We start from the raw sequence: 72,089 nt of genomic DNA on the forward strand, positions 1-72,089 counted from the left end.
TAAGAAAATCGGGAATACTATTCTCACTTCCTCGCAAATTTTCAATTTCAAAATAAAAAAATACTTAGAATAGCTTGCCACCGTACAAAAATTTGTTTGGATACAATATTTTGAACATCTTTTTCTAAAACATGTTTAGCACTTTCACAGTCAACTCTTATTAAAAAAAATTGATTAAGTAAATCATCTTGAAATTTTGAAATACATAATACAATAGATAGAATTTGTTTTTTAATAGTACTATAATTACTTTGTGACTGAGTCCATACTCCAGAATGGAATCTAACTATTTGTTCTGTTTGACTAGGAGAGACTCATTGTTTGAGGATACCTCCATAACCAATTTCAAAAGCATTGGTTTCGATAATTTTGAAGGAATTGACTGAAGGAATAACAAGATAAAGGCAAAGTGTTGACATGAATTTTGATTTGTTTGACAATTTCTGTATGAGTACAAGTCCAAGGAGGAGGGTTACTTTGGAGTCTGTCAAATAAAGGTTTACATTGTTTTCGCAAATTCTGATAAAAATCAAAGACATAGTTAAGAGATCCTAGAAACCTTTGAAGTTGAATTTTGTCAAGAATTTGATCTGGAAATTTATCAGCAAATTGGATGACTCGATCAATTGGACTGATTTGTGACTGACAGATATTGAAACTAAGAAATCTAATGTTGGTTTGGAATAACTTGATCTTTTTAGCGAAGACAACTAAACCATTCTTCTTGACTATTTGAAGGAATTTGTACAGGTGTTTCCAATGTTGTTCTATTGACTGAGAAAAAATGAGGACATCATCAATGTAAACTATGGAGAAATCACTGAAAGGGTTGAATACCTCATTCATTATATTCTGGAATTCAATAGGCGCATTTTTTTAGGCCAAAAGGCATGACATTCCATTCATAGTGACTGAATCGGGTGACAAAGGCGGTTCTATATCAATCTGACTCTTGGATTTGAATTTGCCAAAATCCACTTTTCATATCAAATTTATAAAAAATGACTGCTTTATCTAATCTATTGATTAAATGTCCCTTGTTGGGAATTGGATATCGAATCCATTATAATACCGTATAAAGGGGTTCATAATTAATAACTAATCTTGGGGCTCCTCTTTCTAATTTGGCTTTTTTTTTAACATAAAAGGCTGGACAGGACCAAGGTGACTTGCTTTTACGTATTATCCCTTTTTTTAAGTAATTCTGCAATTTCTTTTTTGCAAAATTCCATGACTTCTTGACTCATTTGGATTGGTCTTTCTTTAGTGGGAATATTTTTTTATTAAAGGTTTTGACGTAAGGAAGGCTCACTACATGTTGTTTCCTATGCCAGAAGGCATTGGGGAGATTAGAACAAATTTCTTGCTCTAATTTTTCTTCAAATTTTTGAATTTGTGACTGTAAAGACTTATCAGTAAGCTGTTGTTCAATTCTCCTGAATTTGACTTCTTCTTTAAGAAAATCTAGTTGCTTATTTTTATTCTGGATTATTTTGACTGTTTTTGAAACTGCATTTTTCTGCAAGGCTTTTAAATTATTTAACTCAGGTTTTGTTAGAAATTCAAATTTGACTTCTTCTCCCATATGGGTAGACGTGGCTTTGTCATATTCTACTTGGAAAGGATATAGGAGAGCTATGAATGGTAGACCAAGGATGACTTCGTCTGTAATATTTTTAACTAAAACGTAAGAAATTTTGAAACATATTTTATTTTGAAAAATATGGGCTTTTGGAATTTCATAATCTAACTGAAGTGGTTTGCCAGAGGTAGTGCCTAACGTTTCTTTTCACTTTTTGTAATATTTGGTGGGGATCACTTCTTCTCGTATACAATTAAGGTCGGCTCCTGAATCAAAAGAGCTATTTTGTTTAACTCAAAATTTTTTATAAAAATAGTGACTTTAGAGTACCATTTTCTAAAATTTATTTGTTTTATTAAATTAATGGCTGCTTTATCTCTGCGTGAGGGTTCCTCATCTCAATTTACTGGGCTTTCAGATTGACTATGGGAATCAGACTTTCTTTTTTCCATTAAACTAATTAAATCTTGTTTAATTTCGTAGTTTTCATTTTGTAACTTGTGACTCATCTGTCTTAACTCTAGTCTCTCTTTTTTGACTGCTTTTACTTCCAATTGTAAATCTTGTAAAGTTACTTCTTTTCTTTTGTTGAATTTTTCTAAGGTACTATTTAGAATTATTTTTGGGGGAATGTCATTTCTTCCTGACTAAATATTCTGATTTTAATTCTGGATTTTCTACTTTACTAATTAAATCAATTAATAATTCTTCTTGCTCTTCTTGTTTTGTAAGGACTTTTATTGACTTAGTTAAGACATTACAACAATTATCTTTACAACCAAATTGGACTTTTGGGGAACTTGATTGAGAATATGAGGAACTATAGTCTGCTGAACTTGTTACTTGGGTCTCGATTTCACTAGACTCATAGTTTCTTAATTCTAACACCTTAATTAATTGGGCTTTTTCTTCGTATGTGATTTTCAATTGTTTGATTGTGTCTTTAACTTTACATTCATAGCATAATGACCATGTTTTTTACAATTCCAGCACTCAATTTTTCTTTTTCTTGTCTCTTTTCAGTGCTTTTGACCAATTTTTGCGAGGGTTAAATTTCTTTTTACTGTAAAATTCATCATTATGTCCTAAGGACTGTTTTTTACGTGAATAATGCCTATTTTTACTAGTTTGTGGGTCATTGTAACTAGTCTTGGCTTTTCTAGAGGGAGGAATAGATATTAAACTATATTGTTCACAAAAGTCTCCTAATTCATATTTAGCTAAATTTCTTTTTGATTGAATTTGTTTACCTATTTTCATGTCAACACACATTTTCATTCCTACTTGGTTAATTATACTGATAATATTTCCATAAGTTAAATTATCGAAATCTATGTGACCCTGATCATTACTTAGAACTTTTCGTATCTTGTGAGCAAACAAATTAAGAAGACCATTAATAATGGTTGGTTACTATCATCTCTTAACATAACTCTAGAAATAAAGACATCTTTATACCATATGAAATCACTTAATTTGGGACATCTGAGATTACTGAGCTGGTCATGGATTCTAGCAGTAATATTACTAGGTGTTCCTAGAAAGTGTTCAATTATGGTATACAGTAAAGTATTGACTCTGTCTTCTATTCCTGTACCTAATCGTTCATCAAAAATAGGGAGACCTTCTTCATTTAGTTTCACTGCATGTGTGATTTGTAGTCTTGACTCTTCAGTTAAGTGCTTGTCCCACCAAGAACGTAAGGTTCCGATGAATCCTGTTTCTAAAAGAGGAATAATTTGACTGTCAGAAATTGTGATTGGTTATATAACTATTGGCTACCGTAGACATGTTTTGAAGTTTATTCAAGATTTCTTGCCCTAAAAGACCATCAATATTCCATTCGTATAGTTTATCAGATGAGACTGAGAATTGACTCTGAGAATTTCTTTATTCAAACTGGATGTTAGGAGGAGTTGGTTTGGGGTACCAATTTTTTGTGAGACTAGTGAGATTGACTTTGTTTCTTAGCCTATTAAGTTTCAGATCATTGGTCATTTCTAAATTTTTAAAGGCGTTTTCAATTATTGATATATTACTGGAGTTTGTTTCATTACTGGTTATGGACTCGGCTTCAGATGAATTGACTAAAACAGAGAATTCTAGGATTTTAAGACTAAAAGGCTCAGGCTTTTCTTTAACTGGAGTTAGCTGTTTAAGCATTTCTTCAATTTTTACCATTGTGGGAGTGGTCTTGAGGGTGAAGCTTGACTTTAAATCTTGGAATTTTACTAGAGGTTTTTCTCTTTGAGACTTAAGGGATATTTGTTGAGGAATTATTTTGTCAATTATTGTTTCTATTTTGTCTAATTGTTTTCCAATTACTATCAGACTTTGGTTTGTATAATTATTTTGCTCAATTAGTTTTTTGTCATTCAGTTCTGGAATTTTGAAAGTACTGGCCTGGAGTTTAACATTTTTATGGGTGATAACTATAGTTTCGACCGAGAGGCGACTGGTAAAACTTCGGTGTTGTCTTCTTTTTTTCATTTTTCTTGGGTTAAAGTTTTTAATTCTTTGGACAAGTAGTGACTTTCAACAAAATCAAGGTAAAATATTTCTGACTTGGTGTTTTCCATGAAATTTGTCCATTCATTAAAGATTTTCTGCGGCATTTAGATGACTGTCTAAAATTTTCCAATGAAGTTTGAATTCTTTGTTGAGGGTTCATAACTGGTTGTCTACTGGAATAGCTTCGGCTTCAAAATCAGTTTGTGCGGGATAATCTGGGGAATCTGATTTCTCATATTCTTTTACTGGTTTTTTTTTACCGTAACAAGGGTGGTTGACCTGGGAGGTTTTCCTTAAAGATTCTAATTTTAAATCAATTAAAGTTTTTTCTAACTCTACGTCTCTTTCCAGAGTAGAGGAGGAAGTTGTGAAGGAATGTCTAGCAGGAGTATGTTTAAAGGATTGACTAGGTGTTGGGAGCTGTTGTATCTAGAATGAGGACTTGTGGGGCTGGTTTCCAAAATTTATTTTTACTGTACCGTCTAAATATTGTTGAATATAATCCAAATTACTCAAATTATGCTGAATAGGAGTGGGTTGATTTTTTGTTGTTAGTGATCAATCTAGGGGTAGAGTTACTTCCGACGACTTAATTGTATTGGGGACTCTTATATTAGCATCGGCTGTACTACTTTGAATAAGCAGGGTTTGGTCTTTTGGATTTTTATTAAGAGCTTGGAAATTCATATTGGTTCCGGTAACTTTATAATAAATTCTATAGACTAAGGCAAGAGGTTGGGTACCTGGTAAGACTTTATACCCTGAAGTTTTAATATTTAATTCAGAGTTTTTAGCATGTGGGGATCACTAAGGCTTACTGTGAAATCTGGGTAACAATCAAAGTGAATTGGACCATTAAACACGCTTGACTCTATTATTCCTAGGGTACTATCACTAAAGTTGGTAAATCTGGCATCACGTAGACAAAGAAAAATAGAAGCATTTAATCCTAACCTGGTAAGGATATTTTTGGAAAAATAAAAAAATCTAGTCCTAGTACAAGCATACACCGAATGCAGGATAAGTGTTATCCAACTTAGACCAAGTTAAGCAAAGCCAAGACAATCCCTAAGCACAATCCATACCAAAACAATCCTGAGTAACAAACGAGGTCATGAGTCATAAAAACACTTTCATGTGTTTTTCCAAAAATAATTTTTTTGAAGTTCTAGTAGAAGGGCTTCTAACAAAAAATGCTTATGAGTCGAAGTGTTTTTCTAGGAGGACTCATATTTAGTCCGATTTACAATTTAAGTCTAAAATCTAACGAAACCGAATTGGACCACTTATTAAAAGTAATCAATACCTTATGGCCCACATTATTTTGCTTGAGAAAAATCTGTGCAGTCTACAGTAAGCCTGGTGTCGAGGCCCAAAAAATCTAAGGTTGGGCCCAAACATATTTCTAACCCAGTACAACACTTAACTGGAGCCTAACTGGCATACACAAGAATTTGTTGTACGCACTTGCAGAAGTTATGGGCCACATGCCATGCCAAGCAAACACATAACCCGCCACGCAGAAAGGCCAAAACAAGCCCATAAAGCATATTGACTCTGTGAACCCAAGCTTACTGACATGCTAAGTGCCATTTGGCCCGGCCATAGCCCATTACAATGCGGTAGAACTCGAGCATAAGCACGCCAAATAGCACGCAACGTCAAGCGAAAGACCTTTATTTTGACACCAAGTCACGCTACAAGCTTAAGTGGGCCCAAGCCACGCGAATGGCTGGGGCTTGCTAAGCAAGTTGTGGTATGGATGGAAGTTTTGGGTTACTTGGAAGCATCAAAACTCAAGCCCATTTTTTGAGCCCAAATATATGGGTAAGCAAGAGAGATAGAAAAGTGGTCCAATGCCTTGGGAGAATATCCAAAGGTCTGCAACATTTAGAAAAATCCTACATCAGCTAAGACATCCATCACCTTGTCAAAAAATCAAGCAAATAAGCTACTTCCAGTAGTTTGACGAAACCAAACTCACAGGCTGCTGGAAATAAAATGCCAATGACCCAATACCTTAGAAAAAAGCCCAGCCCTGCACCTTATAAAATATCTAGCATCGTATCTAGTGTTGTCAAAAGCTTCAGAACCAAGTCAAATGGTAAGCCATTGCAAAAACCAAAGGAAATTCATATGCGCAAGAGGAATACCCATTAGACTAATGCCCCTACCCATTTTTCTTTCTTCTGCAAGCTCTAATAGGAAAACCAGGGAGAAAAGTGAGTGGTGCCTCACCCACATGAAGAAGTCCAGCTGCGTGAAGATCTTGGAACCCTAAAAAGCTTCATCCCTATGCGCTCAGGCTGGGAAAGTTTCATCAAATAAGATTGAATGGAAGAAAGTGAAGGAAAAGGGAGAGGGTAGCTTGATAAAATTGAGAGCTCCAGCGCCTATAAAAGGAGGCACCTTCTACCCAGCAAACAGACCATCCAGGAGTGCGACCAAGCTTTTGTCGAGCAATTGAAAATTTACTCAAGATACCCCATTCTCTATTTCCATCTCTCCCTCTCTTCCTTAGTCAAAATCACCACCACCCCCCCCCCCCCCCCAAAAAAAAAATTCTCTCTCCCCTTACTCTAAACCTTCATTTCCATGAGAAATTCAAACCCTTTCTCTGTAGTGCTAAACTTGTGAAAGCTTAGCTCCCATACCACAAGCTTCTCAAGTCAAGCCATATTACTAATTGTCACATTCGTCTGGTTTATTGGTGAAAGGGATCCAAAGTGTTTTCTAAGGCTCCATGAACCTTTCAAAACACTCTTTGAGCATGGTTCTCGAACTCAGACACAGGGGAAACTTTATCTATCTTATCTTTACAGCAACCTAAGCCCATTCGTTAGGCTGCTGGAACAAAAAGACCCCTACACCTGGGCATGGTGCAATTCGGCCCAATTCTCAATCAAAATCTAAATTGAAACCGCTAATGTTTACTTGGTCCGATTCAGTTTGAGTTTTAACTAAAATGCCAAAGAAAACCAGACCAATTCAGACCGGTTTAGGTCCAGTTCGGTGTCGATTTTCATGGTTTGAACCGGATCTTTAGCCTAATTAATATTTTTACAAAAAGCAATGGAACAACATATCTTAGTAACCAAAAGTAAAATAAAAGAATCACAGATCATTGACTGCAATGGGAGATGGGCGATGGGCGATGGGCGATGGGGCAAGAGGGAAGATAGATGAGCAATGACGAAGAGAGATCGGCGATGGGCGATGGTCGATAAGTGAGTGATGGGCGATGAACACAAAGAATGAGAGATGAGGGAAAATGAATGTTGCGGCTAGGGTTTAGGAAAATGTTGGGTGGTAGTTTATTAATGCTTGGAATCTAAAATTGGTACTTAGGTGACGAGCGGTAAATTTAAATGTTATTCAAACAGAGACAACAATATTCACACACTTTAAAACTTGACCAAATATAATTATAACTAGTCAACTGCTAGTCATGAAAATCATAACTAAGAACGCACACACAGAGAGCATAACAATCTACACCTGTAAGCCTAAAAGATTATTGGTGACAACCTAGGCACTGAAAAGGGTCCGTCAATCTAGACATCCCCTGTGCTAGCAATAACTATAGTAAAAGTGTGTGAATACATCATAATCAAATAAACAGCAAATATCAGATAATGATGACTAGTCAACCACAAGAACACAAACCCAGAAATGCATGAACATCATGCGATGACTAGTGAACTGTCAAGAACACAAACCTAGAAAATAACGAAATTGCAAACCAGAAAATTGTTCACCCAGAAACCCACCACTGGGAAGAACTGGGGGTCATCAACCGACCAGACAATCCATTAAGCAAGGAAAATTCTTACAAAGAAACTCAAGTATGCTCAAAAAATTCAAGGTATATTTAGGAAGATAAGCTGTACCTCCTTTGTGCAATCTTCTTCTCCAACTGAGCAATGCTAGCAGCTTAGTCCTTAATGGAAATGGCAACTCCTTCTTTAGCTCTTTCATCCCATGACACCAATTAGCCAGCTCAAACTCGAACAAAAACCAACAACTTGGATTCAAGGAAAAATAACCAATTTATTCAAGAAACCAATCTTGAATCTAACCTAGATATATATGAGAATGTCTTTGTTCTAGCTAGATGCAGATTTCATATTTCAAAAGCAGTTTTCGAAAATCAATTTAAAAAACTCATAGATGAAAATGGTGGTTTTCTCTTGAGGAAGAAGAGCAAAAAGTTAACAAAAACCTTTTCAAAATCTCACCTCAAAAGTGACGGCTGCCAAATGAGGAATCAATGAGCATATACCCAAACATTTCTAAGTCAGAATAGTCTACATGGCAGTTGAGAAAATTCGTAGAATATGACAAAAAGGTTTGTTAGGATCTAGCTGGAAATCCTACTGATACAAAAGATGACTAGTCATACGAAAAACAAGATGACTAGTCATAATTTTAAGAATTCTAATGGATGAAATACACAAATTACCTTTGTCAATTTGACTGATCCTCCATAAGATAGCAGCCAGATAAGAATACTTATAGCAAACTATTCTTAATCTAAACTTGAGCTTGGGTAATTACAATGTATTTCCTATTACAATATTATTTAGGGAAGCAAAAAAGAAAAACTTAAAAAGCATAAACTTAACAGAATCTTCCACCAAAAAACAAATAAAGGGTTTGGAGTTGGGCTTACTGGCTTACAGTAGTATTTGGGTTTGAAGAAAGATTAGGCTTGGAGAATAAATTGGGTTTGGGCTAATATTATATATATAAGACGGTCCAGTTCGGCCCGATTCGGTTTTTTCATTATAAGAACCAGTTTTTGGTTCGCTTTTTGCTCAACTCAATCCAGTTTTTTCATTTTTTTAAAGCCAAATTCAGCTCTATTTTCTGGTTTTCGAGTTTGATTGCCACCCCAGTCTATAGGGTAGAGGCTTTTGGATTTTTCTACTACTTTTCCTGCCTATATTCGTCATAACGTTTCTTCTTGTCCTCAATCTTTGGTTTTGTTTGTGAATTAATACGCATAAACAGAACTAAATTTTTATTTTTGTTCTTTTTGGTCTCTAAACTGTTAGAGATGTTGGTACCGTAACTAACCGAGCAACTAGCTAGGCTAGATCATCCATGTGCCATGCCTTGAGAGGTCATCACCTTAGCCAAAGAAGCATTATCACAAGTCACAACTCTAAGCAAAGCAAAAGGAGTCCCATATCAGAAAACTACAAGAGATGGAGACTCCCCCTCACCTATAAAAGAAGACTACTCTCTCCAGAGAGAGGGACACTCTCTTCTGGATCTCATGACTGGGTTGGGCTTCTCACTTGTTATCTTTATATTTGGGTCCAACCCCTTGTACAAATGTAAAAAAACATTATCATAATGAGAACATCCTTCACCCAACTCTTCACACATATGCTCGTCTTCTGTATATTTATCGCTTGCCCAACTCTTCACACACATGCTGAAGGTCCTCACCTTCACCCATCATCCATCATCCACCATTCCACCTCCATTTAAGTTGACCCTCCCTAAAAGAGCATAAACAAGAGATTAATGGGTGTGATCACTACAAAATTATACGCTTTGCGTGACGAAGAGGATTTCGTCGATCAAAGTCACATTTAGTCGCACAAATTTCAGCGCGACAAAATATTCATCACGCACAATCCGTCGCCCAAAGAGCGTGAAAAAAGACTTTGCGCGACCAAGTTTCAACATTGGTCGCGCAAATCTAAGTGACGGGGTTGGCCATCGTTGTACCAAAGGTTTAGGGACGACACAGTTGTTCGTCGCACAAACCTTTGCGCGACGAAACCATATTCGTCGGAAGTATATTTGAGCGACGAACAGTATTGCGCGACGAAATATTTATTCGTCGCACAAAATGTTTTCGCGAGGCGAATATCTTCGTATATTTTGTAGCGCAAAATATTTTCGCGAGGCGAATATCTTCGTCGTGCAAGAATAAATATATGTTTCATCGCGCAAACTGTTTTCACGAACGAATATCTTCGTTGCGTAAGAATAAAAATATGTAATTCAAATGTTGTTTTTAGTTTTTTTATTTTGTAAAATGTGAATTTGCGCGACAAAATATATATTATTTAAATTTAATATTAAGTTTTTTTTTATTTTGTAAAAAAATTAATTTGGCTTTTTTTTTTTGGGTAAAAAAATGAAATTGCAATCACAAAATGAATTGAAGAGAACAAAAAATTATATAAAATAAAATAAATGTGTTACAAGAGAAATGTTTAAAATATAATTATAAAAATAAAAAACTAATCAAATAATGTTCCAAAATCTACTTGGTCGTCAGGCATATGCAGCTCGGAGGTCTGGAGGTCCACATGGGCAATGGTCTGGCGGGCATGCTCGGGGTGGACGGGCTCGGAGGTCGATGCATCAAATTGCGGGATTGGAATGCCAGACCGTGCGAGTGACTGCAGAATCACCGACATCTGACCCTAAAGCGTGGCCACTGTCAAAGCAGTCACCTGATTGTTTGACTGCGCTGATGAACGAGGTCTAGGTTCCCTCCGCCGGGCATTCCCCATCCCTCGACAATATGTCCCCGGCCTCCTCCCGAGAGTCTGATCCAACGTCTCCGTCAAGATCTGAAATCTAGCATCCTGTGGAGGATCCACAGACTCAATCGGAGTCTCGGGAGGAAGTTGGAAGGCGGACTCCTGAAGAACCAATTGGCTCCCCTCCACCATCGTCGTCTATTAAACATAACATAAATTATAAATTAAAACATGCATATAATTGAAGCGTATCATAAGAATTAAAATTAAATAATACTTACATGAAGGGACTCGGCCAACTCATTCCCAGGTCGAACATAAACATCACCAAAGACGTCGATCTCTGGGAATTTGGACCCCACCTAAATTGAACAAGAGAAGAAAAATATTAGTATGAAAAAAAATAAATTAATAATAATGACATATTAAAAATTAAATATAAATTATTTTATTATTACCCGCCTCCGTGCATCCATCCTTTATGAGAAGGGCCTGGATTGAAGAGGAAAGGGTTTTGTAGTATGTACCCTTGGAAGAGTTTCTCTTCTGTTGTTCTTCCTTAAGCAACTCCTCATACTTAGATGCTTTATCTGCCAGTTTTGCCAGATCTCCAAACAGCATCCCATCAAATCTTTTTCGCAGGGAGATTTTAAGGGCGGCTTGAGACATCTGCATGAAGTGCCTTTCTTGCATAGGGATTCGGCACTTCATTTTGAGCTTTCTGAACCTGGTTATGAAGTCTTGAGCAGGTTCATCTTCACTCTGTTTGAGGGCAGCAAGATCACTAATGGTGACTTCTGGCTGGATCCTGAAATAGTAGTCATGGAAAACATTTTCCATTTGCTCCCAGGTTTGAACAGAGTTAGCTAGTAGACTGGTGTACCAGGTGAAGGCTTGTCCAGAGAGAGAATTTCTAAAAAGTCTTAGCTTTAGCAGAGGGTTATTTTCTATGGCTATGCACTAGACAGAAAATCTGCCTATATGCTCCACTAATGAAGCATGGGGGTCTTCTCCATTGAACAAGGTGAAGTTTGGCACCTTGAAACCTTGGGATAGAGGTATTTGATTAATATAAGCTGGATATGGCATTCTATAAGTCCTCCTCTGGCTTCAGGCTCCATCATCTCCCTGATCATTCTCTGTAGTGCCCCCATGTCATTTAAAGCATTGACAGGGTGTAGATTTCGTCCATGTTCTGGCTGGATGTGTTGAATCCCGTGCTCCATTCTGTATGGCCTGGGCAGAACTTCCTCCCTGTGTTCTTCCTCTTCTTCATAATCTAGATTGTTTCTCCAATTTGCTCCTGGTCTGTTCCTGTCATTGTTGGCAAAGGGGTTAATTCCCTCTCTGCCTTTTCTGCCTTTTACTGGTGGAGGGAATGGATTGGGATCCATCCTTCTGGGTCTGTAAGGCAAAACAGTTGGTGCCTCAGGTAGAAGTGCCAGGGGCTGATCACGTGGGGCCATGGGTTGTGGAATAGGTGGAGGTTCTGGCTGATTTTGAGGAACTTGAACCGGTTCAGGGCCTTCTGGCCTGATTGTACCCTCATGCTCTTGGTCAGGAAGGGCTCCTCCCCTCTGTCCAGCTCGGATCTCTCCATGCCCTTGTACTCCAGCTATCTGGGCAATGAGAGGATTCTCTTGGTATGGCCAAGCCAATCCTAGTGGAGGGCCGTAAGGGAGGTCTAGCTGCTGGACTACAACATCTGGGTTTGGAATTCTGGCCATGGCAGCCTCTCAGTCCTTCCTGAACTGTCTGTTCACTTGCCATTGCATCATGACTGTCATGTTGTTCAGGGTATCCTGGCTCCTTAGTGCTGTAGCCTCCTGTCGGAACACAGCTTTCTGTATCTGATTCAACCTCCTGGAGCCGGTCCTGGAACGTCTGCTTCCAGTGCTGTCATGAGTTGAGTGTCTGGCATCACTTTCTTCTGACTCCAATCCTTCTCGGAGAACTACCTGATTTCTTTCCATGGCGTGGCGTGGGTTCTGGCTAGAGCTTCTAATATTCATATACTTGAGAAAACTTCTGTCAGAGTATGTATACCGAGAAGTCCCACTGGGCGTGCTAAATTGTTCACCCATTTTATGTTTTTATTCCTGTGATGGAAAGGCAAAGTTCCCCATTGCCTTGAAAACCATTGACTGGTCAACAAGCCAACTTTCTTTGGTGTGCGAGTGTGCCACTGCTAGCAATAATAAATCTAGCAGACTTCTTTGAAACAGATAACTTGTGTCCCAAGTTACTGATTTCTAAACAAGTGATTGTGAATTTGGGTGAGAAATATCTCCCAAGTAAGTTCTTTTCCTGCATCAGACTGGTGAGGACTTCATAATTTATCATAGTATAAAAGTGGTAGTTCTGGCCAGAATATATGATAATAAAGTGCACTGTTTTAGGCAAAACTGCCTTTTACAAATTTAAGAAAGGAGAAATCAACTCTAGAAAGAAAAAAGATGGCTGGAATCCCGTTTCTGCCTGGGTAGAAACTTTTGATCAGGGCTGGACTGAGTATGTCTGTGCTAGACTGAGCTGTTTTAACAACTTCAACTGCTTAGCTTCAGCTGTAAATCGATACCAAAGTTCAATTTTGGCAGAGCTTTAATCTACTTCAAGCCTTGGGAGGCTTTTGAGCCTGCAGAACTGCGGCTTCTTCAATCTGAAGGGGCAGAAGTGGCTGGACTTGAGGACTTAGTAAGTTGGAACTGCACTGTAAAATTTGTTGACGTTTTCATATTTGTGAAAACTCAAGCTCTGCTTGTCTTGGCTTTTGCTGAACCAAATTTGTAACCAGAGAAGTGTCGTTTTGAATGACTTATTTCTCTAAGTCTGAACTTTGGAAGTTCTGATCTATAGCTGACTTCTTTTGTGGCTCAAATGAGTTTTTGGTTGCTCCAGTTTGTTTGAAGGTTCTCAGTGATCAAGTCATCATTTTGAGTTTTTTGCCTTTGGTTGATTTTTCATTATTTGATTGATTGTTGAATTTTTGTGTGTTTTGCCATGTTCACCCCCTCTCATACGTACAAGAAATGCTTTGGAGTAGGGGTTTCTTTCTTTTAATAATGGGCGGCAAAATTCTCAAAAGATCTTTCATTTTTAAATACAAAGAAGAAGGGGTTCTTATCAATTCTGGCAGATAGGCTCTTAATAGTCAATTTTTTTAAGACCCATCACTTCTCTATTTTTTGAAAGAGAACCTAACCCCTCTTTAATTCCAACTGCCCCTTTGTGAGAGCTTAAACCGTGATGTTCAGTTTGCTTTTCCAGTTTGAACAACTCCATGTTTTCCTGCTTATCTCTTTTTGAGAACTTAGCCTGCGTATCCATTGAAAGATGTTGCTTTCTTTGGAGTAGAAACAATATATCTGAATATATAAAAGGGTTTTGATCTTCTGGTGGCAGAGATTTCAGAGACATCCCTTCTTTTTGCCTGCCTCTGTCAACTCTTTATCAACCCAGTTGAAATCTTTGACTTTCCTGAATCAGAGAAAAAGATTCACGTGGGTCTGTTTCCTTTTGGGCTCCTTCTTCTCTTTTAATCATGCTTAAGCCCTTTTGATTTTTTTGGAGCCATGGGCTCCTCGCTTTTTTTTCTTTTTCGAGGCCCAAGTTTATTTGTACAGTCCAGACTGCTTGGGCCCTGTGGTTTGCCTTTGTTGTTTTTGGGTTTTTGGGTTGGGTGTGCCAAATTAGGCCCAAACAATGCCCCCTAAGTCTGAATCTTTTCTGGAATGGTTCCAGACTTAATGACTTGGCCATTAATTTGTGCGCGCTAGTTTCTTCCATTTAATCCACGTCAGCCACGTCAGCCTACCACGAGCTAGACTTCGTGGGAAAATGTTCAGTTACTAGCTAGTCATTATCAGGTGGCGTCTCATCTTCTCCTTCCCACGATTTCGAGCCTTTTTTAAGAATTTCGAAAATTCAGCTCATGTTCATTTCGAAACCTAGTTTTTCAGACCTCGACTCTCTTAGTTTTCCCCAGAATTCTCACTTTCTTCTTCGACCAGACTTTGCCTTTCTTACCTATTCCATTGTTCCTAGCTCAAAAAAAACTTCTGAACATGTCTTCTCCCAAGACTCGTGCCCTGATTACATCACTGGGATTGGGATTGACAATCACGCGATAGAGGTTAGAAGCAAACTCCACCCTTTTGCTAAGAAAAACTTGGACGAGAATGTCCTCCACCTGTTCGAGAATACCCTACTCCTGGGACGTCATTGGTTTGGCTCTGTCCCGACTGAGATGGCAGAGCTAATTAAAAAAGATGCTGAAGCTCCTCTTTGTTTTCAAAGTCCTTCTGCTCTGGCCTCTCACACTTGGGTCAGTAAGAACCTGAGCCGCTCGTTCCCCTCGAGTGAAGTGAGGAACAGTCCAGTGAAGTAGGTTGACTGGATTGACAGGCTTCTTCCAAGATATAGAGCTCACTGGAAGAGGGTTGGAATTCATAATGCCATCCTCCTATCCAAGCAATCTATCAACAGGGATGAGAATCTGCTTGCTGCTGCCCTCTGTTTTTGGAATTTTTCCAGTAACACCTTCGATTTTCGCGTGGGCCTAATGACTCCAACTCTACTGGACATGGACAAAACCGTCGTGCAAGGTTGTTATTCTGCTAGAAATTTTTGGGTTTAGGGTTTAGTGAAGGGTCTAATCATTTTTCTCGACGAAAATACTCTATTGTCGTGCAAGATTGTGTCAAACCCTAAACCCTAAATTAACAAACCTTGCGCGACATAGAAGACATTGTGTGTCGAGCAAACCTCTGGCAACGTAATATTTTAAATTAAAATTAAAATTTTTTTTTATACATTCTTATACATATTTTAATTTTTAATTTTAATTTTTTTTATACATTCTTATGGTGTTTATTATTTTTTATTATAGTATATTATTTTAAAAAAAATAAAAATGCCCAGAAAAATATACTCTATTAAAAAATAATAAACACCATAAGAATGTTTTAAATTTTTTTTATACAAGGAAAAATACTCTAGTTCAATTTGCTAGCTGTGCCCAGTTAGATTTCTCATAAATGCCCAGTTAACCTTTAGGCTTCCCTTTACCAAAACTTAGACCATTAAAAACTCGGATAGAACCAAAGGAAATGCAAAACCAAAATTGGGCAAGAGTCTTAATATATGTCTTAAAAATTAAAAATTAAAAATTAAAAATTAAAAAATTAAAAAGTTAAAAAATTTAGCATTTTTTTAAAAAATAAGGCCGTGCACTTGTATGACTTAATTAAAAAAATAAGGCCGTGCCTTATCCTTTTCCTAAAAAAATAAACCCTAAATTTTTTATTTTAAAAAATATATATACTCTATTAAAAAATAATAAACACCATAAGAATGTTTTAAATTTGTTTTATACAAGGAAAAATACTCTGTTAAAATAATAAACACCTTTGTACAAAGAAAATCACAATGATCAAACTTTAATTAACAAATCAACTACCAATAATAAAAGTGATCTCAAGTTCAAGTTATAAAACGAAGGGTTAATACTTTTTTAGTTATTTTCATACTCCAATCTCACTCACATGATCTCATCTCATCTCAAAGGCTTATCTTCCTTGAACACTCAGCCTCGCTCAACCCACTTGAACCCAAGAGTAACCACCATTGATTTGAACCACTACAACCTCCACTGCTTCAATCAAACCCATTCTCTCACATCGCAGAAACCTCATCAACTCGATTACGCTTGGATACTCACGTAACTTGATCTAGTAACCGAACCTAATCCAAATTAATTGAGTACACCTTTATGTAGACAATTATATTAAACTTATATTTTAAATTTAAATTGTATATCCGTTTTTTAAATATATTCGAATATCACTTATTATTATTCTAATATACCAATTTTATTTTAATTTTAAAAACGCATCTTGGAATGTGGATGAATTGTGGGTTAAATCACAAAGAGGGTCAACACTTTATTTATGAAATTGTGATTTATAAATATGTTTTGCGCGATGAATATCTATAATTTCGTAGCGTAAAGAAGTGTTGGGCAACGATAAGTATACTTCGTCGCACAAGGTTGAATTTTCACTGCAAATTATCACAACTTGCACGATGTAAATGTTAACTTCGTTGAGCGAAGAAGTGTTGCGCGACAAAGTATGTCTTTCGTCACACACCTTGTGCGACGTACAAACTGTAGTGACGTCGCGCAAACCATTCACTTTCTCGCGAGATGAAAATATTCGTCACGCAATTTTAAACCATAAATTAAATATCACGATTTCTAGTATATTAGGACAACTTGTGTGACGTGGATGTTCTCATTACGTCACGCAAACCTCTGGCAATGTTTTTTTTAAAGTTAATTTTTTTATTTTTCTTTATTTTAAATAATTATTATAAACATTACACATGTTACCTTAATGAACTTAAGTTTCATATGAATTACGAAAAAAATTCAAAGATTTTGGTACAATCGAAAAGTTAATGTTTATATTTTAAATTTGAATTATCATTTTATTCTCCGATGTGAGACTTAATTTACACATTATAGTTTGTATAAGAGTTTAATGCTTAATTAAATCATTAAATAAGACGGGGTTGTCAGACCTAAGGGCCCGATTCTTTTTTTTCTTTTTTTCAATTTTTTTTATTCATTCAATTTGAAGATTTTAAACACAAAAAATAGAAAACCCTAATTCTTATATTCATAAAGACCACTGAAAATCAAATAGACAGATTCAAATATGTTTTCAAATTTACTTATATATCTAAATTTAAATTTACATATTATATGTTGTAATTTAATTTGTGATTGCAAATTTTGTGTGGAACTTGATTTTAATTTGTCATTGCCATATTTACACTACCATAATTATGTTACAACAAATTTCATTTACTATGTTTTACATGGGTAGTCGCTAATAAATTGCATTATTCATCATAAGAACTATAATAACCTTTGTTGTCCTCGCTATCATAACTTTCGGTCTCCCAATCCTCTTCCTCATCACTTTCGTTGTTCGGGCCCACTGGAACTTCGTATCGCGGAAGATCACCGAGGTCAATTGTAATTGACTGAATCGGTATTTCGATTGAAGACACTCCTTGAAGCTGAAACGGTTCTTGTATAACATTTGTATCTCGAAGTGTTTCTTCATCATTTTCCATGGAAGATTCCAACCGTTGTCAGTTGGTTCCAGTTCTGGTATAACATACACGTTCCTCTGATCCATCTGCTGAGCAACTTTCCAACCGCTTCCGGCTTTAGGGTCATCTAGATACACAATTTGTCTTACCATGTTTGCCAAAATGTAAGGGTCGTCATCATACCAAGTTCTGTTAATGTTCACTGATAGTAAGCCACGATCTATTTTAACACTTCCCTACCTATTTGGGTTTGTATCAAACCATCGACACTTAAACATGATCACTTGGTATCGGTCTTTGTAAAGCAATTGCACGACAGTTGTGAGTTTGCCATAGAAATCAATGTCCGTACTTTCGCCTCCACCTGGGACATGGACACCGCTATTTTGCATACACAACTTGTCATCTCATGCAGTCCCCAAAAACTTGACGCCTTTAACATGGCAACCCGAGAATAATTTAGCGTGAATTGGGCTGAACGTCAAGTTATATAACTCTTCACTGTAAGAGGGTGAATTCGATGATTTCAACTTATTCACCTAATATTATAAAAAAACATTCACATGTTAGTTTGATAACATTAAATAATACAATATATATATATATCAAATACAAAGCACTTATAACTTACATATTCCAAAAACCATTGTGGAAACAAATCACGGTGTTTCTTGGCATACAAATGTGATGGATGTTCTCACTTCATCATTCTTCATGCTCATCTAAGTATGTCATTATCTCATCACAATTGTTAAGTACAAACCAATGCACTACCTCCATCTCATTTCTGGAAAACGACTCTCCTCGTATAGGATCTCCAAAGGGTCGTGCTCTTTGGGCAAAAACAGAAAGTTTCTCATTTCTCAGACCTTTGTCATTATTGCGTTCAGGACGATTGAAAGCCGTGTCCACATCTTTTAAATACATTCCACAAAAAGTAAGCGACTCATATTGAACCCAAGCCTCTATAATTGATCCTTCAGGCTTGCCCCTGTTGCGTACAGTTTTTTTCAGCTATCCAAGAAGCCTGCCAAAACGAAACGATACAAATTAGCGAACGTGGGATAAGGATGCATAAACAAATGATGAGGATTATATACTTTTCCATTGGATACATCTAGCAATAGTTGATAAGACCAGCGAGCAATGACTCTTCTAGCAAGTGAACCATCACGTGGATCATACTTGTGAAGAAAGCTGGAGGGAATATCATCTCGAACTTGCATAAGACTTGGACAATGTCATGGCGCAACTGATTAATGTTTGTCTTTTGCAATGTTTTTGCTGTTAGTTAGGAAAAAAATCTAGACAACAACATGATTGGTTTCACTACATCTTCTGGCAAAAGGTGTCGAATACTCACAGGAAGTAGGCGTTGCATAAACACATGGCAGTCATGGCTCTTTAGTTTAGTAAATTTACCCCCATCAACATTCCCGCAACGCGCGATATTAGAAGCATACCCATCGGGAAACTTTACAGACGATAAAAACTTTAGAAAATCTTTTTTTTCATTCGGTTTCATAGGAAAAAAATGCCAGATCCCTTCTAGCTTTATCACCGTCCATGTTCATCCATAAACTTCTTCGTATGCCCATTCTTTCCAAATCAAGATGAGCTTTGATCGTGTCCTTTGTCTTACCCTCGATATCTAGAGTCGTGCCCATCAATGTGTCAAAGACATTTTTCTCAGCATGCATAACGTCGAGATTATGCCTCAATTTTAGTTTCGACCAATATGGGAGCTCAAAAAACATAGGCTTGTGCGTCCAGTTCAAATGTGTAGAAGGTCTGGTCCGAGTAACTATTTTCCTGAACGGAGAAAAATCCAAACGGTTAAGCTGTTCCAAGATCTCATCACCGGACCATTCTCTAGGTCTGAGGCGACGCTCTGTGTTCCCGTCGAACTCTTTATCTTTTTCCCGCCACTCGTGGTCCCATGGCAACCATCTCCGATGACCAAGATAACAAACTTTTCCCGCGTGCCAACCAGAAGTTACATCTTCCTTGCATACAGGACATGCCATATAACCCTTTGTGCTCCACCCAAAACCATTGCATATGCTGGAAAATCATTCACAGTCCACATAACTGCTGCCCGCAAAGTGAACATCTTCCCAGTTGATTTATCGTACGTGCGAACACCGTTTGTCCATAAATCCTTCAGCTCATCAACCAACGGCCTTAAGTAAACATCGATTGACCTCCCAGGATCCTCAGTTATCAAAACAGTCATCATCATGTATTCTTTTTTCATGCATTTCCAAGGCGGCAAATTATATGGGAATACGAAAATCGGCCAAGTGCTGTGGTGTTGGTTTAGAACCCCATACGGATTGAATCCGTCAGTGGCAAGTCCCAATCTAACATTTCGGGGATCAGCAGCAAACTCGGGGAACGTTCGATCGAACTCTTTCCATGCCTCCCCATCTGCAGGATGCCGCATCACATCATCGTCTACCCGTTTTTCCTTATGCCATCTCATGTCTGTGGCAGTATGCGTCGACATATACAATCGCTGCAACCTAGGTTTTAGGGGCAGATAACGCATGACTTTTTGTGGGATCTTAGTCGTTCTATTCTGAGATGTCATTTTGAACCTCGACTCATTGCATATAGGGCATGTATCCAATGTTTCATGCTCCTTGTAGAATAACATGCAATTATTTTTGCAAGCATGAATTTTTTTCATAACCCAATCCAAGACCATTCAACACCTTCTGCGCGTGTTTATGGTCTTTCGGCAAACAATTGTCCGTCAGAAGCATTCTCTTGAAAACCCCCAAAAAGTAATCGAAACACAGGTTCGACATACGATACTTTATTTTTCCGTGCATTAGCTCCACAATGGCCCTGAGAATGGAAAAGCTCTCGCACCCCAGGTATAACTCTTGGTTTGCATTTTTTAACAGTTGTTCATATTGTTCGAACTCTGCACTGTCCATTGGGGTAGGCACGTCATCTTCCCCTTCCTGATTGATGTTGGTCGATGCAAATGGAAAAACATCATTTATAATATCCATGACTTGTTCATTAGGATCCACAATAGGTTCAACATTGTCTACCCTTGTGGCATTTGAAGACGAAGCATTGTCTAATTGTTCCCCGTGAAGGTTCCAAATGCTATATGTCTCAATCATTCCATTCCTTACTAAATGAAATCCAACATTTTCAATTGTCTCCCACAACGTGTTGTTACACCTCCTACAAGGACAACAGATTCTAGTTGCACCCGGGTTGTGTCTACGTGCAAACTCAATAAAATCCTTGATTCCATCCAAGTATTCGTCTGCGCATCTATTCAGGTTCTGTATCCACCTTCTGCTCATAATTCCTGATACCACAATCACAACACAACAATCACAACAACTTCATACGAAGTTATAATGTCACCTTATACCTCCGGTAAGGGCCCTATCCCATTTGGGAATGCATAGTCCTGTCATGTAACCTACTGCTACATGAGATTAGATTTCGACGTGGATGAATTTCAACAGCATCTCGATACAGTTCTTGAGGTGGGCATGGTATAAATACCTACGTACCACCCCAAGAACGTACTGAGATGACACCGAAATCTCCACAATCGAAACCTAATCCTGGAGCCGTAGATTACGTGACAATACTATGCATTACCAAACTGTCCAAATAATGGGACAATTTCAGTTAACTTCGTAATTTCAATTAACTTCGTACATCACAACACATTGTACTGCGTCACGCACAATTTAACAACATAATATAATATCATTTCACAACAAAAAATATAAATATAACAAACTAAGTTCAACATAATGTAATTAATTTAATATAAAATGAATAAAATACCTTCTCAATCGTTCTCCACAATCGCTAATTACAAATATCTATAATGAGAACAAAATTAATAGCGTTAGTATGAATTTACATTAATACTTTTAAACAAACGACAAATAATACTTACCTAATGAGCATATTAAATTCCCAGCAGAGGTAGCAGCACAGACAAAGAGAGGTTCTAAAAAAATTTTGCTTTCTGCCTCTGCAATGGCAGAATCCAGAGATGTAGACGAAGGATTTTGCGCGACGAAACAACATTTTCGTCGCACAAAACTATTTTTTCGTCACGCAAGCACTTGTCAACATCGGATTTTTGCGTGACGAAATTTTCGATTCGTTGCTCAAACCTTCATCGCGCATACACAAATTTTCATTGCACAAGAACGTGCCGACATCAAACGTTACACGACGAATTGTATTTCCATCGCGCAACTATTTGCCGCCAAAAAAAAAATTTCGCACGTTTTTCTGTCCACCTTTACACAACGAAATTTGAAGCAGTCGTGCCAGGATATCTTTCGTGACAATCAATATCGTCGCGCAAATGTTTGGCGCCAAAAAAAATGAACTCGGGTTTTTCTTCCCCACTTTGCGCGATGACTCATTTGTTTGTCGTGCTAAGTATCTTTGAGCGACCAAAAGTTTAGTCATGCATGTTTTCATCTGCTTGCGCAACGAATTTTTATTTCTGCCGCTGGAGTGTATTTTACGCGACGAATTTTCTTTCGTCGCGCAAAGTATCGTCGCGCAAATAGTAAAATGTAGTAGTGGATTGATGTATACAACGCTTCCTCCCTCCGATTGACTAATACCAACACCAGCCGAGGACCTAGTTGTGCAAAAGGGAATAAGAGGAGGGTGGTGGCTATGGCATCCACAATCCCTGTGCAGCAACAAGTCAAAGAGGGTCAACAGCGTTTGATCGGTGACTCATTCATTCGACCCCATTTGAAGAATTTGTCTCCTTATCAGTCGATTTTGTCATTTGAGGTATTGCAATCCAAACGCAGCATTTTTCCCCTGTAAAATCCACTAAAAGTCAGTTTTGGAGTTTTGGTGGATATTTGTGAGAAAAATGGTGAATGGGGTTGGGCTAGACTTGATAATGATTGTTGCTGAGTGATATGATCTTGGTCTCTACTTTCTGGGCTCATTTCTAACTTTTTATTTTGGGTTTTTCTTGCATATCATTTTAAAGGGTTCAATGGGTGAACAACTCACTAATCAGTTCTAAATATCTGTTTGTTTATGTCCATCCAATCGGTTGATACATAATGAGGATAAGTAACTGTCTGTGAACTCATAATTTTAGTACTAGCATCTAGACTCTATGATCAATTATAGTAAGAAATTCTGGACAAATTTGAGCTGGAGCAGCCTGTTCTTCCTGAACCTGGGTTGAGTTCCAAAAGAATTTCCCGCCACAACAAATTTTATTGATCTCTACTTCGTTGGACCTGATCTTGATTCATCTTAGTTATTTGAACAAGTAAAAGTTAGGTCTTTGTCTATGGGGGATATCATTTTTCTTCTGCATGTCAATGGAGGTTTTACAAACTTATATTTATGCGTTCTTTTAAGAAATGGTTACCCTGTAATTTCTTTTTGTTTTTTCCTGGTGGCTGTGTGTAATGATTCACTTAATTGGTGCCTTTAGGGAATGGTTTATGTTGAATTAGATATTATCTCTCACATGTTTTAAGGCAAAGGGAATGGTTTATGCAAATAATCCAGATGGGAGGTAACTAAAAATTGTTTCTTTCCTTGCATATTTTTTATATTGAAATGAGGGCCCTTCTGTGTTTTATATTGTACAGTCCTCTAATGAACAGTGTAGGGTACTCAAACAAAAATTATTACGGAAGTTGATGTTCTATGTTTTATATTTTACCTATTGAGAGCGGTTCATAAGCTATGGGATTTTATCCAAATCAAGCACTTGAGGTCGAATCAAGATCAGCTTGATAAGAGAAAGCGACAACTAAAATGATTACCAGTTGGCTTGATTAACAAATGATTTTTGAATATCCTGAAATTGACATTTTTTTAGGTCAACTCTTGAGATAGTCTTGGTTTATTCTAAACTTGAGAACTCAAATTGCCTGATTGACTTGACTTATCCACATATCTAGCCCTTGGTTGTAGAGCTGGATGAGCTTTTGTTTTAATATGGGTTGCGTACCGGTTTGTTAAAACTACTGGTGCAACTAGGAAACATGCCTGTCTGTTTGAGCAAAAAGGAAAGGATAAGAATCTTTCCGGCTGTCTCGCTGAGAAAGTTATCAAGCAAGAAATTGACATGATATTGGTGTTTGACTTGGATTTAAGATTAGTATGATGAGCTGTAAATAATGTCAGACATATTGGAAGTCTTATAAGTAGAATTGCCTCTTGGGTTATGAAAATCTTGATAAAACTGGCTCTTGATTTTTTGTTGTTGTTTATCACTCTTAATTGTCCTCTATGCTTTAGACTAATTTAATTTGGTTTATGCTGATTTAAAAACTGTGCAGACTGTTCTAGAATCTGTATTTCACGCTAAGATATTATATTTTCATGCTCTACTTATTTTATGACAGTATAATCAGTGACGAGATTCTCTTGAAAGTCCTTGAGCTTCCTATATTGGTGGTGCTGGATGAGGCATATATTGAGTTTTCAGGTCTCGAATCGAGGTTGCAATGGGTAAAAAAGTATGAGAATTTAATTGTTCTTCGGACATTTAGCAAACGAGTTGGTATTCTTTAATTTCTTTTGTTTTGGTATTAAATTATGATTGCTGGAATACCCCATAAATGTATCAAATCGTTTTATCTGTTCGTCCAGTAGTGATGCCTTGAAGTTGTGTCACAGTGCCAGCCAAGTTTATGCTTATAAAGGGCAACTCAAAACTTGAATGGGTAAAATTATTAAATTTAAAGAGAGAAACTTAATTTCTCTGCCAGATTCGAACTATAAATTGCTGCTTTTACTGATGCTATTGCATGCATGTCATTTTGATGTTTCATGTGTATGGATGTTGTGAATTTAACAATGAGTGTAGGGTTAATTTATCTTATGTTTGCCAAAGTTGATTTGTCATATTTTCATGTTAATTGTTTTTTCAGTTTTGAATTGATTTTGTAAATGTTTTAGTTTCTTAGTTTCAACTTTATATAAATGGTTAAATTCTTTTGGGAATGGGCAAATGGTCCGCGTTGGGTATGGAGCATTTCCATTGACCATCATTGAATATCTTTGGCGAGCAAAGCAACCATATAATGTGTCTGTTGCTGCTGAAGTTTCTGCTTGCGCAGCATTGGAGAACCCCACCTATCTCGAGGTTATGATTCTTAGGATTAATCCCATGCCTGTGAATGATAATAATTGAAGTATTTTAAGACCAGGTCTTAGAAGGTATCATTTGTGCTTATCACCATATCTAATATGGGTTGCCAAATATACCAGATGGTGAAAGAAGCTTTGCTACAAGAAAGGGAGAGGCTTTATAACCTTGTAAAGGAGCTGCCGTTTCTCAACCCATATCCAAGCTATTCCAATTTCATTCTTTGTGAGGTTACATCAGGAATGGATGCTAAGAAGCTGAAGGTATTTTTTCATCTTTTCCTTCATATAGCATTGTGTCATCATCTTAGTAAATTTGAGGTTCTTTATCCAATTTATTGCATTCGAGCAATGCATATTATTAGGGTTTCAGTAGTAGAGTGAGAAGAAAGAAAAGAGAAGCGTGGAAAGGAATTCAACCCTATAGTAGTTTTAGCCATTCTGCTACGTTTGAGTGCCTCAGTGTAAACTCGTGTTGGACTAGTTATGAAAGCCACAATTCATCTAATTCAATAATAGAACTTATGAAGCTGCCAACATCACCACCAACACCCCCCAACCCCCAAAAAGATTTAACAGGAAGTTTTTTTAGTTTAACAGGTGAAAAGAAGTCTAAATCACAAAGATAGCTCTGCACAGTTTGGTGTTTACCTAAGTCAGTTTGAGGTTGTATCATGTGCCATATATATTGGTTTGATCCACTGTAGGCCCAGAAAAACACCACTGAAATTTGCATAATGCTAACGTTTATGGCGAGGTTTAAATTTTGATGCAGGAGGACCTTGCAAAAATGGGTGTGATGATTCGTCATTACAACAACAAAGAGTTGAGTGGTTATGTTCGCATATCTGTCGGGAAGCCGGAGCACACTGATGTCTTGATTGATTGCCTCAAACGATTGTCTTAGTGCAGTACCTCTATTAGGCATGATTTACTACTTCTGCAACTCCTTTCTTTCTTTTTTTCTTTTTTTTTATGACAAGGAATGGTTCATTTGATCTCCACTGAAATGATTTATCACCTCGCTAAAATAGAATTTTCTATTGTATTTTAGACTTATTACTAACAATATATTTATATGTAATAAAAAATGATTGGCAATCATTGTATTATTGGTAGAAAAGATGGATTATTGATGGTACATGATCACCAGCATTCACAATATTACGCATCATTGATGGTACATGATCACCAACATTCACAATATTACGCATCACCATAGATTGAGTTATTTACACTAATATCCTTTTGAGACTTTATTTTTTGGGTTTTAGAAATTACATGAACACGCCTGAGGTTTTAAATTATTTTCACAAAACCCCTTTCCGTTGATTTTTGGTCCAAAGATTGATGATTTTATATATATATAATTTCAAATGATATAATTACCCTTTAAGATTAAATTACATATACATTCATTGAGGTTAAATTTGTTATTTGCATAAGTTGTTTATTTAGGAAATCATCAATTTTTGGACGAACAATCAACGAAAAGGAGTTTTGTGAAAACCATTTGAAATCTCAGGGAGTGTTCGTTTAATTTTAGAAATCCTGGGGGGTTTTGAAGACACCACAAAACTCGAGGGTGTTAGTGTAAATAACTCCCATAAATCTCATCGTTAAAAGTTCGTAGTGTGGTTGCTGATTTTCTGACTCTTGTTTTGATTCCCAAAGTGTTGGTAAACACTAGAATGACCTTGAATGGGAGTGACTCATTCTTTCCACTTCCAAGTAAACATGCCATTATGGTGTTTTTTGTTTTTAGGTCAAAATTTGAGAGGGGGTGGGAAAGGTGTAATTAGGGTTCGAACTTGAAACCGCTACAAATGCTCTTACCACTGAGCTATGGACCCAATGTCAAACATGCCATAATAGTTATCAAACCAATCATGTGCAACTCCGCAATGTACACTATCTTGGATTTGTAGACTGATTCAAAAACTATCTTTAGAAAAGACAGGTAAAATTAAACCAGAACATGGGTAAGTTTTTGTTTTTGTTTTTTTAACTTTTTGGCCAGGTAGATAAAACTATCTTTAGAAAAGCAGAAATCAAATCACATTGCACAAACTAAACCAAAATATGAGTACCAAAGTAAAATCCAGCCAAATTACTCAACAAAGTCAATTCAGTGAAATCAATTATCAAATTGTATTGCCTAAAAAAAAATTATATATTGTACATGCTTGAATGACCCATTACAGAAACAACAAAACCGCAATATCCATTTGCTGTAAAATACATGGGACTATGATTTGGATATTCCTACTTGAGGTATTCCTACTTGCCTACAGAGGGATCAATGAATGAAAAAATGGGATGAATACAACAAAGCTAATGCAGCTTGCATGCAGAGTTAAGTTTCTTTCCTGAAGAGGCACTCAGCGTGGTGGTAAAAGCAACTACTGCAGTGCTTACTTCGCTCCTGAGAACTCTCTGAAAAAAAAGTTCGGCATCATTGTAGACTTCTTTCACCATGAGACAGTCGGCACAAACACAGTGAAAAGTGTGACCAAACGAGAGTTATATAAATGCAGGTTTCAGAATAGCCAATCTAGAAGAGATTCACTCTGTTGCCTTTTGCCGAATATTCTGCTTCTCGTCTGACCTGTGGCGAAACAACTTAGCTATGGCTCTCCTCTCACAATCCTGCAATATTGACGAACCCAGATAAAGACTGTTAGATCCAATCCATGCTCTTTTTCCTCTATTCTTCATAGAAAAATGATTGGCTTCTAAAGAGTCATTCTTCCTTACAAACTGAGGTGGCAAACGCAGTATTTGACTTGTAAATTGGGATTTACCCACCTCAGCTTGTAAGGAGAATACTCCTTAGTCTTTATCCATAAGGGATCCAAGCATCTTTATCCACTCATGCTGGTTGTTGTGGAGAGGTAAATCTTACAGTTAATCCAATTAAATTCAAATTATTCATGTATTTTACATTCATTTTGGCTATAAACAATAATCTGCAGAAATTTTCACCTTGAACATATTAAGCTGAAAAGGTTTTCCAGGATTCATCCTTCTTAACTTCTGGTATGTATATGCAAAACTTAGCTGATCACGAGGAGTAAACCGCTCAACCTCATTGAACCATAGACACGAAAACAAATTTGACATAGGAGTGTGTGCCCGGACAATAAAAGATCCTTCTGGTACATCTGCAGATGCAATAAGACAAATTATGTCATATACTGGTAAAGGAAAGTGCATTGCAGCCATAATATTTTAATGAAAATGTCTTTTGAACAAAATCATACTGCTGGGAAGAAGCTTGTTGGGATCCAAGGCGTTGAATCTTGTCAGGCCATCAGCCTGGTAGAATGCAAATTGTTGATCTATGATGGTATGGTTATACTTATTCAATCTCTTATTCTGTGCAACCTCTTCCCATACACAGTGTCGGTCGTAGTGATTCGAAATTGCATACTCATAACCTTTTCGCCACAAGAAGTATTCCAAAATGAGCAAGGGATCAAGTTGGAGGCGCAATTTGCTGTCCAACCAGATTGAATACCTGAAAATTTATGGAATAGTTTGAGACTAGAGCTAGTTTTCATAAGAAAAAAAATACAAACTCAGCAAAATAAACAGACAAATCCAACAAGCAACACGTACAAAAGCATAAGTCCCACTACAGTAATATGCTTGTTGTTAGATTTTGGTCTAGATCTTAGAGTTGAGTATTCGGGTTTTCAGTTAGTCCTTTATGACGGTTATCGTGTTAGGATAGTGGGACAAGGGGAAAATGTGTAGTGGTCACATCCATATCCCATTGCACTCAAAATACTCAAGACTTTTAAGACCTGAATTTAGAATATTTGAGTAACGATTCAAGTTTTCCATCTCTCTCTCTCTCTCACACACAAAACAAATTCTTTGTATAATGTTCTTTAAATCTTCAATTGCTAGCTTAATGTCACAATCCTTAGTGTTCTGTGTTCTTCAATACCTGTATTATTTTGGAAAGATTTATTAACTGAAATCTGAATTCCATAATTCTCATGGACACATGCATAATCTAATCTACACAATTAACATGTATAAATCCACAAGTTAGTGATGAGGACATCTTTGTCAAACCCATTAGGGTTTACAAACGAAAGAGATGGAAGAGGGAATTATTAATTAGTTTCCTAATTTATTTGTTAGTTCCTAGGTTCTCCAAGTTTTCCAGATTTCATTAGGATTTTTAGTTTTTCCAGATTTCAGTAGGATTTTTAAGTTTCCTATTTTATTTGAATTAGGATTTCTTTCCTAGAATAAGTTTAATTTTCCTTTTCACTCTACGGTTAGATTATTATAAATACCCCGTCTATGTAATTCATTATGGAGTTGAGTTGTTGATTGGAGACTACTTGGTGTGAAGCCAAACCCCTGGAGAGATTCCAGACCTATCCCTTTTGTTCTATTTTCTGTTTTTCATTGTTTTCGCTTCCGCTAAACTACCTAAATACTCAATTCACCCATATCCTACATCAAATTTGGTATCAGAGCCAGGTTTTCGTTTTCCTTGGGTTCGAAATTTTCAAATCTCTTTTTCTGCATGTTGTATGTCGAGTGTATGGCTCCAACCACAGTTTGTAAGACAAACATGCCAGCAATGGTCTATGAACGGATTGTTCATATGCTGGAAACTCTAACAAAGCAAGTGGCAGATTCCAAAGAACAATTTAGACTCATGGATCATCGTCTTGCAAAACTAGAAGTATCCAAGCACCCTTATGTGGATAAGTTTGACGTGATCAATATTTGTTCAAAGAAGGAGTCTCAAGAATGTCAATCCATTGATGTTTGGAAACAAGGAGAAAATTTTCAAGACAATACCACGGAGATTCAAGTAGAAGCTGCTGGTCAAGGTGAGTTTAAGGAAGAAGTGTGTAAGCCTGAACTTCTTGCTAGTGTTGTCGACATTAAGGTTGAATCTGGTGAGATTTTTCATCCTATGATGACACTAGTAAGTTGCCCATTGATTGAATCACTGTTCAGCAAAGGAGGGAAAGTGTAACTGATCAGTTAGCATTCCCACAACTCATTGATTTTATCAGATTCGGGAGGGAGGCAGAGGATGAGTCTATATGTTTGCACGCTGATTCCGACTTCCAGGAATGTTACTACAATTCTAACTCGCCGGAGTCGAGTTCTTCTCAGCCAGGGAGAATTGATGAGGACATCTTTGTCAAACCCATTAGGGTTTACAAACGAAAGAGATGGAAGAGGGAATTATTAATTAGTTTCCTAATTTATTTTTTAGTTCCTAGGTTCTCCAAGTTTTCCAGATTTCATTAGGATTTTTAGTTTTTCCAGATTTCGGCAGGATTTCTAAGTTTCCTATTTTATTTGGATTAGGATTTCTTTCCTAGAATAAGTTTAATTTTCCTTCTCACTCTAGGGTTAGATTATTATAAATACCCATCTATGTAATTCATTATGGAGTTGAGTTGTTGAGATATAAAGGAAAGTTTATTTTCCAGAGATTGGAGACTACTTGGTGCGAAGCCAAACCCCTGGAGAGATTCCAGACCTATCCCTTTTGTTCTATTTTCTGTTTTCCATTGTTTTCACTTCCGCTAAACTACCTAAATACTCAATTCACCCATATCCTACATCAGTTAGCATAGTAGTTAAAAGCTTTAAAGACCGCTACCAAGTATAATTAACTGCCTAGAAGATGACAATTCAGTACAGTTTACTAGTTACATTCTCACCTTGCAGAAGGAAAAAGCCGATGAGGCAAAAGTTTTGGTATTTTTCCCACTCTCCGCATATCAGTATATGGTAGGTTCTTCACCACCACAATCTTCCATAAACCAATAAAACCCATCCGATCTGGAATTTGCCCTTCTGAAGAAATGGTTTGCAAAGTAACTTCATCGACAAACATAACAAAGCAAACGTACTTCCTTGACAAACGAGACACCTGAAATTAAGAGAATTTCAATTGAGTCAATGTTCATTTTATCTGTTTTTTTTTTTTTTTGGTCTATGCCATTTATCACAACTTTATGTCTAAATGAAAGAATATTGACTAACGTTGAGGGGGGTTACCACAGTGGTTGTGGTTCTCCCCCTTCCACCCTGCTTGGCACCTAGGATCGAAACCCGAGGGTTTCTTTCCTCCCAATGTAACCACACAAAAAAAAAAAAATTATTCGATTAACAGACACAACAAACTCAAAGTGGCATTGGTATTGAAAATTTCCAATGGATAACTCAACTTAATATAGAGATGCTTTGAGAAATATTTAGAAACATGGATAGATTCACTTTCTTTCTAAAAAGATAGAAACTTTTATTAGCACAAACTCAAACTGTAAAGTGAGGGACAACAAGCCCATTTCTATTGTAACAAAACGAAACAAAAACAAAACAGAACAGCCGTATAGCTGCCTTCTAGTCTTAACAAATGGCAGAAAATTAGTGCATTAGAAACTTTGGCCCAAAGAGGTGACTGAAAAATCACTCTAACGTACAACTCTTCCACATCCGCCAATTTTTGTAATCATAGCAAAATCCCTAGCCCTCTCACATGGCACAGAACAACTTGCATCTTTGGAATGAGACAATGTAAGATATAGGTCTGAAATGTCTGATTCGTGACAGCATTAACAACCCAATTTCTATAGCAACCCCCATTAACTACTCTTTTATTTCTTCATTCTATTTGTCAAACTAACTGTTAGTTTTGAAGCTTTAGCTATGAACACGATGTTCACCAAATTTCAATCAGATCTGACAGCAACTACCCCCCATAAATTTGATCCAAACTCTTGGGTCAAAAAGTACGGGCAAAATGCTAATATCTTATGCAACATAGATGGATAGTTATGGGTATTGGATTGGCTTGAAAATTTATGAGCAAAATTAAAACTTTGAATCTAATGGTTGAATTGATTATAAACAAATCTTATGAGTTAAAGTTCCATCTATTGTATTTAATTTCATTTGTTACCAAGTTAACCGAGCCTAAAATGTCATGGTGCAAAACTTGTATTTACATGTGTGCCAATGGCTGTTAAAAGCTCAATGCTCAACAAAGACAATATGCCAATATGAAATTTATAGTTTCATTTCTACTTTTTTTTTTCCCTTGATAGAAAGATTATATGAAATTTAGATGGCCTAAAACAAACATCATTAAGAAAACAGTAGACAATTTCTTTTCCTCGGGAAAGGGATTCTCCTTACCGTTTTACCATAAGGCATCCTCAAGCGATCTGAATTTCCAAAGATGCAAGAGATAACAGCAATATGGCATCTGCTGATGTAATTTGTGTCATCTTCTGCCAAGTCAAATCCAGTGCTTGGGGATTCTTTAGGACCCTTAACAAAGCCACACTTTATTTTTTGATCATTTGCCAAAAAGGAATTTTCCCGTTCTTGCAGAGTCTGATGCCCTGCAAATCTAGGTTCCCAATGCTCTTCTCCTTCAGGCTTGTCCTCTGCTTGAGTATACTGCATGCTGAACCTTGCAAACTTTCGACTTTCTAAAGGCTCTATAAGCTGTGCAGTAGAGTTTAAAAACTTCATCTCACAAGAGGAACCTGAAGAATATCAATATGACAAGTCAAGAATACAACAACAACAAAAAGGAGCAACCCCTATTAAAGCACCTAGATTGAAGGACAACTTCCATCATGACGTTGCATTCAACTATACACATAGATCAATCCTTCAGAAACTGAGCCAGAACCAAGAAATCCAAAAACAACTAAAGTGGCTCTTCTAAACCACCATGGCCTTACTCACAGCATTTACTCTTAACGACAATTCCAAGATACATACAAATATCAATACAGAGCAGTACAGATTCATTAATAAAAAGCACAGTAGGTTTCTTTTCAAGTAAATGAAGTTTAAGTTTTTCAGTACTACGCTCATGATTTTTTTGGAATACCTACATCTTTTTTCATTTTTGTCTTTCTAACTAACGGAAATAAAACTAAGGAAATAAATATGGGTAGCAGATAAGTAGCCACTTTCTAAATAGTACCATTATACTGAAATGTATACAGTTACCTAGTTGCAACAAGAATGAACTGTTTTGTCTGTACTAAGTCGACTTATAGGATTTGCAATAAGAACTAACTCTTTTCTTTTGTCTGTACTGAATAGCACTTCTATGATTTGCATAAAGATTCTAATTTGTAATCAATGACATGCAGAAAGCAAGAGACCAAATGTCAAAATGAAGTCTAATCTAGAAGCAGAAGCCAAGTGTAATTCACTTATGCAAGCTGAATCAAATATCAATAATTTAGAAGATAAATATTAACTAGACGTGGTTCCTTCCACACACACACACACACAAATATGCAACAAGAAACAGATATGTCACCAGAATATTTCCGGCGCTTAGGTTTCCTTTTTGAAGTTGATCGTGACTTTTTTGAAGATTGACCAGAATGTATACTGACATGCCTGGGCTTTGTGTTAACTTCATCAAGATTTCGAGAGTGCTGAACAGGATCATCTTCAAATGAATTGGTGGAGACTTTCTCAACCTTGTTGGCAACATTTTGATCATTAGTTCCAACATCAGGAAGATCAATGGACTCTCCACTATCTTCATCATGTGATTTTTCTTCATCAAAATGGTCATTCTGATGTCCCATATCTTCATATTCATCCATGTGAGTTTCATGAAAATCAATCCCATCATCATACTCGTCATCAACATCAATTACCTCCTTTTGCTTATCCAAATCTTCATCCTTAGATTCTCGACTATTCTTTAGAGAGGCCTCATACTCAGCTTCATAAATTTTCAACTCATTGCGCCCAGCTTCATTGTACAATCCACCTTTCCTACTGGAACTTTTAGGAAAGTCATCATTCAAGGACTTCTTGTCACTGTTTTTAACTCTCACATGAACATCACCGTTATCAGTGGCTTCATCACTAACACCTGCACTACCATCCTCATTATAATCTCCATCCCTTCTCCTATCATCTTTATCCCAATACCTAGAATCTCGACCATGAACTACCGAACCCTTCCCAAACCTAAGGACTTTAGAAGTCTCCGTGCGTGTCACATTTGTGAGAAAGTCAGGATCATTCTTTATGTCATCTTCCTCAGCATGATAAGTATTTAGTTCTGCACCAACACAAGAAAGCAATCACTTGATGCTAAACTAGGATTCATATAATTCCAGTACGAGATGCTGCTGAATTAAGTATACCACTTTTTCTTCATAACAAAAAATTAAAATAAAAAAAAAGTTCCAACAACCATGGAAAAGAGAATCAAACAATTAAAATGTATCTGAAATGTTAATGGGAATGATCCTTTTCCTTTATCTTCTCAACAATCAAGCAAAGTCATTAAATAATCAAAATTCAAGTGAAACATAACAAGATCAAATGCACAGATCTTTCAACCTAGATAGGAAATAGGAAATCAACTAAAAAGCAAACTACAGTGTGATCCTTTTTCCTCTATTGTCTCACCAGCCAAATAAAGTCCGCCATTGACAAGTAACTAACTACTTTCTTTTCATTTCCTACATTTTCCCGGGAACCAAACAAACCAATATTAAACACACACACAAAAATGAAACTTGAAAAAGGAAAATACCTCTGCTGTTTCGGGAGAGGTAATAGAAGGCCAGAAGAGTAAAAACGAAGACTAGCGCGAGAACGAGGACGACGGCTCCAATAGAGATTCTAATTGGGCCCTTGTCGGATCGACCCGATCGGCGGGTCCGACCCGGTTTGTGCGGGGCGGTGCGGATCCCGACAGCGACGTGATCTGGTCCTCCACCTCCTACTCCGCCGTTTGAATGGTGGACATCGTGGCCACGTAACCCCAACCTCTCCATCCCTGGCTGCCTGTGCTGAGCCATTCTTGCATTGTAATCTTGAATTTAACTCCTCCTCTCTCTCTCACTCTAGTCTCTAGAGTCCAGACCAGAGAGTCCTAGGATTTTTTATTTTTCTGCGTTTTTCTTTCCTTTTCTTCCCTTTTTTATTATTTGTTTTTGTGGTTTTCTGTGAATATTTAAAAGAATAAAATAAAATAAAAATAAAAAACCAAAATAATTGGAGTTGTGTTTTGGGAGGGAGTGGGAAGGGAGGAGGGACGATGATGACTCAAATTAAGATCTTGTTAATTTGATCTGTTAGTGCCAAAATTGCACATGAGATCTGTTAGTTTCTCTAAAATAATGTAATTTGCTTCTTTTTTTTTTAGAATAGGATTTCATTCATAAGCCAAAAAAGTATACAAAGATCGGAACAAATACAGTAGCCTAGTTAAAATCTTCCTAGGAAAATTACATGAGACAAACCTTAGGTAGGAAAGAATATTACACATGTCATGAACTAACAAGAGAGTTCGACGCACGCTACTTTGGACTACTACAAAGAACTTGTAACAGACGAAAATAAAGCACAATTCAAAGCCCCGCAAAGAACAACCCACTACAACGTAATACTGTCAAAGAAAAATTCCTATGCACGCATAGTTCGATGTACAAAACAATGTGTCGTGAGCGTCAAAATATAGCCAGTAGAAGTGCCAATACCAACTCCATGAGTCTACAAAGAACCCAAAAGAAGACAGACAAAACAAAGCACAACTCCAAGCCCCGCAAAGAACAATTCGCCACAACGTAATATTGTCAAAGAAAAACTTCTATGCACGCATAGTTCGATGCACAAAGCAACTTGTGGTGAGCGTCCGAACATAGCCAGCATAAGTACCAATACCAACTCCATGAGTCTTAATCTAGACTCCTACCCGACAGGGCATGGGGGATCAAGATTGGTCTCTTAGCGTGACGAACTTCCAACAAAATAGCATCATAATAGGAACGTTTATCGGATGCGAAGCCCACAAACGTTCCAGTGAACACATTAGAGAGAATTGGGAGACTCCTCAAGGTTAACCTTCATCTTTTTTTCAACAAATTTGGCGAAATATAGCTAAACAATAGTAAAGGCTCTATCACCACTCAGATCCCAGATCCCCACCACAAAAGAACTCAGAGAGATGGGAATAAAGACTGCAACCAACAACCCTATCCACCGAAAATCGCGCCCAACACCGAGGATCCTAGAACACACTAGATCCATTCGATCCAAGAACTTCTAAAAGCTAACCACCAATAAACTCCCAACTAGCACCACCAACACCTCACGAAAATCCCTATCACAACCCTCACCACCAAGTCAACATGAAGGCTACAGATCCACACAACCACGCAAGAGTCGAGAACTGCACACCAACGCAAAAAACCAGACCAGACCACCAGCGAAGCACTAACCTTAAGAACACCACGACAGAACCACCATGTCAAACATACCCCGCTGAAAACATGCGAATCAGCAAAACATGAGCTCTAGGACACGACGACAGAACCACCATGCCAAATAGTCTCTGCCGTAAACCAACGAGTAAGGCGATGAGCTACCCACCACAATCCTAAGCGGCCACAGAGATAAACGATTGCCCAAGACCACACCGACAAAAGAGAAAAGTGAGACAGTGGAGGACGAGGAAGCATTGGGAGAAGAAGTTTGACGACGACGGCGGCCAGAGGGCATAACCTATATCCAAACTCTAACCCTAACACTTGTCTCTTCTAGCGAGCGAGAGAGAATGCAAACCCTTACTTTGAGTTTTTCAATTTAATTTGATTTGCTACTTATTAAACAAAAAGGATTATATAGGAATTTCAGTGGGACAAATTAAAGTTATTTAGATATTGAATTGGGATACTGATCGTAATTCAGATACGAATAGTGTAGAAAACTTTTTTTAAAGTAATATTCCTTGAATTGTTACACATTTTTTTCCCACACTCTAAAGATTTTAGGGTTATTAGGAGCAATAGTCCCATAACTATAGCCTGATTTGTAGTTCCCTCTATTTTGATGTCATGTTGGGGTGCACTGAGTAATTGTAGGAGTTGGGGACCTGGGGTGGGAGGAGCTAGGGTGGGTCAGGAAAGATGGTCCCTGTGGTGGTTGGTATGGTGGTGAGAAGAGTTAAAGAAACAAGCATGAGTTAAAAGCCAAGCAATTTCTATTTTTGACCCTCAAATTGGCAGAAGAAGCTAAGCATAATTGACGGTAGGACCTCTATTGCTAATGAAAATGGAGTTGAAGGACCAAAGTGTAAAACATGTTATAATTCAGGGACTATTACTCCTAATAACTCAAGATTTTAAAATTTCAAAATGTTTCATGACTGTTTGTAATCTTGTTTTATTAAATGAAGCTCCATTTACAATTATAAAAACATTAAAAGTAAAATTATAAAAACATTAAAAGTACTCCTTTTTCATTTTAATTTAAAAAAAAATGTATTTGCAAACATGGGTTTAGTCATGTTGAGCAATTGTAATAACCCAAAACAAAATATCTAAAAAGAAAGAAAATATCTAAAAAAGTAAGGAAAATATCTTTTAGCAAAAAGACAATTTTACCCTCGCATTATTTAATAAGGAAAAAGTTGACTTTTTGATCGGGAAAGAATTTGGTAATTCCGATTACGCCGTTGCGTAGAGCACGGCGAAACGAGTCCGTAGACACGGAGTAGACCCGAATCGGAGTTGTAACGAAGGAGTTATGGTCAAAAGAGTCTCAGTGGCAGAACCGTAAATATTTCAAAGTTCAGTTTTATAAACCCAGCTTTCTTCTCTCTCGAACCATCTCGACCAGCCAACTTCAGACAGCGATTTCTCCCAACTCAGGCCACCGTTTCAGGCAATACCGGTCCCAAACGAACCACCTCACTTCCCTCTATCAGCCCTGCCCCTCCTCAGCCTCCATCCGCTACTGTAGTAGCCGGAAACTGCCACGAAACAGGCTGGTTCCAACAGTTTTTTTGAAATTTTTGGGAGCTCGTTCTCTCACTTCCGACCACCAAATCAATCGAGTAAGGCACCAGGAGCCCGACAGGATTGCAAAAGAGACCTTCGAAGGGTCGAAGTAGCTCGGACCATCTGTGAGTGGACTTTCATTTATGAATTATTTTATATAAATGAGTTATATAGAGGTTTTCCATAAATAAGATTTTATAAGTGATTTTATATTAATTTTATATAAAAGAGTTTTTATAAACGAGTTTATTTGACTAAATTCCTTATTTGATCTTGAGTAAGCTTTATTGTGTTTCCGAGCATGATTAATATAGAAATAGTTCTATAAGTTGTGTGCTACTTACTTTTACATGCTTAAGAGTTATAGAAAACAGATTTTGAGGCTTATGACAGAAGAAATAGCAGCACAACTTGAGATTTCAGTTATTATTCAGATTTTTTCTAAGGAATTTATTTTAAAACCACCTCGTACCCATTTATTTTTGGTGATTACCCAGAGTTGGACCGATGTCTACGGACATCCAGTCCGATTTCAGTTTATGTCAGTGCACTTGACTTTGCCTCACGAGTTTCGGGGACGCTCGGACCGTGAGTGCCAGGATTTGCGGCTCGGCAGACTTGGTGTCCCGAGACCTGCCAGGATTGCGGCTCGGCTAACTCTGTGTCCCCGAGACCTGCCAGGATTGCGGATCAGGCTGACTACGGTCCCCTGCATCCTGCCAGAGCGACTCGAGCTGACTTAGTGTCATCGAGGAATCTGCCGGCGGGACAGGCTGATCATAATCCCCTGATTTCGCCAGTTTGCGGCTCGGGTAGACTGCGTGGCGCCCGAGACCTGCCAGGGGAATTGACGGATATGACAGGGGTACAAATAGGTGGTATTTTCAAAGGATTTTGAGTTTTCTTTATTTAATTATGATTTTCAGTTATTTTATATCAGCTTCTCTGATTTTTCAGGCATTGATACCTATATATATATATATATATTTGTTCAGTTTTGCAAGGTTTGAGTACAAAGCTTTTATACAAGTTTGATTTCAATGTTTTATGCAAGCTTTGACTTCAGTACTGTTGTGCGAAACTTTCGAGCTTGAATATGATTTATATATAGAATGCCTTGAGTTTAGTATGCTTTAAATGGAGAGTACGTATTCAGTTTTATTTAACTATTTTTACAATGGGGGTTATTATGGTTATACAGTTGTTTCTAAGAACCTTATTTTTGTCCACTCACATTTATCAACCTGTTTTTCGCCCCCAGGCCATAGAAGTACGCAGGATCCACCACCGGGCCATTCATAGCTTCCGCGCCATCAAGTAAGGTAGAGTTTGTAGAAAATCCTTGAAAACTTGAAAACTTTAGATTATGCTATGATATCTAGTATTAGTGGAAAAACGAAGTTGAGATCTGTTGCTTGAGACATTCTGGCAGTTGGTGTGGATTTATTTGAGTATTGACAGGTGGAAACTATTGGGTTGGGTCAAATTACAGGGGAGACTCTGCCGACTTTTCGGCAGGAGTCCAGAGAACATTTTCATAGTAACTGTAGCAGGAAGGGTTAAACGGTCATTTGTGCCCGACAGTTGCCAGATGTCGGACACGCACAGGGCTTGGTTCGAATTCCAAAGTGGAATTAGGATCGGGTCCTGTCAAATGTGCTCCCCACTCATCACCTGAAATGTGTGTACTCATTTTAAGTTACTCCTATGCACACTTAACCTTTCAGACAATTAGAACGGTCTTAAAAGATCCGAAACTGTACTAAGCGATAAACCGTCACAGAGAAAAAACCATGTTCCGCTAGTTTGGTCCGAAACGGACAGTCGGATTAGCCAAAATCGCGTTATCGCTTAAAATCCAAACCCTGGCCCCAGGGTTCGCGATTTCGGAGTATCTGGGACTCCGATTCACAATCCGTCGAATCCTACACGATCCTGAAATCATGTAGAATGACATATCCAAAATTGAGTGCGATCCAACGACTCGACGACACTGCACCCAAGGATCGCGCAATATAGAAAATCCGTTCGGGGCTCAAACGGACTCCAAATCGAGATCTGCAAAATCCTACGCGCTCGTGACAACACGAGGATTGCAAAACTACATAGAGTCACTTCAGTACCCTCACCCACGTGCCGCCACACGCGCGGGCAGTTTGGGTGTCCAAAGCGATACCGGGTTGTCGGAAAAACTCGGAACCAAGACTCCAAACTCCTATCCTAGGTAAAACACCCCATTTGGAGTCACTTCTGTTCTTGGACATACCCCAAAAAGTTGCCGGAAATCACGGCGGTCGAAGTTCGGCCAATTTTCAAATTAAAAATCGAGTGATCTAGAGGTAAAATCGATCAAAACCCAGCCAACCATCAGTTAGAGCATGAAAAATAGCTAAGAAACCATACCTTACTCGAACGATTTGGTTGAGAAACGAAGGAGATCGAAGAGCTTGAAGTTTCGACTGAAAACCGACGGTTTTCTCCAGTTTCCGGCGAGCTCCGGCCGAGGCAAGGGCGGTGGCGGGTCGTGGCGTGACGGCGAGGGTGTGACGGTTCCATTGGTACCCACGCTGGAGATCAAGCCGGCCTGTGGTGGCCGGGGTGGCGACGAGAAGAGACGGAGGTTGCGGGGAGTCGCGCGGGAGGAGAGAGAGAGAGAGGAGAGAGAAATCTGAGAGAGGAGAGAGAGAAAGGGATAAAAATCTGACTTTTTGTCCAAATTACCGTTTTGCCCTTCGCGATATTTTGATCGTATTTTCTTCGATACAACTCCGATTTGGGTCTACTCCATGTATATGGACTCGTTTCGCCGTGCTCTATGCAACGTAGTAAGCGAAATTGCCAAATTCCTTCTTGATCAAAAAGTTAACTTTTTCCCTATTAAATAATGCGAGGGCAAAATCGTCTTTTTGGTAGAATAAATTAATCATACTTTTTAGATATTTTGTTTTGGGTTATCACACTCACTCTCTCCCGCGACTTCTCCGCCCCTCCTCCTTCTTCAGCTTGTAACTCCGGCCACCGACCACGGCTGTGGACGGGGTCGGTACCAAAACGACTGGGACGATGTCCTCTTCGTATCCCAGCCACCTCCTGCCGCCAGCATCTGGAGATGAAGCGGCCAACGTCGTCCAAACTTCAAAGCCGCCGATCTCCCTCCTCCGGCCACCAATTTTGTCTACCCAGGTATGGATTTTGAACCTCTCGAGTTGTTCTAGCTGCCTGTTGGGTAGGAATAGATCGATTCTCAGTGTAGCTATTGGATTTTTGAGCTTGAAGTTTCAGCCAATTTTTGGCCTCTTTGATCGGACACTTCCGGTCAGTTTTTGGGGTAGGTCCAAGAACAAAAATGGCTCCAAATATGGTGTTTTACCTAGGGTAGGAGTTTGGAGCCGTGGTTTGAAGTTTTTCCGGCGAGGTGTAATCCCTTTGGACACCCATCACTGCCAGCGCGTGCTGCGGCGCATGGATGAGGGTAGTGCAGTGGCACTATGTCTTGTTGCGATCCTCAGGTTGTCACGAGCGCGTAGGATTTTGCGGATCTCAATTTGGATCCCGTTTGAGCCCCGAACGGATTTTCCATATTATGCGACTTCCGGGTTCAGTACTGTTGAACTGTTGGATCGCGCTCAATTTCAGATATGTTGTTCCAGATAATTTCAGAATCGTGTAGGATTCGACGGATTGTGAATCGGAGTCCCGGATACTCCGAAATCGCGAACCATGGAGTTAGGGTTTAGAAATTTTACGATTACACGATCGTGGTCAATCCGATCGTCAGTTTCAGACCAAACTTGCAGGACATGGTTCCTTAAATTTTGAGGAACTTAAAAGAACTTTCAGGTTGGTAATTGGAGGTCGTGGACCCCACGGGGTTCCATATCGACCAATATGGAAGTTTATCGCTTAATGAAGTTTCGGGTCTTTTCAGACAGTTCTAAATATTTGAAATGCTTAAGTGGGCAGAAGAAAGATTTTAAAGTTAGTGCACGCACTTCTAGAAGTCGGGGGTCAGAGTTTTACTTAACAACTTATACCGAGTAGTTTTATTAATCAAATATTTCTGATGGTTTACTCAGGCCCCAGGGACCAGATAGACCCGCAGGAGGGACCCTCAGAAGGTCTAGTTAGCTCGGACCAGGAGTGAGTGGACTTTCTTTCATAAATAATTTTATATAAATGAGTTTATATAAATGAATTTCATGATTTGATATTGAATAAGTTTATTAATTGTGTCCTAGCATGATTGTGAAGTGAAATAGCTTTATTTTGCGCTGCTTAGTTGAATATGCTAAAGAGTTACATAAAGTAGAGTTTGAGACTTATATCAAATAAAATAGCAGCACAGCTTCATATTTAACAAAATTCAGTTATTTATCAGACTTTTAAAAAAAAAAATTTATTTTAAACCACCATGAGTACCCAGCTACAGTTATTACCCTCAGTTATGCCGATGTCTACAGACATCCAGTTTACCCTCAGTTTTGTCAGTGCACTTGACATTTGTCTCACGAGTTTCGAGGACGCTGGGACCGTGAGTGCCAGGATTTGCGGCTCGGATTGACTGTGTCTCGCGTAGACCTGCCAGGATTTGCCGCTCGGATTGACTGTGTGTCGCCGAGACCTGCCAGGATTTGCGGCTCGGATTGACTTGGTGTCACCGAGACCTGCAAGGATTGAGGATCAGGCTGACTACGGTCCCCTGAATCCTGCCAGTTGCAGCTCGAGTTGACTTTGTGTCACCGAGACCTGCCAGCGGATCAGGCTGACTGCGGTCCCCTGAATCCTGCCAGTTTGTGGCTCGGATAGACTGTGTGTCGTCGAGACCTGCCAGGGGAATTGACGGAATTACAGGGGTACATCCGAGTGGTAGTTTTAATTGATTGTAGTGCTTTTATGCAAGGTTTGAGTACATTGCTTTTATGCAAGTTTAATTACGGTGTTTTTATGCAAGTTTAGATTTCAGTGCTTTTATGCGAAATTTATCGAGCTTGAATATGATTTACATATAAGTATATAAATCTGTGAATGCCTTGAATTTAGTATGCTTCAACTGCAGAGTACATATTCAGTTTTACTTAACTATTTTTACAATGGGGGTTAGTATATTCTTAGGATATTTTATGAACCTTTATTTTTGTCCACTCACATTTTCAAATGTTTTGCGCCCCTAGGCTGTAGCGTGCACAGGAAATCCACCACCGGGCCATCTTGCCTTCCGCGCCTTCTCGTTACAAAAGTGTTGGTTTGTAAAAAGATTCACTTCTCTGTAAACTATTAGAATTGCTCTGATATATTGCCCTAGAGTGAGAATGGAACTATTGACATGTATATTGAAGTGCTGGCAGTTGGTTGTGTGGATATTTCTGCTCGTTTTGACAGGTGTAATTTTGGGATTGAGCAAATTATAGGGGAGACTCTGCCGAATTTTCCGTAGGAGTCAAGGTTAAAATTTCAGTTAGAAGGGCAATTAGGTCAATTGTGCCCGACATTTGCCAAGTGTTGGACACGCGCAGGGTTCGACTCGAATTCCAAAGCAGAATTTGGTTCGGGTCCTGTCACGAAACATCACCAAACACAATATAACTTAGTCAGATTATTTATCCGGAACAGCACCAAACGCTTTATAATATTATGGATAAATAGTCAGTACTCTCTGGAACAGATTAATATAATCTGACGAAAATTAGTCAGTACAGTCCGACGTACCAAACGAGCCCTAAAGTAATTGACTCTCTCTTGGATAGAATTTGCACAGCAGCCCACTTAGATGAATTGTTGAATTGATGCCATCTGTTGGATTCCCAACCTCAACATGAATGGACGCCAGCTATTGTAGATCTCATAGCAACTTCCTTCATCTCAACCGTCTCTCTTTGCTTCTATCAAAATTGAAACCAGCATCTCATTCTTTTATTTTTATTATTATTATTTTTCGCAATAGACCTCTGTCTCATACCTCTGCCAGCACCGTCACTAGCGTCCTCCTGCATCCACAATGGCCCACGATCTCGCAGCACCAGTGCCTTCAGTCCTCGCAGCAGATCTTTCAGCCTTGAATCCTTGTGTATGCGTATGTGTATCCTTGTGTATCTTTCAGCCATGGTGGAAGTAGCAGGAATCATGTATGTGTATCCATGTGCAGACAAGCCCAAAACTTGCAAATCTAAGCAGATCGACACCAATCTTGCAATTCTCTCCATCAGCAAACGTATCGTGCAGTTGCCCAGTAATGTTTTAGTGCTTGACTAGCAGATCTGATACCCATGTGAGGGTACGGTTGTTTTTGGTCCTGGTCTGTGTAGATGTGTGATATGTATAGATATGTGTTCTTTGTCCCTACGAGTACTCATATTGATGTGCACTGTATAGGAAAGATGCTGATCTTGGAGAGGGCATGGAATCACATGGGAGTGCAAAAGGTGGATCCGTGCTTCATGAGAGTATAATTTCAAATTCCTGCAAATTTTGTGGTTGTGGATCCGGTAGTAAGAGCTGCACTCAATGTTGTGGTGTAGGGCTCTGTGTTTTAACTGCTCAAAATTATGTGTCTGCGCTAGATCTACACAATTACACCCAAACTTGCATCTTTGAGTGAGCTCATGTTAATTGCCTTAACTTCCAGCGCAGTGTAGATGTGGTGATGTTAATGTAGACTTGCTGTTGGGTGCACGATTCCAGTTGCTGCTGGGTGCATGATTCTAGCATAGGATTGCTACTGGGTGCATGATTCTAGTATAGGATTTTTTGCTTTTGATGCTTGCTGCTTATTGTTGTGTCCTGTATTGAATCAAATATGTGTTAGGAGTAGAAAGAAAATAAAAACAACAACAAAAATTGCCTTTTTCTTTTTCTTTTTTTTAAAAATTTTGAAAATAAAAGAAGTAAAGAGTTTAGAAAAATTGGGCTGCCTCCCAATAAGCGCTTTATTTTAAGTCTGTAGCTAGACTTTGCAGAAGTTTGGTAGTCAAATTACTGGTTCCTTCAGAGTCAAAGACTCGTTTGCAGTGTCAAAGGGTGTCTCCATGTAGGGTTTCAGCCTGTGACTACTCACCTTGAATGCGTTTTCCTTAGCCTCATTAGTTATTTCAACTGTCCTATGAGGAAAAACTTGAGTCACCAGGTAGGGTCTAGTCCAGCGAGAATTTGATTTCCCTAGAAACAACTTAAGCCTTGAACTGAATAACATAACCTTTTGCCCTGGTTGAAATTCCTTCCATAAAATTTGACTGTCATGAAATGCTTTAGTTCGTTCCTTATAGATCCGATAACTGTCATAAAAACTGTCTTGAACCATACTGCTTACCACGTCAATGCGCATACATTCTTGCTGTTCAGCAGGACGTTTCGCTGCCTCAAACAAATTAGACACCACAGATTGGTCCTGAACCTGTAAAGTCAATGTTCCGGCCTCCACATCAATTAAAGTCCTAGCCGTTGCCATAAACGGCCTCCCCAAAATAATAGGTGTTTGAAGGTCCATGTCTAAAACCACAAAATTTGCCAGTAGATAATGATTATCAACCTTAATAATTAGATCTTCAATAACACCTCTTGGATAAGTGATTGACCAGTCAGACATTGAAGCATAATTGATATAGGCTTTAAATCTCCTTGCCCCAATCGCTGGAAAACAGAAAAAGGCATCAAATTAATACTTGCACCCAAATCTATTAAAGCACTTTTAAAATTAGAATTTCGAATAGTACAAGAAACATTAAAACTTCTTGGATCTTTTTGCTTAGGTGGCAGTTTGTGTAGCAAAATTGCGTTGCATTGTTATGTCAAAATGACTTTGTCCAAATATGCAAGCTTCTTTTTGCTACTGTAAACTTCTTTAAAAAATTTGGCATATGATGAAATTTTCTTGATTGCATCTAGCAATGGAATGTTGATTTGAACCTTGGATAATGTCTGCATAAAGTCCTTGAGTTGCTGATCCCCCGCTTTAAGAATTACACGTCTAGGATAGGGTAATGGAGGGTCATAAACACGCTGTAAAATCTGTTTTGGGATAGATTCGGGATTTGCCAGATTATGTTTTTATGCAGATTTGGCAGGTTCTGCTACTGCAAAATTTTCTGCATTATCCTCCACTACTAGCTACTCCTTTTTAATGCTATTTTCACGATTTTCATAGCTTTTTCCACATCGTAAAGTCCGAATGACATTGCAATCTTCACGTCCTCTTGGATTATGCACTGTTTGACAAGGAAATTTGCTATTTTCTCTGTCTGAAATATGTGCAGCTAGCTGTCCAAATTGTTGCTCCAAACTTTTAATTGATGTTTCAACATTTTGAAATCTTTGATTGTTGCCCTCGATGAATGATTGAGTTGTTGCTGCCAGTTTAGCAAGTTGATCATCCAAAGATAGTTTGGATGGAGCAAATGGTATTTGTGCATGTTGGAATGGTTTTGCATTATTCTGATTGTCACTCCATTTGAAATTAGTGTGATCCCCCCATCCTGGATTGTAATAAGTGGCATATGCATCATTCCTAGGCCTTTGATAGTTGTTCATCATATTAACACGTTGCTCAACAAGCTCTGGGTAGGATTCTTTATGCGGGCAGCCCGTTATGTCATGTGTAGCCATGCTGTAGATAGTGCAAACTGTTGTTGTAGGTGGCTGCTGCTATGTAGAACTTGCTATATGTTATAGAAGAATATCAAACTTTACATCAATTTTTTTTCTCCATTTTTTTCATTTGTGCAGACATGTTGGAAGAACCTACTGATAACTAAAAAATGTCATTTTCGGTGAATGTTCTGCTGCCCATTGTTGAGATTCTGTAGCCATCAAATTTTTCTCTTTACACATGATAAGAACATTCTTCAAGTTAGATAAACAATCAGAAAATGAATCACCAAACACAGTAATATCATCCATGAAAACTTCTAAATATTTTTCTACCATGTCACTAAATATGCTTATCATGCAACGACCAAAATGCATTTTTCTAAAAGCGAAAGTTCCAAATGGGCAAGTAAAAGTTGTTTTTTCTTGATCTTCTAATGAAATTTCAATATGATAATATCCTGAATAACCATCTAAAAACAGTAATACATATGCCTTGCAACTCTTTCCAAAATTTGGTCAAGAAATGGTAAAGGAAAATGATCATTTCTTGTGACTGAGTTCAATTTACGATAATCAATACACATTCTCCATCCAGTAGTGACCCTAGTTGGTACCATTTCTCCATTATCATTTTCAACTACTGTGACTCCTGATTTTTTAGGAACAACCTGTATAGGACTCACCCATTTGCTATCAGAAATTGGATATATGATACCTGCATCCCAAAGTTTAAGTACTTCTTTTTGCACAACTTCTTTCATTGTTGGGTTAAGTCTACGTTGAGCCTGCCTAACTGGTTTAGCATCTTCTTCAAGAAAAATTTGGTGTGTGCAAACCAAAGGACTAATACCTTTAATATCAGATAAAGTCCATCCAATAGCAGTCCTATGATCTTTCAAAACTTTAAGTAACATACCTTCACGCAAAAGCTCTATTTTAGAAGATATTACCACATGATAGGTCTCATCTTCTCCCAGAAAAGCATATTTAAGTCCAGCAGGAAGAGGCTTCAATTCACACTTTGGGGCTTTTTCTCTTGATGATTTTGTCTCATCACTCACAGTTGGCAGCTCCTCATATTTTGGTATCCAACCATTATGTTCTTGTACCTGCGCAGAATCCAACAAAGAACAAAGATATTGTATTTCAAAATCTTGTGCAAAATTACAATCCCTATTTACTAAACAAAATTGCAATGGATCAGACCAAAAAAAAGAATTAAAGCAATTTTGAACAATTGTCTCGATCATGTAAACTTCTTTGTCGACATCTTCATTGTTTGCGGGTTGCTTGCATATGTTGAATATGTTGAGCTCCAATGTCATGTTCCCAAATGATAGTTGCATAAGTCCATTCCTGCAATTTATATGAGCATTAGATGTAGCAAGAAATGGTCTTCCAAGAATAATAGGAATTTGAGAATTAGAATGCACAACTGGTTCAGTATCCAAAACTATAAAATCAACTGGAAAATAAAATTTGTCTACCTGAACCAGCACATCTTCCACCATAACTCTTGGGATTTTGACTAAACGGTCAGCCAATTGCAATGTTATTGAGGTGGGTTTTAATTCACCAAGACCCAATTGCTTATAAACCGAGTAAGGCAACAAATTAACACTAGCACCCAAATCCAATAAAGCTTGTTCAATGCTAAAATTCCCAATAATACAAGAAATTGTGGGACAACCTGGATCTTTGTACTTGGGTGGAGTATTAGTTTGAAGAATTGCACTTACATTTTCAGTTAAAAATGCGGTCTTATCAACATTGTGCTTTCTTTTGATAGTGCATTAATCCTTCAAAAATTTTGAATATGAAGGAATTTGTTTTATAGCATCCAAAAGAGGTATATTGATTTTCACTTGTTTAAAAACCTCCAAAATTTTAGGATTTTTATTTTCTTTCCAGCCTTAAGTGCTTGTGGGAATGGAGCAAGAAAAGGGCACTTAACAATTTCAGAATCATTATTTTCTTTTTCATTATTTTTGGATTTTTCTAAATTCTTTTTATTTTCAACTGTTACAAAATCATCTTTCCCAATTATTTTTCCACTGCGAAGAGTAGTGACAACCTTCACATATTCATGCTTATTTTCATTCAAAGAAGAAGAAGAAGGGGTAGTTACCTCTAACTGTGCATGTGGATTAGGTTGGACTTGAGAAGGAAATTTACCCTTTTCTTGAATTGACAGTGAAGAAGTGAGTTTGGAAAGAGTGCTCTTAATCTCACCAATGTCTTGTGCATTCTTTTGATTTGTGGCAGTTTGGCTTTGTATGAATTGCTTCATAACATCTTCCAAATTTGATGACGATGATTGTCCTTCCACCTGTGGAGAATAATAAAAAGAATTAGATTTTTGTTGAGGCACATTATTATTAGTATTATTTCTCCAACTGAAATTTGGGTGGTTTCTCCATCCTGGATTATAAGTTTTAGAAAAAGTGGATGGTTTTTTAAATTGATTCACAAAGTTTGCTTGATCATGCAACATTTCTCTGAAAGCTGGAAGTGTTGGACACTCTTTTGTTACATGTCCCATGACCCAGCAAACTTCACAAATCTCAAAAATTTCTTGACTTGCAATTGAATTAACTTTTTGAGGCAATTTTGATTTTAGGGTTTCAACTTCCCTAGCCATTGTTGCCAATTGAGCTTTGAGACTATCTTCCTCCTTAAGGTGATAAATACTGCCGCTAGAAGGATTAATAGAAGATTTTGCCTTTTGGGAATTAGGCTCAAATGTGTTGGGAGTGCTCCAAATCTGAGATTTCTCTGCAATTTCATCAAGAAAATCAAAAGCATCTTTAGGATCTTTATACATAAAATTTCCATCAAACATCGTCTCAATAAATTGTCAATCTTTAGGTGTTAAGCCATGATAAAAATGACTTACCACCCTCCATCTTTCAAAACCATGGTGAGGACATAACATTAACAAATCTTTAAATCTTTCCCAAGCTTGAGGTAAAGACTCAGTATCTTTTTGAGAAAATGTGGTCATCTGTTTTTTCAAAGAATTTGTCTTTTGAATTGGGAAAAATTTCTTGAAAAATTCAGTTTGCATTTCAAGCCATGTTCCAATTGTTCTTGGCCTTAGAGAATAAAGCCAAGTTTTCGCTTTATCTTTTAGTGAAAATGGAAAAAGTTTTAGCAAAACTGTATCAAGCCTACACCCTTGTGTTGGAAAAGTTCCACAAACTTCCTCAAACTCACGCACATGTGAATATGGATTTTCAGATTCCATTCCATGAAAAGTTGGTAAAAGTTGTATCATGCCCGGTTTAAAATCAAAAGTTTGACCATTTAACGGAAAAATGATGCAAGATGGCACACTTGTACGAGCAGGATGCAAATAATCATGTAATGTCCTAACAAGTGGATTCTCATCATTATGAACACTACGATTCTCATCATTATGAACACTATGATTATCTTCATCATTTTGGGGGCCTTCCAATGCATTATTATTATTATTCTCAGCCATTTGTGATGAAATTTGGTCAAATTGAGGTTTCTTTGCAAATCCACCAAACCGATCACGATATCTCATAAACAAAATAAAGAAGCAACAAATAAATAAATAAAAACTAAACTAAATTTTTTTAAAATTTTTTATATATAAAAAAATAAGACAAAAGCAAACAAAAAAATAAAAACACCAAAAATAAAAATAGAAATGAAAAATTGAGTTTGATAAGCCTTACCGAATTAGCTTTGGAAACTAAAACCGCAAACCTTAACAATGAATTTCCTTGTGCTACTTTTCGCTTCACTGCTCCCCTGCAACGGTGCCAAAAACTTGTTGCGTCTACCCAAGTGCAAGTAGTTACACGTAGTAATAATCTTGAAAGTCCAAGTATCGTATCCTCAAGGAGCAGGTAGGCAAATATCTACACACAAAGAAATAATTAAACGTAGCACAATAAAAGTGACAAATAAAATGAAAAAGTAATTTGATTTGATTGTTGTGGAAATTGAGTTTAAAAATGAAATATCAATAATGGAAATGCTAAGGCATCAAGGTTCAATTCTTTAAACAAAATATGTTTCATGCTCTTTAATCCAAATTATAACTCGATTAAAATCATCATTGAGAAACTTTAATCGGAAGATAAAGAAATTAAAACCAATTTGATTTTTCAATGTTATCTTTTATTAATGATTGTTCAAAAAATGGAATTGCTTAATATCTACTCTTTTAATTTAAAAGCATGCTAACTCAGTTCTTAACAATGAGAAAAATATAATTGAACTCATGAAAAGATAATAGCACTTAACATCAATCAAAATAAAGGAATATGAAAATATTGAACAACCATAAATAAAAGATTTTACCAATTCATACCGTATATTGGATTAAAGAACAGTTCACAAACTTACTCAAAGAACGGTTCACAAACTTACTCAAAGAACATTCCCTTTAGCCTTAGCTAGAGTTCTAGCAACTCATTACAAAGGAAAACATAAACTAAATTTTGAATGAAATGGATAAATAAAAATCTGTCGTAGGGGTGCCCTTGCCAAATAAGTTGATGGGTGATTTATAGTAGTCAATGAGGTGAGTGGGAAGTTAATACATTCGTGGTGGGTGATGAAGGGTTTAATTGAGGGATTAATTGGATTAAACATGTTGATGGTGGAGAGTTAGTGGAAAAGAAATAACGGTGAGGTAAGTGGGCGTTAAATGGCTATGAATGTCATGAAATAGGCTCCTTAGCTTCAACGATTTTGTCTTCTCTTCTCCCCCTTTACTTCTCTTTATAATCACAATAATCCCACAATCAATTCTTCAATAAAATCTGCCAGCAATTCTCTTCACACCTAGCTTGAACTTGGACAAATGTATGTCTTTATCTTTTGGCTTTCCAACTTCCTACAGAAGATAAATTCACCTAATAAGTTCACCAAATTAATATAGAAAATTCATAAATCCAGTTGGTGAGAATAAAATGTAACAACAAGTGAAATTATATTTATTAAGCCAAAATTATATCATAAAGTCTCCAAAATAATATTAACCGGTAAGTTATAGTGTAAAATACCTATATATCTGGGAACGCAACATCTTCACTGTAATTTGTTGAGTAAATAGCCTTATTTTCTAAAAAGACCATATCTTATCGGTAAGTTATTGTGTAAAGCGCCTATATATTTGAGAACACAACATCTTACGCGTAATTTATTGAGTGAATTGCCTATTTTTCTAAAACATCATATCTTACAGGTAAGTTATAGTGTAAAATGCCTATATAACTGAGAACACAATATCTTGCTCGTAATTTATTGAGTGAAAAGCCTATTTTTCTTAAAACACCATATCTTACCTATAAGTTATAGTTTAAAGTGCCTATATATCTGAGAACGCAATATTTTACCCGTAATTTATTAAGCAAATAGCTTATTTTTTAAAAAACACCATATCTTTACGATATGTTATAGTGTAAAATACCTATATGTCAGAGAACACAACACCTTACTTGTAACTTATTGAGTAAATAGCCTATTTTTATAAAAACATCGTATCTTGCCGGTAAATTATAGTGTCAAACGCCTATATATCTGAGAACGCAACATCTTATCCATAATTTATTGAGTAAATATCCTATTTTTCCAAAAACACCATATCTTACCAGCAAGTTATAGTGTAACATGCCTATATATCTGAGAACGCAACATCTTACAAGTAATTTAATGACTGAAAAGCCTATTTTTATTAAACACCATATCTTACAGGTATGTTATGGTGTAAAGTGCCTATATATCTGAGAACGCAATATCTTACCCGTAATTTATTGACTGAATAGCCTATTTTTTTAAAAACACCATATCTTACCGGTAAATTATAGTGTAAAACGCCTATATAACTAAGAATGCAATATCTTACTCGTGATTTATTGAGTGAGAAGTCTATTTTTCTAAAAGCACCATATCTTATCAGTAAGTTATAGTGTAAAATGCATATATGTCTAAGAACGCAACATCTTACTCGTAATTTATTGAATGAATAGCCTATTGTTCTCAAAAAGCCATATCTTATCGGTAAATTATAGTGTAAAGTGCCTATATACCTAAGAACGCAACATCTTACCCATAATTTACTAAGTAAATAGCCTATTTTTCTAAAAACACCATATCTTACCGATAAGTTATAGTGTAAAATGCCTATACATCTGAGAACGCAACATCTTACCCGTAATTTATGGAGTGAATTGCATATTTTTCTGAAAACACCATATCTTACCGAAAATTTATAGTATAAAATGCCTATATATCCGAGAACGCAACATCTTACACGTAATTTATTATGTGAATTTCCTATTTTTATGAAAACCCCATATCTTACTCGGTAAGTTATAGTGTAAAGTGTCTATGTATCTGAGAATGCAACATCTTACCCATAATTTATTGAGTAAATAGCTTATTTTTTTAAAAACACAATATCTTACCGGTAAGTTATGGTGTAAAGTGTCTATATATCTGAGACCGCAACATCTTAACCGTAACTTATTGAGTAAATAGCATATTTTTTTAAAACACTATAACTTACTGGTAAGTTATTGTGTAAAATGCTATATATATGATAACGCAACACCTTACTCGTAATTTATTGAGTAAATAGCTTATTTTTCTAAAAACACCATATCTTATGGTAAGTTATAGTGTAAAATGCCTCTATATCTGAGAACTCAACATCTTACTCATAGTTTATTGAGTGAATAGCCTATTTTTCTAAAACACAATCTCTTCTTGGTGCGGCATGTGTGCAAGCGCATATGACGAACTCTTGCGTAACGAAGTTGGGTTTCTTCCCAAGTTAGGTGTCGTATTGGGCTAGAAATATATTTGGGCCCAACCTTTGATTTTTTGGGCCTCAACATTAGCCAAACGTGCTAGTAGATGGTGGGGATCCAATCTTGGAGTTGCAGATGCAATAAGCTTGTTGGGTTTTCGTAAGGATGGATTGAGTTTTGATTCACCACTGTGTTTGAGTTTACAGCACTAGCCCCAGAACACTTGATGAAGCACAGGATGATTGCTAGATACTGAAAGAATGATTGAAATAAGGAATGTGCTGGAAGGATGTTTGAAATAGGGCATGTGCTAGAAGGATGTTTGAAATAGGGCATGTGATGAAAGGACGTTTGAAACAGGGCATGTGCTGGAAGGATGTTTGAAATGGGGTATGTGCTGGAAAATATTTTGTTTGACATGGAATGGGTGCTAGAAGAACGTGACTTGGCTTGGCATGATTAACTTGGACTTGCTATGCCGATAACCTAATGGTTGAGTTGAACCAAGATATAGCTTGGTCTAGCATGAGGGTTCACTCTTTCGGCAACATGAATATAGAGCTTGTGTTATCTTCCAAGAATATCTCAGGCAAAAAACTGAAAAAGAAGTTCAATTCTCTTTATCAGATGCTTGACTTGTGTTTGGCTATTTTTTTTCTTTTTGGAAAAATTTGCTTGGTACGAAGCCCCCAAGTATTTTGGGGTTTGCATGTGTAGTTTGCTCAATGGCATGAATAATGGATTTGCCAAAGGCCCTGGCTCTCTTACAAGGTCTTGTTTTGCTTGCGAATGGAGATCTAAGACACAAACAAAGGGCGCATGTCAGCAATCCATATTATGTTTGTTCTGCAAAGTAGATTGCCAACAAAAGAAAAAAAAGAAAAAGAAATGTTCTTATCTCTTTATTTTCTCTGGTCTATTGCTTCTAGTTTTCTTCTTTGGAGGCATTGGGGAAGATAGCGACCTAATCCCCAATGAAGTCGCCAATTTATGAGGGGGCTGGGTTGTCGTAAAGAACAAATGGGTGGACTTGGCCGTGTGTCTGAGTTCAATTTTGAGAGGATGTGTTGAAGGAAGAGAGGAAAGAATGAAGGAAGAGGAATGAGTGGCTTGAGCAAGTTTCTAGCAGCTTGACGAAAGTTTCATCAAGCTCTTGACTGGCTTAACATAAGAGAAAAAGGGAAGCAATAGAAGAACATGGCTTGAAATGAAGGCTTTCGGAGGTGAAAGGTGATGCTTGCTCTCTCTGGATGTGTTTATGGGAAAGAGAGGAAGAAGATGGAAGCAGGATGGCTTTAGCAGATTTCTAGCAGCTTGACAAAAGCTTCGTCAGGCTCCTTGGTGGCTTGACAAAAGAGAAAAAGGAAGCAATTGAAGAACATGGCTTGAAATCAAAGGGTTCCAGAGGTGAGAGGTGATGCTTGCTCTCTCTGGATGTGTTTATGGGAAAGAGAGAAAGAAGATGGAAGAATAGAGCATGAAATTGGACCTTCCAATAACGAGTAAGGATGTTTCTTACTCTAGATCGATATGCCAGAGGAGAAAAAGGAAAGAGATGGAAATTTGAGGGTTCCAGTAGTGAAAGAGGATGCTTGCTCTCCCTAGATCTCCAACGAATGCCCCCCGGATGTGATAATCTGCTGGGTAGGAAATGCCCCTTTTTATAGGCACTGGAAGCCCCTAATTTTATCAAGTCTTCTTCTACATTTTTCCTCACTTCCTTCCATTCAATCCTCTTTGGTGAAATCTCCCCAACCCTAGCACATAAAAGCAGAGCTTTTTGGGGTTCCAAGACTTTCCTGCGGCTGGACTCCTCCATCTGGGTAAGGAGCCTCTTACTTTTCCTTATTGTTTTCCCACTGGAGCTTGCAAAGGAAAGAATGGGTAAGAATGCTGGTCAAAAGTTGATTTACTTCTAGCAGCCAATGCATATGGGTTTACCTTGATCTTGACAAGGTGCTGGGAGCAGCTTGTGTTCACGTAGGGCCTTGGTTTTCACAAGGTGCTAGATATTTTGACTGATGTGGGATATTTCCAAGTGTTATGGGCTATGACTATTGTATGTTTTTCTAAGATGTTTGGGCCTTTTCTTAAGGTGATGGGCTATTGGGTTTTCTCTCATGCTTACCCATATGTTTGGGCTCAAGGAATGCGCTTGAGTTTTGGTGCTCCCAAGTAGCCCAAAACTTCCACTCCTTCGACCATTAATGGGCCTCATGAATACTCGTAACCATCCATACCACATTCCGCTCAACAAGCCCTAGGCATTCGCATGGCTTGGGCCCGCTTAAGCTTGTGGCTTGTTGTGTTGCTTATTTATTTGGCGTGACACGTGTGAAAGCGCATATGACGAACTCTTGCATACCCAAGTTGGGTTTCCTCCCAAGTTAGGTGTCGTACTAGCCTAGAAATATATTTGGGCCCAGCCTTGGATTTTTCGGGCCTCAACAATGGTCATGATATGCCCTAACATGGTTGTGGTGAGCCTTAGTACAGTTCTGATAAGCCTTAGTCCGATTCTACTAAACCTCAGTATGGTTCTTGTAAGCCTTAATATGGTTCTAGTTAGTCATAATATGATTCTAGTAAGCCATAATATGGTTTTGGTGTGCGTTAATATGTTTTTGGTTAGGTTTTATACGATTCTAGTAAGCCTTAGTATGGTTCTAGTACACTATGGTTTAGATAATTCATAACATAAATTCGATAAGCCAGTTATTGTTCTGGTAAGCCATAACATGGTCCTAGTAAGTCACAAACTGGTTCTAGTGAGCTTTAATACGTTTTGGTGACCTTAATATGGTTCTAACGAAGCCACAAAATGATTCTAGTGAGTTTTAATATTGTTTTTGATAGAACCCAACCCAAATCCTACTTTCAAATCTGTGTCGAACCCCGTAGGTGTCGGGCACAAATAACCAAAATACCATTCTTAGCCTAATCCTAAAACTGCTTTAGGGTCTGGTTTCTGCTAGAAAACTGAAAGAGTCTCCCCTGAAAAAGACCAAAAACCCAGAATTTTACTTGCACAGCAAACTCAAATAATTTCCCAACTGTTCAACAAATTCAACTTTACAAAACCTATCATAACAAAATAATCATAAACTTGCGGCTACACCTAGGTTAGCCTATGTTGCCTACGTACCCTTACTGAGGGATCAAGCTAACGTAGTTCTTTATACAAGAAACAAAGTTCCACCCATATGTAAGCACATGAACTAAATATTCCTTCACACTTTCCTAAAACCAAAAGCTTCAACCTCTGATCAATTCTTTGAAACAAACTCATCTCTTAAGAAAGTAGTTATGAATTGTATAAAATCCATCAATTCCCCTCGCAAGACTTAGGAAGACATAATCAACCTGAATGCAAATCCTCACACCACACAGTTCAGGCGTCCTCGAGACTCGTGAGGTGTTTTCATAAATGACTGGACTATTCCGAAGTCAACTGCCGAAGGGGTACTCCTACGGTGGGTTTGAAAACCATTTTCCTAAACTTATCATAAAATTCCTCTTTTTCTACAAATCCACTTGCTTAAATCCATCTTCCAAATCCTTTCTCAACTTTCCAAAAATCAGTTCTTAAATAAATAACCAAAAATCCCTTTTTTTTAAACGAGATCAATCCCAACATTCCTTAATTTGAATTTGACCATGTAAAATCTCTCAAAACCATTGTCAAACTACATCCAAATACGTACAACATACTATTGAGAAAACTAGTATGCATAATTCATTGATTTCAAGTCACTGAGCATATATTTAAATATGGACATATAATCTGGCATTTAATTAATTTCTTATTGATGCCAAAACCTAGTTATCCAAGCCATTCCCAACTCCACACAATTAAACATTGTGTAACATGCTTGGAAGGTAAAAGCGATTGTATAATAATTCATAAGCATTCAATGAAACTCTCATAAGATAATACCATTTTAAAACAAATCTCCAATTACAATTACAACTAAAGGAAATACATTCTGTAAGTATCACAGTTTTCGGTCTCATAGTACTAACAGTTGTATTTTCATACGTGATGACATACAGAATTGATAGACGAAAATAAGCTTCAATTCATAGAGAAACTGGCTATGAAAGTAGATGCCGAGCAATTCCCTCCACTTGTTGTCAACATGGTTGAAGCTTATTTCCAACACGAACAGGCTCGACAAAGCAGAGCTTTATGGCCTGAGGTCAGATCGTCAAGGGTCGAGAAAGGGGTGAGCAGGCAAGAAAGTCTAAATCCAAAAAGCCAAGGAGAAGAAAAGAGAAGGAGCTCAAGCTTGAACCGGTGATCTGTGATCGATGCAAAAATCAGCCAGTCGAGCTCAAGAGAACATAAGGGAAAAACGACCGGGCCTACCAGCTTGGCTGACCACAGATCTACATATTAGGTGAATCAATAAACCACATCCACTGCTGTTTTCGATCGACTGGGGAAAGATTGTTGGAATATTGGGTCGAGGACTCTTTACTACCGAACTCACCGATTAATTTGATCAAATTCCAACACGAGTCAGACGACGATGATGTATCAACCATTGACGACCTGGATCCTGCACCTACTAAGATGGAAGACAACCATCTTGAGGTCTACGATCCTTTGTTAGAAATCAATGTAGGAACTAAGGGCGAATCAAGACCTCTCTTTGTTAGTAATTTTTTGAACCTGAAGCTGAGCGTCAAAATTATCGGCCTCCTTTGCGAATGTAAAGACTGTTTTGCTTGGGACTATCATGGGATGCTTGGATTACCTAGAGGTTTACTAGAACACAAATTGAAAATCAAAGACAGGTTCAAACCTTTCCAACAACCACCACTTGCGATTTTCTGCCGTTGTACAACTAAAAGTCAAAGAAGAAATTTAACATCTTCTCAAAGACGACATTATCCATACTGCCTGATACGTTTAGTGGCTGGCCAACATTGTGCCAGTGTTGAAAAATACTTGGGCTCTAACGGTTTGCACAGATTATAGAAATATAAATCTTGCAACCCCCAAGGATGAGTACCCTATCCATTACTATTATGCCATTACTCGAGAATTTATGGTTGATTTTTTACTTTTCCAAAGTTATTATCCATATAAAGATTTTAGCACTTTTACGTTTAATATATTATTATACACGTACACACGTATTTTTCATGTTTAATACACTTATTTTTTACAAAAATTTCAGTAAGACACAGAAAATTCACGTATTGCTTGGCGTGGCACTGTACAAACGCATATGACGAGCTCTTGCGTACCCAAGTTGGGTTTCTTCCCAAGTTCGGTGTCCTACTGGGCTAGAAATATATTTGGGCTCAGCCTTGGATTTTTTGGGCCTCAACAATGGTCATGATGAGCCCTAATATGGCTGTGGTGAGCCTTAGCACAGTTCTGATAAGCCTTAGTCCGATTCTACTAAACCTCAGTATGGTTCTTGTAAGCCTTACTATGGTTCTAGTTAGTCATAATATGACTCTAGTATGCCATAATATGGTTCTAATGTGCGTTAATATGTTTTTGGTTAGCTTTTATATGATTCTCGTAAGCCTTAGTATGGTTCTAGTACACCTCATATGGTTTAGATAATTCATAATATAAATTTGATAAGCCATGTTATTGTTCTGGTAAGCCATAATATAGTTCTAGTAACTCACAAAATGGTTCTAGTGAGGTTTAATATCGTTTTGGTGAGCCTTAATATGGTTCTAATGAAGCTTTAAAATGATTCTAGTGAATTTTAATATCGTTTTTTACAGAACCTGACCCAAATCCCACTTTGAATTCAGTGTCGAACTCCATACGTGTCCAACACCTGGCAGGCGTCGGACACAAATAACCAAAATACCATTCTTACCCTAATCCAAAAACTGCTTTAAGGTATGGCTGATACCGAAAAACTGAAAGAGTCTTCCCTGAAAAAGACCAAAAACCCAGAATTTTACCTGCACAGTAAACTCAAATAATTTCCCAACCGTTCAACAAATTCAACTTTACAAAACTGATCATAACAAACCAATCATAAACTTGCATCTGCACATAGGTTAGCCTAGGTTGCCTACGTACCCTTACTGAAGGATCAAGCCACACGTAGTTCTTTATACAAGAAACGAAGTTCAACCCATATGTAAGCACATGGAACTAAATATTACTTCACACTTTCCTAAAACCAAAGCTTTAAACTCTAATCAATTCGCTAAAACAAACTCATCTCTTAAGAAAGTAGTTGTGAATTGTGTAAAATCCTCAGAAAACTCTCAATCATTGTCTCATAAATATGAAAACATGTATTAAAACCTACACCAAAAAGTACCAAGATAAAATCATCAATTTTAGTTTATAACATCTTAAAACTCAAATATTCTCGACCTAGGGATACCCCCAATCGTAATCCGTCAATGGCTCAGATAGCAATAGGTATACAAATGCCTGAAGACTGTGTGCAAAGAATCATCAAGGTAGGAAAGAAAAGTCTACCATCTGTTCTAACCAGAGGAATGGAGATAGATGTTAATTCTGCCATAATCACTGAAGATGATTGGAGAAATCCTATCATAAATTACTTGCAATACCCAACCCTGCCGTCTGAAAAGAGAGTCAGAATCATGGCTTTAAACTACCTTATGTGGAATGGAGATTTGGTTCGAAAAACCAAGGATGAGGTGCTCCTGAGGTGCTTTGGAAAGAAAGAATACATGAAAATCATGGGAGAAACTCATGAAGGAATCCATAGAGCTCACCAAGGAGGAAGAAAGATGTGCTGGTTAATCAGAAGATATGGCTACTTCTGGCCAACTATGATAGAAGATTGTATTGATTATTCCAAGGGGTGTGAGGCTTGTCAAAGGCACGGCCCAATGTAGCAGGCTCCTTCAGTTCCCATAAATCCAGTAGTAAAACCATGGCCTTTTAGAGGATGGGCAATGGATCTCATTGGTAAGATTTATCCAGCCAGTAGCAAACAACACTATTTTATCATTGTAGCTATAGACTATTTCACCAAATGGGTGGAAGCCAAGCCTGTTAAGTCCACAACATCTCAAGAAATCATCACTTTCATAGAAGAGCAGAATATACAAAGGTTTGGCATTCCAGAATCGATCACAACTAATAGAAGATCTTCTTTCATATATGGAGAAATGCTAAAATATGGTAGAAGCATTTAAATTCAAACTGTTTCAATCCACCCCTTATTATGCCCAAGCTAATGGGTAGGCAGAATCAAGTAACAAGGTGATCATCAACATTATCAGAAAATGCTTAAGAGAAATCCAAAACAGTGGCATGAGAAGTTGTTAGAAACTCTGTGGGCATATAGAACTTCAAAAAGAGAAGCAACTGGCATGACCCCCTACGCTCTAAGCTATGGCTGTGATGCAATTCTGCCTATGGAGATAGTAGTCTAATCCCTCATAATTTCTCATCAGCACAGTCTGTTTGGAGAAGACTACTCTCAAGCCATGCTACTAGAACTGGAAGGATTGGATACAAGCAGGATTAATACCCTCAATAAACTCTTAGCATGAAAGCAAGCTGTATTAAGGGCTTACAACAAAAGAGTCAAGAACAAGAGTTTTGAAGAGGGGAAATAGTCTGGAAAGCAGTTCTGCCCCTTGGAACGCATATAGCTGGTTCTGGAAAATGGTCACCTACATGGGAAGGTCCTTTCATAATTAATCAGATCCTTGGAATGAGGGCATACATATTACAGAATCAAGATGGAGATGTCCATGCTGCACCAATTAATGGCAAATGGTTAAAGAAGTTTTATCCAACTATGTGGGATTCACAGGCTGTGCAGACAGATCCTGGAATAAAGAGACAGCAAGATGAAACTGTTGTTTAAATTTCTGATCACTTTCATTTTTGTTGTAATTTGTGAAGTATGCTTTAATTTACTTTCTCTCTTTCTTCTTTTTGTCAAAAGAAATCAAATTTCCACAAAAATAAATAAACTTTTATTTAAATATAGCCACTTTTTATGGCTAAATTATTTATTACATTTCTAAAAGCTAGAATCTAAAACCCTAAGACACTTGGCGAATGTCGGGCACAATTGACCTATTTGCCCTTCGAACTGTATCTTGACCTTGACTCTTGCCGAAAATTCGGCAGAGTCTCCCCTGTAATTTGCTTAATCCCAAAATTTACACCTGTCAAAACGAGCAATAATATCTACACAACCAACTGCCAGCACTTCAATATACAATACCCGGTCCAGTTCTCAATCTAGGGCAATATCAGAGCAGTTCTAATAGTATACAGATAGGTTAATCTTTTTACAAACCAACACTTTTGTAACAAGAAGGAGAAGGCAAGATGGCCCGGTGGTGGTTTTCCTGTGCACGCTATAGCCTGGGGACGCAAAACATTTGAAAATGTGATTGGGCGAAATAAAGGTTCATAAAATATCTTAAGAATATACTAACCCCCAGTGTAAAAAAATAGTTAAGTAAAACTGAATATGTACTCTGCATTTGAAGCATACTAAACTCACGGCATTCACATGCTGAAACCAAGGTCTTTATCTATTTATATAAATAAATACAGCTGTATTGAAGATCAATAAAACTTGCATGAAAGCACTGAAATCAAAACTTGCATTAAAACACTGTAATCAAACTTGCATAAAAGCAATGTACTCAAATCTTGCATAAAAGCACTGCAATCAAATAAAACTACCACTCGGATGTACCCTTGTAATTCCATCAATTCCCCTGGCAGGTCTCGGCGACACAAAGTCTATTCGAGCTGCAAACTGGTAGGATTCAGGGGACTATTGTCACCCTGATCCGCTGGCCGGTCTCGGTGACACAAAGTCCACCCAAGCGGCAAGCAGGATACAAGGGACCGTAGTTAGCCTGATCCGCAATCCTGACAGGTCTTGGTGACACAAAGTCCACCCGAGCCGCAAACTGGCAGGATACAGGGGACCATAGTCAGCCTAATCCGCAATCCTGGCAAGTCTCGATGACACAAAGTCAATCTGAGCAGCAAATCCCGGCAAGTCTCGGGACACCAAGTCAATATGAGCCGCAAATCCTGGCACTCACGGTCCTGGCATCCCCGAAACTGGTGAGGCAAATGTCAAGTGCACTGACAAAACTGAGGGTAAACTGAATGTCTGTAGACATCGGCATAATTGAGCAACAACTGTAGTTGGGTACTCACGGTGGTTTAAAATAAAATATTTTTGAAAAGTCTGATAAATAACTGCAGTTTGTTAAATCTGAAACTATGCTGCTATTTTATCTGATATAAATCTCAAACTCTGCTTTCTATATCACTTTAGCATGATCAACTAAGCAGCATATAAATAAAGATATTTTACTGCACAAATCATGCTCGGAAAAACAGTCAATAAAACTTATTCAAGATCAAATAATGAAATTCATTTATATAAATCGTTTTGGTACTGGCCCCGTCCACAGCCGTGGTCGGTGGCCTGAGTTACAAGTTGAAGAAGGAGGAGGGGAGACGAAGTCGCGGGAGAGAGTGAGGGAGAGGGAGAGAAAGCTGGTTTTTATAAAAGCCAACTTTGAAAAATTTACGGTTTTGCCACTAAGACTCTTTTGACCATAACTCTCTCGTTACAACTCCGATTCGGGCCCACTACGTGTCTATGAACTCATTTCACCGTGCTCTACGCAATGACATAAGTGGAATTGTCAAATTCCTTCTCGATCAAAAAGTCACATTTTCCTTAATAAAATATTCCAAGGGCAAAATTGTCTTTTCTCAAAATAAATTACTAAATAAATAAGAATTTTTGTTTTGGGTTATTACAATCTACCCCCTTATAAAAATTTCGTCCTCGAAATTTACACGCCTGGCACTCGAGAGGGGAAGGGACTGCACCCGCATCTACTACTCGGGTTACTATGTAGCCTTTCACGCTAAAAGCTAAACACTTCCAATTCAAAATCTAAAATGATTGCTCCCCACAAGTGAAATCAGCCTTCAATTCTACTGATTGTTCTTCTAGCACATGAGACGGATCAGATTTATTTCCTCGGAGCACCCCAATGAGAGAAACTAGGCTGAAAGAATCTCTTATCTATCAACTCCTGTCATTGAGTCTTTAATTCCTTCACCTTGGCTAGTGCCATTCTGTACAGTACCCAAGAAATAGACTCCATTCCTGGAGCGAGTTCAATAATGAACTTCATCTTCCGATGAGAAAGAAATCCAAGAAGATCCTCGGGAAAAACATCTGAAAATTTCTGTACTACTGGAATATGTTCAGTTTCATCTCATTATCTCTGGTATTGTTTTCACGTGCTAGATATCCTGAGCACTCTTTCCTGGGCCATCTACTGAGGCACGGTATCTGGCCAATCAGTCTAACCCTAAGATGACATCCAGTCAACCATGCCGAAGGGAATTAAATCTGTAACTACAGCTGGTGATGCATGTGCTTCCTGCTGGGACATGTTATACGCTCTGCTTGTGGCCCTGGAACGTTCACCATGCCCCCTCGGTTGATTGTTGCCTTGATTGGCTATACTGATCCGGGCCCACCACTGGACAAAGCCTCCATAAACTGTGGTATCTCCTGTAATCTACCCTGCATACTGTTTCGATGCAGCTGTGATCTCTCTATGCTGAGGGAACAGAGGACAATCCTTTCGAACGTGTCCAGACTGTCCACAGTAATAGCATCCAGTAGTGCCCTACTGGCAAGACCCGGAATGGTACCTACCACACCAGGCACAATAGGGGCGACTCCTCCTGCCATATCCTGACAACAATTGTCTTCCAATACCTCTGACTACACTAACCCAAGAGCGGTTTCCAAATCTACTCCCTTGGCTGGAACCTTCATTGGAACTGAATCCAGGTCGGTAGCCTCTATAGTTGCGGCCACTCGATGATCTAGAACTGTAATTACCTCTCTTAGATAATCCCTGACTAGTACCACTTATGTCACCCCTTGTTTGACCATCATCTGGCTGCTTTCAAGTAATGAGGCAGACATCACTATATCATCAGAATTAATCAACCACTGACTGATCACAATACCTCTGATGGAGGCCTTTAACCCCATCATGAAAAGGTGGTACTTCTCACTTTCATTCTTCACTAAGGGAAGGCAATACTTAGACGGTTGAAACTTTTTCTCGTACTCTGGTACAGTTATTATCCCTTGTCCAGCTGTAAAAACTCTTGCATCTTCACATTTTGGTAGACTTGTGGATAGTACTGACTATCGAATGTGGCTTTAAAATACTTGCCACGTACTAGTTAAAGGATCCCGTATCTCTTCTTAACCGAGTCCCACCAATGTCTGGCATTTCTGTTCAAGAAGGAGATGGCCAGAGTAACCCTACTATTCTGTGGAAGAGCCATGACCTCCATGATTTGCTCCATCCCTTCAATTCAATCCTCATTTACTGCTGGGTACCACCATCATCAAAATTAGTAGCCCTCCAATCCTCTTTGCTTGATCCGCATATCTCACGGATGGATCTCTGGGCTGCACAGTCCTGGCTAAAACCTGAACCAACTACTCCAAAGTCTACTGGAAGTTAGGATCTCCCTGCATAATAGGCACAGCAGGTACGGCTCCTGACAAGCCTCTAACAAAAGACTACTCTACCGGTTCAGATACCAGTGCAGTCTTGCCCGATCTGGGGATCCCATCCCCTTACGTCGGGACAACTGTCTAGTCCCCCTACAGACACCACCACCCTTAGGGCCCATCTGTCCTATCACTGAAATGGATTTGAAAAGAAAACGAGAATGCACAAAATGCAAAGTCTACCCCTTGCTCTGATACCAAATTGACAGGACCCGAACCAAATTCCGCTTTGGAATTCGAGTCGGACCTTGTGCGTGTCCGACACTTGGCGAATGTTGGGCACAATTGACCTATTTGCCCTTCGAACTGTATCTTGACCTTGACTCTTGCCGAAAATTAAGCAGAATCTCCCCTGTAATTTGCTCAATCCCAAAATTTACACCTGTCAAAACGAGCAATAATATCTACACAACCAACTGCCAGCACTTCAATACACAATACCCAGTCCAGTTCTCAATCTAGGGCAATATCAGAGCAGTTCTAATAGTATACAGATAGGTTAATCTTTTTACAAACCAACACTTTTGTAACAAGAAGACGCGGAAGGCAAGATGACCCGGTGGTGGTTTTCCTGTGCACGCTGCAGCCTGGGAGCGCAAAACATTTGAAAATGTGAGTGGACGAAAATAAAGGTTCATAAAATATCCTAATAATATACTAACCCCCAGTGTAAAAAAATAGTTAAGTAAAACTGAATATGTACTCAGCATTTGAAGCATACTAAACTCACGGCATTCACATGCTGAAATCAAGGTCTTTATATATTTACATAAATATATACAGCCGTATTGAAGATCAGTAAAACTTGCATGAAAGCACTGAAATCAAAACTTGCATTAAAACACTGTAATCAAACTTGCATAAAAGCAATGTACTCAAACTTTGCATAAAAGCACTGCAATCAAATAAAACTACTACTCGGATGTACCATTGTAATTCCGTCAATTCCCCTGGTAGGTCTCGGGACACCAAGTCAATTCGAGCCACAAATCCTGGCAGGTCTCGGGACACCAAGTGAATCCGAGCCGCAAATCCTGGCAGTCAGGGTCCCGGCGTCTCCGAAACTCGTGAGGCAAATGTCAATTGCACTGACAAAACTGAGGGTAAACTGGATGTCTGTAGACATCGACATAACTGAGCAACAACTGTAGTTGGGTACTCATGGTGCTTTAAAATAAAATATTTTTGAAAAGTATGATAAATAACTGCAGTTTGTTAAATCTGAAACTGTGCTGCTATTTTATCTAATATAAATCTCAAACTCTGCTTTCTATACCACTTTAACATAATCAACTAAGCAGCATATAAATAAAGATACTTTATTATACAAATCATGCTAGGAAAAACAGTCAATAAAACTTATTCAAGATCAAATAATGAAATTCATTTATATAAATCATTTACAAAAGAAAAGTCCACTCACTTCTGGTCCGAACTAGCTGGACCTCTTGAAGGTCCCTCTTGCGGGTCGGTCTGCCCCCGGGTGCCTGGGTCAACGGAAATGGTGGCTGGAGGAGGGAGATCGACGGCTTTGAAGTTTGGACGACGTCGGCCGCTTCTTCTCCAAATTTCGGCGAATCCGTGACTGCTGGCGGCGGGAGGGGGCTGGGGTAAGAAGAGGAAGTCGTCCCGGTCTTTTTGGTATCGGCCCCATCCACAGCGGTGGCCGGAGTTACAAGTTGAAGAAGGAGGAGGGGAGAAGAAGTCGCGGGAGAGATGAGGGAGAGGGAAAGAAAGCTGGTTTTTATAAAAACCAACTTCAAGAAATTTACAGTTTTGCCACTGAGACTCTTTCCATAACTCTCTCATTACAACTCCGATTCGGGCCCACTACGTGTCTATGAACTCATTTCACCGTGCTCTACGTAATGGCGTAAGTGGAATTGTCAAATTCCTTCTCGATCAAAAAGTCACCTTTTCCTTAATAAAATATTCCGAGGGCAAAATTGTCTTTTCTCAAAATAAATTACTAAGTAAATAAGAATTGTTGTTTTGGGTTATTACATCCCTGCACTCTACCAGCCACTTTTGTAGCTCCTCAATCTGCTTCGCCACCCTATCTACAGTGGCCTTAGCTTCCTTATATCCTGCAACTATCTGATCCAGTTCTGCCTTTTGCTTTGCACAGTCAGCCAAGTTGGCTTCATGGGTGGCTTTGCAGAACTCAGAGGTCTTGAAGGTTGGCTTGAGATCCTCATAACAGTCGTGAAGGTTGAGCATATCTCTTGCTAGGCCAAGGCTCATCTCAAGTATAGGTTTGAGGGCCATGTTTTGTCTATGTAGTAGGTCTAGATCCTTCATCAGTTGGTCAAAAGCTTCCCTATCCTCTCCATGGCTTCCTCCACTACCTTGGACTTTGCCTTGCCAAGAGTGGAGCTGAGTTTCTCAAGCTTGTCCAATTGGGCGTCTAGATCCATAGCCTCAAATTCTACCAGCTCTGGATCTGTATAGGAAGGCGTGGCAAATGAGCCTAGAAGGGAATAGATAGGCATCTGCAGAAAAGAACGTAAGTCAGAACTAGGTAGAGACAAAAGAAAAAAGCCGGGGAATGCATTAACACTTACAGCAACGATGGGAGGCTTCAAGAGACTGGTCACCACTGCCAAAACCCCAGCAATACTAGGCACTTCTACCTGAAAAGACTAATAGATAAGGAAGCATAGACAGAACATAACTACAGGCAAATAGGTGGACAAAGTTAAAATAAAATTTACCATAAGGTCAGAAACAGCAGCAGCTACTTTCACTTCAGGTTCTGGGACTGCAACCATTTGTTCTGCCTGATCCACAGGTTCTGACACAGACTGCTTCGCCTGTTCCTCAGGTGCCAGAATAGCAGTGGAGTGTTCTGCCTCTGCATCCTCAAAAAGAGCCAACTCTAAACTAGTTAGCTCTGCTCTTGGGATCTCTTGCTGTTTCTGCGCCACAGCGATGCTCTCTGCAATCACTTCAGTAGGGATTTCCTCCTACGAAAAAACAGAAGTCAGAATGAAGGGAATCAAAAGGCAAAAAGCACTGATACAGTCAACAAAATTCACCTAGAATGAAGGGAATCAAAGGCAAAAAGCACTGATACAGTCAACAAAATTCACCTCTTCTTCTAATTCTTTCGTCTTTTCATGGGGTTCTTCTTCTTCTTCTCCTCACTCCTTCTCCTACTCCACAGCTTCAAAGGCCTCCCTCAGTTCCTCATCTGTGCCAGAAGTGGTTGTAGGAACTACTGTGGGTTCTTATGTGGCTACATACTCCACCAAAGTCCTCTTTCTAAGTCTTTTGGACTTGGCAGGAGGAGGAGGGGGACTTTCAACTACAAAGAAACAGTCAATAAAGACGATTAGAACATACGAGAGGAAAGACAGAACAGGATTAAGAAAGCTCAGAACTCTCGAAGACTTTACCTGAAGTGTCTGGCTGGGCAGTACTCTCATAAACTGGAGCAGTTTTTTTTTCTCTTGTTCTTTCTACCAGAAGGAGTCGCCTCAGCAGCTGGTAGTTCCACATGAGTTTCACCCTCTTCATCTCGGTAGGGAAGCTCCAAATCTCCAGCAGCAATGACAGAGTTGACTGAGACAGAAAACATAAACAAGTCAGAAGTCAATCCAGCGAAAAAATAATAAAAGAAACAGAAAGATGGAAGGCTTACCAATCACTTCTCCAGCGTGGACAGACTGTCCACCTATGTTCCTTGTAAGGGAGGGGTCTGATACAGACAGAACGGAAGTGTTAGGCATCATCACCAAAGGCAAGATAAGTAAAAAATGGACAGAATTGGGAGACTACCTTCTATGACTTGAGCATTTATGTCCTTGATGGTCTGCACCATGAATTTGTGAGTCTCCTCTCCTGCATGAACAACCCAGGAATCCCAGCTATCAAAAAGCACCTTGAGTGCAGTGCTGGAGGCAGGCAGATCTCGAAACCTAACTTTCCACCAAACGTCAAAATCGGCGGAACTGCAAGAATTAGGCTCCCAGGCTGAATAGAGAGTGTTTGCACTATTATTTATCTTGTTGACTGCACATCTAGCATCCTTATGCACTTCCAGATCATCTGCATCTCTCCACGAAGTGGCCTGATTGCAGCTCCTATAGGATTTGAGTGGAATGAGCTATGGGCAACTTGCCGCGCGCAGAAGTTGGTATGGTACACTTCTGCCCCCAAATGATAATTGGGAGGTTTCCCACCTCTATAAGGCAGATCTCTAGGATGGGTGACGCTCAGGAACTTCTTCCTGAAGTCACTTATGGCAGCTTTTTCCTCTGGTTCCTTCTCAAACAATCTGAATCTGGGCTAGAAAAAAGGATATGTTCTTCTGATCACCACCTGCCACTGAGCTGCAGACCTCTTGGTGCTATGCCTAAAGAAAATTAGGTACTCCTCAATCAAGCGCTTGGGCACTTCTGCTGACAATAAAGGATGGGCCATAACTTGATCTTCAGGTAGAACTGTGTCTGGGAATCTCAGTTCTTTGAAATAAACCTGCAGCCAGATCTAGATCATCCAAAATGCACCAGGAGCCGACAAGTTCTTGGGATTCTACAGAGTGGCAGTGTGCAGATTCTTGAACAAATGGGCCAGAACTGTAGGCCCAAGCCCCACGTTAGTATGATTGTGCAAAGCCTCTGCCAAATGCCTGTATTCTAGCAGAATTGCTGAGGAACGGTTTGGAAAAACAAATCGGTTTACCGAGTATAGAAGAAACAGCATGTGCTGCTGATCCTTGTCTTTCTCAGCACTGAAGTTCTTAAAAAAAAAAAAAAAAAATTAGAGAAGGAGCAGTTCTGGTTGATTGTTGTAGGAGGGATGGTGAATGGTCTTGCCACTTTTTCTTGGTTCTTCCTGTGGTAGTCACCCACTACATCTACAGGTCTTTCATCGGGCCTGAACCCAAAGATTTGAGCCATGTCCAACAAAGTTGGAGCCATGGGACCCACACGAAAATCAAATGTATTGCTAGCGGAATTCTAAAAACACAGAGCAGCAGCAAGTAGATTCTCATATCTATTAATGGACTGCTTGGACAGAAGAATGGCGTCATAGATGCCAGCCCATTTCTAATGAGCTCCATACCGTGGGAGAAGTCTGTCAATCCAGTCTACCCATTTGACTGGACAATTCCTCACCTCACTAGATGGAAACAAATAGCTCAAATTCTTGCTGACCCAAGAATGAGAAGCCAGGGCAGAGGAATTCTCGAAGCAAAAAGGAGCTTCAACATCATCTTTGAGCAATCCTTCCATTTCAGTAGGTATTGGACCAAACCAGTGAGAGCCTAGCACCAGGGTGTTTTCAAAAAGATAAAGGACATTCTCGTCTAGATTCTTTTGGGCAAAAGGGTGAAGCTTGCTCTGAACCTCAATGGCATGTTTGTCAACACCAGCCCCAGTGATGTAATCAGGAGGAACTGATGAAGACAAACCCTGGGCATGAGTTTTTGGAGAGGACATTATTAGGGGTTACTAGTCGAGGCAAAGGAAGGATTAAGGTCTGAACACCGGAAAGGACAAGGTCTGAAAAGCTAGGTTTTTTTTTCGAATGAACAGGAACTGTAAGTTTGAAATTCTTTTTAAGGAAAAACTCGTAAACGTGAGAAGAAGAAGGCAAAGCGTCATCTATCGATAGCTAGCTGGTAACTAGCTATTAATTACCCAGTTCCTCACAAACTCTAGCTCAACAGATGAAACGTGGCAGACGTGGGTTAGCAGAAACGGAAGAAAGTGGCGCGCAACATTAATGGCCAATTAATTGAATCTGAACCGTTAAAAATCAAGGTCAAACAGTTCAGATTCAAAGGGGGCATTGTTTGGGCCGAAATCTACGCACCCAGCCCAACGCTACAGAGCCCAGAATAACAAAGACAAAAATGCTGGGCCCAAGAAGTCTGGACTCTGAAAAATAAACAAGAACCAAAGGTCCAAAATCTAGCAAAAGCCCTGCCCAGAACCTATCTCAAGCTTGGACTTCGAAGAAACTAAATTGGGCTTGGCATGATCAAAGTAAAAAGTGGAAACCCAAAAGGAAATAGACCCACATGATTTTTTTATCTGACTTGGAAAAGCCAAACAAATTCAACTGGGTTGATAAAACAGTTGACAGAGGCAGGCAAAAAGAAGGGACGTCTTTGAAATCTCTGCCACAAGAAGATCTAGACCCGTTTATATTTTAAGAGATATTGTTTCTACTCCAAAGAGAGCACCATCTTTCAAGGGATACGCAGGCTAAAGTTCTCGAAAAGAGATAAGCTGGAAAATGGGGAGTTGTTCAAACTGGAAAAGCAAACTGAACAGCACGGTTTGAGCTCTCACAAAGGGGCAGTTGGAATTAAAGAGGGGTAAGGTTCTCTTCCAAAAAACAGAGAAGTGATTGGTCTTAAAAAGAACTGACTATTGAAAGCATATCTACCAGAAATTGATAAAAATCCCTTCTTCATTATATTTTTTTTTTTTAAAAAGAAAGATCTTTTGAGAATTTTTGCCGGCCATTATTGAAAGAAAGAAACCCTACTCTAGAACATTTCTTATAAATATAAAGAAAGGGTAAACAGAGCAGGACACTTATTATTCAACAATCAATCAAACAACAGAAATCAACCAAAGGCAAAAAACTCAAAATGATCACTTGATCACTGAGAACCTTCAAATAAACTGGAGCAACTAAAAGCTCATTTGAGCCACAAAAGAAGCCAGCTATAGATCAGAACTTCCAAAGTTCATGCCAAAGTTCAGGCTTAGAGAAATAAGTCATTCAAAACGAGACTTCTCTCGTTACAAATTTGGTTCAGCAAAAGCCAAGCCAAGCAGAGTTTGAATTTTCACAAATATGAAAACCTCAACAAATTTTACAGTGCAGTTCCAGCTTATTAAGTCCTCAAGTCCAGCCACTTCTGCCCCTTCAGACTAAAGAAGCCGCAGTTCTACCCCCTCAAAAGCCTCCCAAGGCTTGAAGTAGATTAAAGCTCTGCCAAAATTGAACTTTGGTATCGATTTACAGCTAAAGCTAAGCAATTGAAGTTGTTAAAGCTCATTCCAGCATGAAGGTACTCGGTCTAGCCTGAATCAGAAGTTTCTACCGAGGCAGAAATGGGATTTCAGCCGTCTTTTTGTCTTTCAAGAGTTGATTTTTCCCTTTTTAATTCTGTAGAAGGCAGTTTTGCCTAAAACAGTCCACTTTATTATCATCTATTTGGCCAGAACTACCAATTTTATATTGTGATAAATTATGAAGTCCTCACCAGTTTGAGGCAAGAAAAGAACTTACTTGGGAGATATTCCTCACCCAAATTCACAATCGCTTGTTCAGAAATTAGTAACTTGGGGTGCAAGTTATCTGTTTCAAAGAAGTCTACTAGGATTTTTCATTGTTAGCAGTGGCACACTCACACACCAAAGAAAGTTGGTTTGTTGACCAGTTAATGGAGAACTTTGCCCTTCCATCACAGG

The 72,089-nt window shown here is 38.4% G+C and overlaps 2 protein-coding genes, 1 non-coding gene and 1 pseudogene across 3 annotated transcripts; 2 read left to right on the forward strand and 2 right to left on the reverse strand.

The window, feature by feature from the left end:
- The first annotated feature begins 22,410 nt into the window (after window positions 1-22,410).
- LOC117638337 (histidinol-phosphate aminotransferase, chloroplastic-like) lies at window positions 22,411-25,856 on the forward strand. The gene is made up of 6 exons (XM_034373470.1): window positions 22,411-22,533; window positions 23,223-23,284; window positions 24,123-24,284; window positions 24,727-24,865; window positions 24,991-25,131; window positions 25,643-25,856. Exons 1-6 carry the CDS (start codon window positions 22,411-22,413, stop codon window positions 25,772-25,774), a joined length of 759 nt encoding a protein of 252 aa, XP_034229361.1. The 3' UTR covers window positions 25,775-25,856.
- A 1,136-nt stretch (window positions 25,857-26,992) lies between these two features.
- Window positions 26,993-34,820, reverse strand: LOC117638198. Its single transcript, XM_034373328.1, has 7 exons — window positions 34,451-34,820; window positions 33,209-33,970; window positions 32,059-32,414; window positions 30,579-30,790; window positions 28,131-28,387; window positions 27,853-28,031; window positions 26,993-27,516 (listed from the first exon to the last, which is right to left on the reverse strand). The coding sequence occupies exons 1-7, from the start codon at window positions 34,716-34,718 to the stop codon at window positions 27,433-27,435; spliced, it is 2,118 nt and encodes a 705-aa protein (XP_034229219.1). The 5' UTR covers window positions 34,719-34,820; the 3' UTR covers window positions 26,993-27,432.
- An 11,930-nt stretch (window positions 34,821-46,750) lies between these two features.
- On the reverse strand, window positions 46,751-49,122 carry LOC117638339 (annotated as a pseudogene).
- A 70-nt stretch (window positions 49,123-49,192) lies between these two features.
- LOC117612345 lies at window positions 49,193-49,301 on the forward strand. Its single transcript, XR_004583384.1, has one exon. It is a non-coding gene; the product is annotated as a small nucleolar RNA R71 (small nucleolar RNA).
- The last annotated feature ends 22,788 nt before the right edge of the window (window positions 49,302-72,089 follow it).

The sequence above is a fragment of the Prunus dulcis genome, chromosome 8, assembly GCF_902201215.1.
Source record: "Prunus dulcis chromosome 8, ALMONDv2, whole genome shotgun sequence".
Classification (NCBI taxonomy): domain Eukaryota; kingdom Viridiplantae; phylum Streptophyta; class Magnoliopsida; order Rosales; family Rosaceae; genus Prunus; species Prunus dulcis.

Coding starts and splice junctions, on each gene's coding strand:
- LOC117638337 (XM_034373470.1), top strand. CDS start 22,411: ATGGCATCCACAATCCCTGTGCAGCAACAAGTCAAAGAGGGTCAACAG. Junction 23,285..24,122: donor GCAAATAATCCAGATGGGAG/GTAACTAAAAAT, acceptor ATTTTATGACAG/TATAATCAGTGACGAGATTC. Junction 24,866..24,990: donor AGAACCCCACCTATCTCGAG/GTTATGATTCTT, acceptor CAAATATACCAG/ATGGTGAAAGAAGCTTTGCT.
- LOC117638198 (XM_034373328.1), bottom strand. CDS start 34,718: ATGGCTCAGCACAGGCAGCCAGGGATGGAGAGGTTGGGGTTACGTGGC. Junction 30,791..32,058: donor GGATGCCTTATGGTAAAACG/GTAAGGAGAATC, acceptor TCTTAATTTCAG/GTGTCTCGTTTGTCAAGGAA. Junction 28,032..28,130: donor CAACAAGCTTCTTCCCAGCA/GTATGATTTTGT, acceptor TTGCATCTGCAG/ATGTACCAGAAGGATCTTTT.